At 31.6% G+C, this 71,457-nt stretch overlaps 10 protein-coding genes across 18 annotated transcripts in view; 6 read left to right on the forward strand and 4 right to left on the reverse strand.

The window, feature by feature from the left end:
- The first annotated feature begins 1,103 nt into the window (after nt 1-1,103).
- LOC108849536 (F-box protein PP2-B1) lies at nt 1,104-2,562 on the forward strand. Its single transcript, XM_018623093.2, has 3 exons — nt 1,104-1,489; nt 1,573-1,691; nt 1,785-2,562. Exons 1-3 carry the CDS (start codon nt 1,181-1,183, stop codon nt 2,314-2,316), a joined length of 960 nt encoding a protein of 319 aa, XP_018478595.2. The 5' UTR covers nt 1,104-1,180; the 3' UTR covers nt 2,317-2,562.
- Nucleotides 2,563-9,591: 7,029 nt separating this feature from the next.
- LOC108855132 (phytosulfokine receptor 1) lies at nt 9,592-13,057 on the forward strand. Its single transcript, XM_018628861.2, has one exon. It carries the CDS (start codon nt 9,929-9,931, stop codon nt 12,986-12,988), a length of 3,060 nt encoding a protein of 1,019 aa, XP_018484363.2. The 5' UTR covers nt 9,592-9,928; the 3' UTR covers nt 12,989-13,057.
- An 11,313-nt stretch (nt 13,058-24,370) lies between these two features.
- Nucleotides 24,371-26,716, forward strand: LOC108851583 (uncharacterized). Of its 3 annotated transcripts, XM_018625036.2 has the most exons (6): nt 24,371-24,562; nt 24,632-24,751; nt 24,825-24,963; nt 25,174-26,131; nt 26,207-26,288; nt 26,366-26,716. In XM_018625036.2, exons 2-6 carry the CDS (start codon nt 24,722-24,724, stop codon nt 26,570-26,572), a joined length of 1,416 nt encoding a protein of 471 aa, XP_018480538.2. In that variant the 5' UTR covers nt 24,371-24,562; nt 24,632-24,721; the 3' UTR covers nt 26,573-26,716. The 3 variants fall into 3 exon arrangements, with proteins under 3 accessions (XP_018480538.2, XP_056865966.1, XP_018480539.2); XM_057009986.1 differs by having other exon boundaries at nt 24,371-24,751; XM_018625037.2 differs by having other exon boundaries at nt 24,371-24,751; nt 24,829-24,963.
- A 337-nt stretch (nt 26,717-27,053) lies between these two features.
- On the forward strand, nt 27,054-28,457 carry LOC108850380 (F-box/kelch-repeat protein At1g24800-like). Its single transcript, XM_018623922.2, has one exon. The coding sequence runs from the start codon at nt 27,204-27,206 to the stop codon at nt 28,428-28,430; it is 1,227 nt and encodes a 408-aa protein (XP_018479424.2). The 5' UTR covers nt 27,054-27,203; the 3' UTR covers nt 28,431-28,457.
- Nucleotides 28,458-28,898: 441 nt separating this feature from the next.
- LOC108849633 (putative pentatricopeptide repeat-containing protein At2g02150) lies at nt 28,899-31,719 on the forward strand. The gene has a single exon (XM_018623219.2). The coding sequence runs from the start codon at nt 29,033-29,035 to the stop codon at nt 31,223-31,225; it is 2,193 nt and encodes a 730-aa protein (XP_018478721.2). The 5' UTR covers nt 28,899-29,032; the 3' UTR covers nt 31,226-31,719.
- A 1,977-nt stretch (nt 31,720-33,696) lies between these two features.
- On the reverse strand, nt 33,697-34,572 carry LOC108833057 (defensin-like protein 2). Its single transcript, XM_018606509.2, has 2 exons — nt 34,408-34,572; nt 33,697-34,121 (listed from the first exon to the last, which is right to left on the reverse strand). The coding sequence occupies exons 1-2, from the start codon at nt 34,469-34,471 to the stop codon at nt 33,952-33,954; spliced, it is 234 nt and encodes a 77-aa protein (XP_018462011.1). The 5' UTR covers nt 34,472-34,572; the 3' UTR covers nt 33,697-33,951.
- Nucleotides 34,573-45,466: 10,894 nt separating this feature from the next.
- LOC108815361 (protein indeterminate-domain 4, chloroplastic) lies at nt 45,467-54,594 on the forward strand. Of its 2 annotated transcripts, XM_057009870.1 has the most exons (4): nt 45,467-45,618; nt 45,881-46,104; nt 46,458-46,854; nt 53,410-54,594. In XM_057009870.1, exons 2-4 carry the CDS (start codon nt 45,918-45,920, stop codon nt 54,359-54,361), a joined length of 1,536 nt encoding a protein of 511 aa, XP_056865850.1. In that variant the 5' UTR covers nt 45,467-45,618; nt 45,881-45,917; the 3' UTR covers nt 54,362-54,594. The 2 variants fall into 2 exon arrangements, with proteins under 2 accessions (XP_056865850.1, XP_056865851.1); XM_057009871.1 differs by lacking the exon at nt 45,467-45,618 and having other exon boundaries at nt 45,970-46,108.
- LOC130511938 (uncharacterized) lies at nt 47,146-48,762 on the reverse strand. Its single transcript, XM_057009872.1, has one exon. The coding sequence runs from the start codon at nt 48,678-48,680 to the stop codon at nt 47,394-47,396; it is 1,287 nt and encodes a 428-aa protein (XP_056865852.1). The 5' UTR covers nt 48,681-48,762; the 3' UTR covers nt 47,146-47,393.
- On the reverse strand, nt 49,012-52,194 carry LOC108815359 (glutathione S-transferase T3-like). 5 transcript variants are annotated; one of them, XM_057009876.1, is made up of 3 exons: nt 51,731-52,194; nt 51,303-51,405; nt 49,012-49,698 (listed from the first exon to the last, which is right to left on the reverse strand). In XM_057009876.1, exon 3 carries the CDS (start codon nt 49,684-49,686, stop codon nt 49,156-49,158), a length of 531 nt encoding a protein of 176 aa, XP_056865856.1. In that variant the 5' UTR covers nt 49,687-49,698; nt 51,303-51,405; nt 51,731-52,194; the 3' UTR covers nt 49,012-49,155. The 5 variants fall into 5 exon arrangements, with proteins under 5 accessions (XP_056865856.1, XP_056865857.1, XP_056865853.1 ...); XM_057009877.1 differs by having other exon boundaries at nt 51,303-51,413; XM_057009873.1 differs by lacking the exon at nt 49,012-49,698 and adding an exon at nt 49,719-50,726.
- Nucleotides 54,595-68,688: 14,094 nt separating the features above from the next.
- Nucleotides 68,689-71,457, reverse strand: part of LOC108855194 (protein indeterminate-domain 5, chloroplastic) — a 6,860-nt gene continuing 4,091 nt past the window's right edge. Inside the window, exon 4 of one of the 2 annotated variants that reach the window (XR_008945075.1) lies at nt 68,689-68,833. The gene's annotated coding sequence lies outside the window, so the exon portion shown is untranslated. Of the gene's footprint in view, nt 68,834-70,938; nt 71,239-71,457 lie in introns of those variants that run through there. The other variant, XR_001949994.2, reaches the window with a different exon arrangement.

A 71,457-nucleotide genomic window follows, 5' to 3' on the forward strand; every position in this document is an offset into this window, starting at 1 on the left:
GTGTTCTTGAACTTGTGGTTTTGGTTTTCAAATTAGAAATGATGTTTGTACTTGTCAATCGACAATGCTTTTGTCACACTTTAGGATAACAGATCTGGATTTTTAATAAAGATTCATTAATCATATGAATATCAGAATAATACAGAAATCATATAACGGTCTGATATTTTTATCATATCATACTCTCATTATATATGAATAACTAGATATCTCGGTTCGACCACAATTCTAACTCGAATATAAAAACTCAATGAAAGCATTGGTAACAGACTGAATTATAATTATAATACAACAGCTTTTAAATATTATAGATATTTATTAATAGATATAAATTAATTTGATATTTGGCTTTATAGTCAATAAAAAAATACATGCATTTTTCAACCGCGGATCAAATCTAGTATTTATTTAATACTCACTCTCTTTAAATTTAGTTGTCTTTGTAGAATTGATTCAAAATAAATATTGTTTTATAGTTTTATTGCAGAATTTGTTCAATTTATATATTACTTTTTATTGGTTAAAATACAATGAAGTATATAGATAGTAATATTTTATTTTTAAGATATATGAAATTAATTATATTTTTAATTTATGTGCATAAATTAAAATGGATAGGAGAGAAGAGAGTATTAAAATCTTAATCGGTCAGTTCAAAAAAAAAAATAATCTTAATCGGTAAGTCTTGGCTGGGAAGCTCTATGGTGTTACGCGGATCAGGGGTACTATCGGAAATCAAAATCCCAATCGTTACACGAATAAACAATGTTCAAGTCACAATAGGCCTGGGCATTCGGATTACCGGTTCGGATCCAGGTCGGTTCTTTCGGATTTCGGTTATTTCGGTTCTAGCTAAATTGGTACCGTTCGGATAATTTAGAATTCCGGATCGGTTACGGTTCGGTACATGTCGGATCCGGTTCGGATCCGGTTATATCCAAAGTAACCACAAATCCCGAAAAAATTTCGGTTCTTAGTGTATCCATAACCAAATTTATCCAATAGAACTGAAAAAAATTGTAAAAGAACCGAAAAAACCGAGAAGGACATACATAACATAACCAATTTTAATTAACCAAACCAAATTGTGACTGTCACAACACCACATCCGTGTCTGAAACTGAAACTATCTTATTTTAAAACACATCAGATCCCAAACACTTTAAAATCCGAAAAAGCTATGGAGCAAAGTCAACTCGGCGGTTCAAATTCCGGCGGAGGAAGTAGCCGGAACGGTGCGGCGCGGTTGGATACATTGCCGGAAGATTGCATCTCGAAGGTGATTTATCACACCTCTCCGCGCGATGCTTGCGTCGTGGCTTCGGTTTCGAAAACAGTCAAGTCAGCAGCTGAATCTGATTTGGTTTGGGAGAAGTTTATCCCGCCGGAGTACTCTTCTCTTGTTCCTCTATCGGTAGATTTCTCGTCGAAGAAAGAGATGTACATGTCTCTCGCTGATGATTCCGTTCTAATCGACGACGGCAAAAAGGTATCTAAACTGATTCAAAAATTTATAAAATTAGGGTTTCGTTTACTAATGTAGTTCTTGATTTTGACTGGGAAAAAAACCAGAGCTTTTGGTTGGAGAAAGGTAGTGGGAAAAAGTGTTACATGTTATCTGCGATGGATTTAAAGATCATATGGAGTGAGTGTCCTGCTTATTGGCAATGGAATACTGTTCCTGATTCTAAGTAACTTTCTCTTCTCTTTACTTCATTACGTACTTAAACCTCTGTTTCTTGAATTGGAAATTTAGTATTGTCATCTCTACGTGTGGAATCAAGGTTTAAGAAAGTAGCAGAGCTTCGTGACGTGTGTTGGTTCGAGATTCGGGGCAAGATAAGTTGTGGAGTGTTGTCCAAGGGGACACATTACTCTGTCTACTTAGTGTTCAAGAGAGCGGGCGGTAGATCATACGGTTTCGAAGACACTCCCATGGAAGCTCAAGTCGGGTTTGTGGGGAAAGATGCTGCGAGCAAAAAGTTTGTGTTACTCGAACCAATCGATATGGATCAGCCCAGTGGTTATCGCTACACGAGTGTTTCGCTGACATGGGTGTCTAGAGAGGATAGGATGAGGCGTCTGAGGGAGGTTGGTGGGAATGTGGAGGAACCGAAGGTGAGAGGAGATGGGTGGAGTGAAGTTAAGCTTGGGAAGTTCTACATTAACGATGGTGGTGGTTATGATGATGATAGTGATGAGCTTGAGTTTTCTATTATGGAGACTCAGAAGGGACATTGGAAGAGTGCTATGATTTTCCAGGGAGTTGAGATTAGACCCATGAAAGAAGGAGAAGAAATGGTCATTACTAAATGATCAAGTTCCACTATATCTGATTTGAAGTATGGAGATTAACATTTTGGATTTGTTAAATATGCAAGTAAAAAGGTGAGGACTATCTCTATCTTTTGTATCAATGTTTGAATGACAAGAATGGGGAGTATATAAAAGGTGACCCACACCAATCGGATTAACCATCTTCTCCTCTCCATTCAAGTATATGTGTGATTTATATTGTTTTATATCCCTTATGTATTAAAAACATTACAACATTTTTGTACACACATATCATCACCATAATCATCATCACCATAATCATTCCTAAAATCCTTACAAAACATATATCCTCACCATAATCATTCTTAAAATCCTTAGAAAATATGTTTACCATCTAAATATATAATAATTTTTATTAAATTAAAAATAAATCAATTATTAATGTTTTCATTGTTTTCTTATATAAAAATCACGGAATTAACTAATATGATTTAAGTATATATAAAATTAATGATTTTAAATAATAAAATAGTCTATTCTCTATCATTTCTTAAAATTATAATTTATTAAAATGAATTAAACAACCAAATAAACTATATAATAAAAATTTAGATTTTTCTATATATATTATATTTTGAATTTTTTAAAAATAACTATAAATAACTAAAGTTGTTCAAAATCTCACATAGAAATTTTTGCGATCCATGATTTAAAATTTATGTTATAACAAGATACAAATGATTATAAATTATAAAAGTAGGGCCTTTTAAAAAAATATATTAATATTGTTTAAAATAAATTATATACCATATAAATACATAACTATTTTAATTTCGAAATTTGCTTTGATTTTTTTTGAGAAAAATTTTGAACAAATATTGACAACTTAATATTTATATTTTAAACTTTGAAAAATAATAAGTTACTAAAACTATTAAACATTCCACAAATTTTTTTTTGTTATCGGTGGTTTAAAATTTTTATTATAAAAAATACAAATGATAAAAAATGTTTGTTTGGATTAATAAAATGTAATTGTGTGTTTGCACTAATTTATTTATATACGTAACAATTACTGAGTTTTTAATTATTAGATATATTTATTATTTCATAATAAGTAAAAAACATATAATACTTAAAAATAATTTATATATAATATTCATTCCGCACAAGACGCAGATTTTCCGTTATAAGGTAGACTCAACTTTTCGTGTTTTAACACATATTTAACCTCATACTTGGGGAGGTTCCGAACGTGGTTGCCAAGATAAAGCTTCGCCTCTTCACCAAGTGCACTATGGTGCTCCCTTAGATCGGAGGCGAGTACCAAGAAATGGTACGCAGGAGATATTGGTGCTCTGTTCAGCGGCTCGTCTTTATGATTGTGTTGTTTGTAGCAAGTCGTCGTCTATGGCTTCTTGTGGACAGTATGTTCGGAGATTCACTTCGATTATCTTTTTCACGGCTTTCTTACTAGCTATGCCTAGCATTGGTCAGTCACTGCTTGGTTTTGTCTCGAGATTTCAGCGCTCGAATTTTCTCCATTAAGACCAGAGAGGACTCTGCACTTTGGGTTTTGGCTTTTGATTCTCAAAGGTCACTTTTGGCGGGGCTATGTTCGGAAGTTATTCACACGCCTGGGTGTCTCCATTTGGTTTAGGCTGCCTCCAAGGACCACTTTAGGTCATGGAGTTCTCATGGTGCAGTGCATGTCTTTCCTTTTAGGTGTTGAGATGGCTAGTTTGGAAGTGGCAGTGTTTACAATCCGCTTTTGTACAGTTTTTTGACAGAAGTGGCGAGCTCTTATTTGATTTGGGATGCGGTTCAAAGCGTCGGTGGCGCTACATACAAGCCGCTTTTGATGTCATCTGCAAGACTCTTTGGTTAGTATCTGAATTCTTTCCTATAGCCGTTTCGTATTTTAAAGACAGAGAAAGTTATAAGCTTTATTGGAATCATTGGGAACTAGTTACTTTTGAAACGTCAAGGGAACTCTCGGTATCCGAGATAATAAAGAGAACCTCACATTTACTAAAATTACGTTGCTGGTTGAGAACGGTGACTGATATCGAAGAATTTCGAAAAGCAAACTAATGAAACATGCCAGATTTAGTGGGTGGACAAAATTAGGATTGTAATAAATTGATTTTGATACTTTTGGTCAAAGCAAAATCTGTAACCGTATCTGATTTTCAATTTATCGGTCAATTATTTTATAAAATATGTTTTTAAAAAAAGAAAAAAAGTAAGAACCAATGAACTTGGTAAACTCTTTAGAACACTAAAGATCTAACGATTTTTACTACTAAGAATCAACAATAGAAGTAAGAACCAATAAACTTGATCTCTTAAAAACTCTTAGAACACTAACACAAGAGAGATATAACGAGACATACTATTTTTTTCTCTCTCTCTAACTAACCAATCAAACTCAGTATTTATAGTATTTTACAAAATCTATAATATAAGTGCTAAACCAACAACTTATACTTTTTCAAAGTATTGCGAACATTAGTCTAAGATAGAAGTCTCAAACGATTACCAGTTTTTTTTCTCGCCAAGAAAAACTCACTATTTGTAGTTTTTCTTTAATATCAAAATCTGCAATACAAGTGTAGAACCAATAAACAAAAGTGTAGAACTAATAAACTTAATTTTCTTAAGAGATTTTGAGTACGTAAACAAAAGATTGAAGTCTATAACGAAAAAGATTGTATCAAATTACGAACCACATGGTATGGAAGATTAATTATAGAGACGAATAGTTGAGGTCACATGCTTTGACTGTCTCCTTCATTATATAAAGATATCAACCTATGTATCTTGGAACCGTATGTTAACTTTCTACGTAAAATCTATCTTATTAAAACAGAAACATTCTGTGGACCTAACATTTATTTTGTAAGTTTTTAAATTAAATACACCTTTATACTTTATAGTTAAACCTACATTAAATCATTAATGTTTCTTTCTTTATACTATTATCCATGTTTCCAAACAATATACTTATTTCTTTATACTACTATCAAGTTTCCAAACAATATATTTTTATACTACTATCAATGTTTTCAAACAATACAATAATTAATCTTAGTTATTTTATATCTATCATTTTCTCTTTAAAATTTTGTAAAAACGTCATAATTTCATAAATTACAAAATAATAAACTTTAAAATTTGGATTTAAGATTACAAATTATGAAACTATTATAATTTAAATCAAATTAGATTACATATCGGTCATCCAACAGTTCAATCGGTTAGTCTCGGATTTTAATGATTTTTGGATATTTTAAAAACCTAAATTGAATTTTCAGATCTCCGGATTAACCGGTATAATCACAATCGGGTTGAATTAAAAAACACTGATTTAAATGCAAAAATATTCTAAATACACTCTTTAAAATTACCAAAATATTTATTATATTATTAGTAAAATTTTTCATCGTAAAATATTCCGCGCTTCCAAGCGCGGGTCAAAATCTAGTACATTATTAAAGATCATGCACACACTAGAAATATATATTAGTAATATCTTATATGGTAATCCAACTTTGAATGTAGGCTAATTAATCTAGTAAGCAATACAGTGTTTCATATATGTGTTCATTTCACCCTTCACCTCGTATATTGTCTTTTCTTACTTATAAATAATAAATAAATTATGGCATAAGTATGAGACATTTTAGTTTAATTTCATCAAAATGATATCTTGCTCAAAAAAAAAAGATATGTTTTCATCATTAGATAATAACGTTTAAGCTATTAATTTATACATCTTATAATATAAATCAAGCTTCTCCGATAATAAAGTCCAAAAGCGACGCTGCACTGCTGCAGTCATCGTTTCCGCAGTTGTGACTAACATTATTTGGCATCGGCCCTCTGACATCGGTTTTTGCTCTTATCTGATATCACCCTAGTCCACGGTGGATTCAGTGGCAAATTTTCATCTTCAGTTAGCGGTAGGCCGGTCCAATTGGACGCTCTATGCAAATTCTTCTTTCTTCTATAGTAAATATCTTGATTTTTTTCTTAAAATATAGAATTTTTTTTTGAAAAAAAATACAAGTAAATAAAATAACAAAAAATAAAACCACAATCCGACTCGCTCAAACTAGAAAATTTGAAATAAAAAACTGATCATCTAATACAACAACAGTAGACCGGTTATATAATAAAACAACAATAAACCTATTATCTAATACACTTATTCAATATATTTATAACTAAGATTTCTATAAATAACAGTAAAGATTCTTACAAATATTATAAATTAGTAGTAGTAAATGTTTGAATTATGCTTTACTTCATTAATTGATGCGAAGAAGTTTAAAAGTAAAAATAAAAATTGATAAGTCAAAGAAATATAACTTATAAAGAAATATTTATATTCATATTAAAAAGTTTTTTAAAAAATTAAAAATCAAATTTGAATTTTACCTTAAAATAATATATTCTTTTAAATTTATTATCAAATTTATTATCACTGCATGACGAATGAAATCTCGTAGTTATGTTTTACAGTTAACATTACAATTGAATATATTGAATCGATCATAAAACATAATATAATATTTATATATTTTAACAAATATTATTTAAACTATCGATTAGTACATTTTTTATATTGAACTATAACATGTCATTATAAGAGAATCTAGGTCTCAAAATCAACAATTTTCTTTTTAAAAAAATTAATTAACTGTATTTAAGTCTTAAATATTTTAAAATTAATTTTAGTCAAAATTTAAAATTATTAATTTACAATAGATTCTACCGACAAATGTATTATATCTAATGTTAACGTTACATATGAATATATTGAGTCGATTACTAATGCATACAAAAAAATTGTGTCGGTATTGCAAAAAATACTATAAAACAAAATATGATTTAAAAGAATAATTTTGCCAAACATTTTTTAAACTATCTATTAATACCTTTTAAAAAAATAATTATAATGTATTTATCTTATTATAATAGAATATAAGTTTTAAATTGACATTTTTTTCATATTTATTGTATTCAAATCATATATAGTTTAAAATTTAATTAGTCAAAATTTAAAATTATCAATAATGTTCGATATCTATCAAAAATATATTTTAAAGTTAATGTTAGATATAAATATTTAACATGCAAATATTTGTCCTAATTGCAAAAGAAAAAGAATTATACGACAAAATATGATATTTTGTGATAAAATTTATATAGTTAGTGAAAACTTTTATTAAAAAATGTGAGTATTAGTCTAAGAAAACAATATTTAGTGTTTTTTTTTTTGTTAGAGAATCACATTTATTTATTTTTTACTAAGAATTACATTAATTAGCTGTTTACTATTAATGGTTTTTATTGGAAATATAATATGTTGATTTGAAGATGTAAATGGCAACATCTATATGCATGATCAAATATGAAAGATGTAGTCCTCAACATACAAACAATTTTTTTTTGGTAATAACATACAAGCAAAAATGATTGGGTCTATATACCTTTCCTCTTGGAGTATCATATGTTTCATAGAAAATCTCGATTGATGCCGAAGCTTTTATCGTAAATTAAGAATATCTTGTAGGACTGTTTTCATTCTTTGGTACCAACTTGCAAAAGAAAAATAAATAGTATGATTGAAAAAACAAAATTGTAGTTGAGAAAGAGAGATGTAAGGTGTCAACATCCGTGCTTTGACTTCTATCTATCTTTTGTCCTCATCTTTATTCCACGGGCTGACCTAACCGGTTACTCCCTCCTTCTCCGGTCAGTTTTAACTATTATTCAATTAATCATAAAACAAAATATAAATAAATAATTTTACACTTGCAACCTTTGCGATTTTTCTAATATGAGTAAATTAACAATTTGGATGACAAAGAAAAATCATAAAAGGAACACTTACAAAAAAAATTAATAGTCATTTGTTGACAATGAGAAAAGAAGCAAGCAACACTCAACTTTTTTTGTACCCTTTATTTTATAAGTTCGATCATTTTCATTTTCCTTTAAGTTGGATCATTTTTCATTATTCATTAGTTGTTCCAAAATTTCCACCTTCTAACTACAGATGGCAATTAGGCTCTCCCGTCCCGTTCCGTCCCATACCGCAGCGGGCTCGTCGTCGAGCGGGTCACGGCGGGCATGTCCCGCGCGGACTGCTGTCTTTCAAATGGCTGCCAAATCCCGTACCGTATAATTTATAAGCCTTCGCGGGCCGTCCCGCAGAACGCCTCCTTCAGTTTTCTTCATAAATGTTAAAGTAGAAGAGTTGTGTAAGAAAGTTGAAGAGACCTCAACAACATTGATCGCAACAATATACAATGTGATCACTCGCCGGTTTAATAGTCTTGAAGTAAGTGAGAACCATTTGGACAGTGAAATTCAACTCTTTCATGTATATTCCTTGTTTGAGTTTTTGTAAAGCAACGTTTCTGCATAGCACCAGTAACTTAATACTAATGGTTGCTTCATCTCCTTCAACCAAGATGTTGAACTTAGAGTATAGAGACAAGATTCTGCAGTAACTCAAATATCAATTCGAACAGTTCAAAGAACATGCAGTAGCTCTTCAACAAGCAGTAATTCTTTAACAACATCATTGTAACCATTGTTTTTTAAATCATCAATTGACAATACTGAAAACAAAACTCATCAATTTAAACAAAAAAATCTCACATAGTAATAAAACAATTTATAGTACTAAAAAAACAAGCAGAAATGGGGACTTATAGTTGCGGGTCTTCAAAATCCCGCGGATTAACCTGTCCCACATCCGGCCCATCCCGTTTTAAGCCCGTCCCGCATTCGTCCCGTCCCGTTGTGAGCCCGTCCCGCGAGGCCCGCAATTTTGCGGGTTTATCAAATGGAGGCCCAATCTCGTTCCACAGTAAATCTTTACGGGTCAGGCCCGCGGTCCAAGTCCTTGATTGTCATCCCTACTTCTAACCATTGAAGGCCAATGCTACATCTAGCATTATTCAAAGCAAGATTTAGAAAAATTAAAACAAAGACTTTCTCATGTCAATAATTATTTCAAAAAACATTTTATGGAATAGGACTTGATATAGTTAATAATCAAACTCCATGATAATTGCCAGAACAAAAAAGAAATATTTTTTTCTATAACTGGGAGTTGAAGAAAGAAAAGATGACAAAGCCATAAAAGGGGGATAAATAAACACGAGTATTAACTATTAACATCAAGATGAAAATAATATTCTTATTGACCGTCGTTACTGCCTATAGGAAAGGAACCTTTATTAAACAGCCTTCTTCTTTCTCCTCAGCACACCTTCCTCTAATTTTACTGTTTCAGTAAACACATCAGAGGAAATAAACCAAACACCCAACTCCTAACACTTTCTCTCTCTAGAAGCCTGCATTTAAAGACCCACCACTTGCTGTAGGTCTCTAGCGTGTTGAAGTCAAAAGTAGCCATTTCTCTCTCTCTCTCTCTCTCTCTATTGCTTCATCTTCATTGATCGTCAACTAAAAATGGCGACAACCAGAAAACCCCATCTTGTATTCTCTCTGATTCCTCAAGGGTTTTATTGATTTTTTGATTAAAAGCACACTTGCTCCTTCCTTCTCTCGGTACCAAAAAAAAAACATCACAAAAGCTTCTTCCTTTATTTTTGTCTCTGTACTTGAAATGCGTGTGTGGGTGGTTGTCATCGTCCTAACAGAGCTGCTACTATGCTTTCTCTGGGCCTCGGAATCTCAGACCCTCCTCACGTGCCACCCGCGTGACCTCGAGGCCCTGCGTGACTTCATATCCAATCTCAAACCCAAACCAGACGATTGGTCCATCAACGACGATTGCTGCAACTGGACCGGAGTCACCTGCAACAACAACAACAACAACAACAACTCTTCTCGCGTCACCAAACTCGAGCTCGGGAACAAAAAGCTGTCGGGGAAACTGTCCGAATCTCTAGGTGCGCTAGATCAGATCACGGTCCTCAACCTCTCACGCAACTTCATCAGAGACTCGATCCCTCTCTCCATATTCAACCTAACCACTCTCCAAACCCTCGATCTGAGCTCCAACGATCTCTCCGGAGAGATCCCTCCGAACACCGTGAACCTCCCTTCCCTCCAAAGTCTCGACCTTTCCTCCAACAAACTCAACGGCTCCCTCCCTTCCCACCTCTGCCTCAGCTCTCCTCGAATCAGAGTGATAAAACTCGCCGTTAACTACTTCGCCGGAGACTTCCCTCCCGGGCTCGGAGACTGCCTCCTCCTAGAGCATCTCTGCCTCGGCATGAACAACCTCACCGGTATCATCCCTCGAGATCTCTTCCGTCTCCAAAGGCTAAACCTTTTAGGTCTTCAAGAGAATCGTCTCTCTGGTCCGTTGAGTCCTGAGATCGGTAACCTCTCTGCTCTCGTTCGTCTCGATGTTTCGACTAACCACTTCTCCGGTTCGATCCCCGACGTGTTCGGGGAGATGACTCGGTTGAAGGAGCTCTTAGCTCAATCCAATAGATTCACCGGAGGGATCCCTAGTTCGTTATCGAACTCGCCCAGTTTGAATCTGCTTAACTTGAGGAACAACTCCTTAACCGGTCTTTTGCGATTGAACTGCACGGCGATGGTTGGTTTAAACTCTCTCGATTTAGGTACTAACCGGTTTAACGGCCGGTTACCTGAGAATCTCCCGGTTTGCAAACGGTTAAAGAACGTTAACCTCGCTCGCAACTCCTTTGGCGGACAAGTCCCCGAGAGTTACAAGGACTTCCAGAGCCTCTCTTTCTTCTCCTTATCCAACTCGAGCTTGTCAAACATATCATCAGCTCTCAGGATCCTTCAAAGCTGCAAGAACTTGACCACTCTCGTTCTCACGTTAAACTTCCACGGAGAGGCTTTACCACCTGACGGAGACGCGACTCCTCTTCGTTTCGAGAAGCTCAAGGTGCTTGTGGTTGCGAATTGTAAACTTACCGGTTCGATACCGAGATGGTTAAGCTCGAGTAATGATCTTCAGTTACTGGATCTTTCGTGGAACCGGTTAACCGGAGCTATACCGAGCTGGATAGGTGACTTCAAGGATCTTTTCTACTTGGACTTATCCAACAACTCTTTCACAGGAGAGATCCCAAAGAGCTTAACTAAACTCCAGAGCCTCACGAGCCGTAACATCTCGTTAGACGAGCCGTCTCCTGACTTCCCTTTCTTCATGAAGAGGAACGAGAGCGCCAGAGGTTTGCAGTACAATCAGATCGTCGGCTTCCCGCCGACGATCGAGCTTGGTCACAACAACCTCTCTGGACCTATCTGGGAGGAGTTCGGCAATCTCAAGAAGATTCACGTGTTTGATCTCAAGTGGAACTCGTTGTCTGGCTCCATCCCTAGCTCGTTGTCCGGTATGACTAGCTTGGAGGTTCTTGATCTTTCTAATAACCGTCTCTCCGGTTCGATCCCGAGCTCTCTTCAGAAGCTCACTTTCTTGTCCAAGTTCAGTGTAGCTAGTAACAATCTCTCTGGGAGGATACCTTCGGGTGGTCAGTTTCAGACGTTCCCGAACTCGAGCTTCGAGTTTAACGATCTATGCGGGGAGCACAGGCTCCCCTGTTCCGGAGATGAAGTGAACGGAACAACGACATTGATCATGCATTCGAGAAGAAGAAGAAGCAGAGGAGCTGAGATTGGGATGGCAGTTGGGATCGCGTTTGGTTCGGTCTTCCTTCTCACTCTTCTCACTTTGGTCGTGTTGCACGCGCGTAGAAGGTCAGTGGAAGTTGATCCGGAGATGGAAGAAGAGAACATGAACATTAAAGAAGTGGAAGAGATGGGGTCTAAGCTTGTGGTTCTGTTTCGAAACAACAACAACGATAAAGAAGATCTCTCCTTTGATGATATTCTTGACTCCACAAACAACTTCGACCAAGCTAATATTATTGGATGCGGCGGGTTCGGTCTGGTTTACAAGGCGGTGTTACCAGACGGAAGCAGAGTAGCCATCAAAAGGTTATCAGGAGACTGCGGTCAGATCGAGAGAGAGTTCAAAGCAGAAGTCGAAACACTCTCGAGAGCGCAGCATCCGAATCTTGTCCTCCTCCAAGGGTTCTGTTTCTACAAAACCGACAGGCTTTTGATCTACTCTTACATGGAGAACGGAAGCTTGGACTACTGGCTACACGAGCGCAACGACGGTCCAGCTCTGCTGGGTTGGAAAACACGTCTTAGGATCGCTCAGGGCGCTGCGAGAGGGTTGTTTTACTTGCATGAAGCTTGTGATCCTCACATCTTGCACCGTGATATCAAGTCCAGCAACATTCTTCTCGACGAGAACTTTGATTCTCATTTAGCGGACTTTGGACTCGCGAGGCTGATGAGTCCTTACGATACGCATGTGAGTACTGATTTGGTTGGGACTTTGGGTTACATTCCTCCTGAGTATGGACAAGCTTCGGTTGCTACGTTTAAAGGTGATGTGTATAGCTTTGGAGTTGTGCTTCTTGAGCTTTTGACTGATAAGAGACCGGTGGATATGTGTAAACCCAAGGGAGGGAGGGATTTGATCTCGTGGGTTGTGAGGATGAAGAGTGAGGGTCGAGCTAGTGAGGTTTTTGATCCGTTTATTCATGGTAAAGAGATTGAAGAAGAAGAGATGTTTAGGGTTCTTGAGGTTGCTTGTTTGTGTTTGAGCCATAACCCGAAACAGAGACCAACCACTGAACAGTTAGTCTCTTGGCTTGATGATGTCTAGATCCTCTCTTTGCAGAGATTACAGTGTGATACAATGTGAATAGTTTCTAAAGAATAATTTGTTTCTTCATTTTTTTATTTTATGTTAATCTCCATTGGTGATTCAGATTTTTAGATATTGAAGAAAAAAGACTGAAAGATAATACAATGTCTAAGTAAACCGGAAACTTTTTCTGTAATTTTGACAAGTTGTTCAAGAGTGGTGTGTTTCAAGCATTTTGAATAAGCAAACACACAATAACTTTTTTTGTTTGTATAGTTACTTTTCCATATACATTAATTTGCTTTATGGATCTCTGTTGATTATGTTATACCTTTGGAGATATGTAGTTGATTAAAAAAATATTGAATGTGGTAGCTAAATTCTTTTTGTCATTCAAAGAAGAATTCATTTTGGCCAACTAAAGTCAATGTTGATTAAGAAACCATTTTATTAACGTCATTTATGGGTGTGAAAATGTTGTTCCAACTCATTCAACCCAAAACATTCAAAGATTTTGACTTTTGTATGGTCAAAATATAACGTTTGCTTCTCTGGAAACATTTGAACTTTAGCATATTCCAAATGCCTTTCTATTGATTTCCCAATCCCCAAAGAGCACTAAATTGAATAATTTAATCTCTTTCAATGGTTATTTAATGTTGTAAGAGTGGATTCAGATTTCATAGTCAAGATGTGTACCTATGTCTCTTTTCAAAGTTACATGAAAGCAACAACAAAATCTGACAATGAAGCACAAAAGAAAAGAAAATAAAGGAGCACTAAAACTCATAATGCTTATATGATAGACTATCACTATCTCTTTTCAAAATGCAATTATAGTAGGACATCTCAAAATATGATTCATTCAATTTCTTTCTTTCATTTTTGTTTTGTTTTGTTTTGTTTTGTTGCCTCAAATTAAATAATTGATAACTTATAGATATGCTCATCTCATAGGCAAGATATTCATCTTTAGTGGATTTATCAATTCATGAGGATATCCTTGTCATGGATTAATTGATGTTTTTAACATTGGCATAAATATTATTTACTCATCTGTTTCATTTTAATTATCGTTGTATAATATCTATTTTTTGTTTTAAAATAAGTGTTATTTTGAAAATTTAATATAAAATTAACTAATTTGATTCTTTATACTCTTCGGTCTATTTTTATTGGTTGAAATTTAGTTAGGTATATAGATAATGATTTTTTTATTTCGAAAATATATAATTTTTTTTTAATTCGTGTGTATAAATCTAAAATGACAATTAAAATTAAACGAATGAAGTATTAGTTTAACTAATCTCTCAGGGAATGCATATACATAGTTCACATGAATCTCTTATGGGGATGTATTGAACTTGATATTTTAAGTTATTTAATATTTAAAGAGTTTTTAGATGATTTTAGGTGGATCTGAGAATTTGAGGTGAATTTTGTTAAATAACTCAACAACTCTAGAATTTCATCTAAAACAATGAGATTTGATTCTAAAAAATCATCTTAAATAACTAAAAATCATCTTAAATACTCTAAAAACAATTAAAGCACTCTAAAATTTCTAATTTAAATTTTGTTCAATAACAGTGGATTTCAGAGTGTTTTATGAATGACAAGTTCAATAACAGTGAATTTTAAAGTGTTTTTTAAATATACATTTGAATAACAACGAACTTGTCATTTTGATACAAATTAAAAAACACCCTCTTAATATAGTTTTACTAGTTGTTTAATAGTATTCCGGGTCACCGGATCATCGGGTCGACCGCGGATGAACCACATGTTAATTAATAAATTAATTTTATTATATAGTAATATATTAGTTATGAAAATAAATATATAGAAACTAAAGTTAAGTACTCAAACAACAAGTTTGGAAGCTCAAAATGCCATCTAAGATACTGCATTTCTTATGGAAAATGTTATCAAATAGTCTGGCGACAGGGAGTAATCTTAAAAGACGGCATATATTAACAGATGATCAATGTAAACGATGCTGCCAAGCTGCAGAAACAGAGAAGCATATTTTCTTTGATTGTCCTTATGCTAAGTCTTTGTGGCGCGCTTCAGGTATTTCCAATCATACTATAAACAGCTCTACAGCAACTTTTGAGGAGAAGATCAAGGAATGCTTTCATTGTAGTACATCATCATCACTTTCTCATCTACAAAAACTTCCCGTTTGGATTTTATGGAGGATTTGGAAGAGTAGGAATCTGCTTATTTTTCAACAAAGACACATATCATGGCAGATATCACTACAACAAGCAAGGAAAGATGCGAAAGAATGGCATGATTTCTCAAATCAAGACTTGAATACATCAACTCGCTCTAGGACTATTGGATGGACACCTGGTAATAAAACTTGGCAAAGACCTCCTGAGGATTGGATCAAATGCAACGTTGATGTTTTTTTTATCTCCAATACATTGGAAAGTAAGGCTGGATGGGTATACAGAGATCATTATGGAGTCTATAAAGGAGCAGGGCAAGCACTTGGAGTACAAGTCAAGAACGCTTTTGAAAGTGAACTACAAAGTATTTTAATTGCACTGCAATTTGCGCATACACAGGGTTATCAGGAGATTGCAAAAGGGCGTTTGGTGTTTTAAACAATAAGCTTATGCATTTTGATGCATATAATTGGATCAGAGATATTAAATGGTGGAAGGAGCAGTTTGAAGAGGTTGTTTTTGTCTGGACAGCTAGAGAAGCAAACTCCGTAGCAGACTTGTTAGCAAGAAGACCACTTCCTGAAGATATGACATTATGTATTCATAATTATGTGCCTGTTTTTATAACATCTGCTAAGCACAAAGACTATGTATCATCATCTTATCATAGTTAATAAAGTATCGACGTTATAAAAAAAAAGAAACTAAAATTAAGTATTCTAATATATTTATAAAACATAAAATAATATTTTAGATATGTATAAATTTTATGTTTAAAAAACATTTAGCTTTAGTTTCTATCTTTTAGTTTTTGACATACAAAATATCAAAAATAGTTTAGGTTATTTAAAACAAATTTTGTAACGAGTTAAGATCATTTAACAAAAAATATCAAGACTTAAAAATTCATAAATATTTATATATGTCTAATGCGAATAAGAAAATTAAACTTCAAATCCAAAATATACAAAAAGTAAAACATCATTAATAAATTGTCAATAACAAAACTGAAAACCTAATTCTTAATTAAAAATTATACAAAATAGATTTTAAAAATATAACTAAAAAATAAAAACTAAAAAAGAGTAAAAACAGTCTATTGATTCAATCAGTGGTTCCACCGGTAACCGGATTCTGGGTTTTAGTAGTTTTTACCGGGTTTTATTAGATTTTTAAATTTTGGTTTTTCTATAGAACCCAAACCAGATTTATTTTGGGTCACCGGATTTACCGGTTCAACCGCGAGTTCGGATCGGATTTCAAAACATTGCAAATATATCATATCCTCACTCCAAGGACAAAACCTTGTCCTTGGAAGAATGAGTTCTTCTCTGAACATGTAAATATTCTTTGATGATTGATTGGTCAGGTACGGTTATATTTACAAATTATTAGAAAACTGACTAATCAACGAAGCATGGCAAGGTAGAAGGAGCTCCTGCCAAGTTTTATTGGGTTGAACACGCTGCCAGTAGGAACCAACTATAATGTGAACACAAAAAGATTCTTGGAAGACTACTAGCAAAACAAGCTAGAGGTGGTATAGGTGATGCTTCATATATCGTGTAATCAGATGGAAAACAAATAAAAAAATCATACAATTCGAACAAGTAGCAGGCTAGCAGCAAGACATCTAAAATAAAGACCATCTACAACTAGTGACTACAGAACCACAAAACTCATCATCGTTAAAAAAGTAAAAAGTGTATTGCTTTTGTCTTTCTTTCCATCTTCAAATTCTAGATTTTAATAGGAAGAAAAATTAATCAAGTCATCAACACACAGAAGAGAGAATACCACTTTAACAACAAAATGTAGGTTTCAACGAAAACCTGAAAAATCCTTCATATTATAGTGTATACTACATTTTTTCATAACATTTATTTACAACATTACGTATGAAAGGAAACAACAACCTTAGGCGAATTCATTCCCATCATCAACCAAACTGATTAGCTTTACATCCTTTCTTCACCTCTTCTCATGCTTTTCTCTGTATTGAAACATGGTCTTGTCTTCGTCTGATCAATAGCTGTAGTTTCTTCACATTTCAGCGAATCTGATGGTATTGTGTAATGCCTCGCTTTGGTGGTAGCTTTCTCAAGATGAAGAGGACTAGAGAGGAACAAGGATCTTGTTACAAAACGTCATCAAGAACAAACAAAAGATAAAGCTAATGTTCATGATTAGATTCAATCCTTTGATAAAAAAAATAAAATAAAAAAATGATTAGATTGTATGATTAAGCTAAGAGAAAGTTTACCAGGTAATATATGAAGTTCAGGATAGGGTGATCCAACACATCAAGGTTTGCCCCCTCTACGAAAAGCAGCAAAACACATCTAAACCATATTAAATTACAAAAGCTTAATTTGGTTAGTCGTTAATTATAGAACTGACTACTATAATAAAGTATAGAAGATAACCCGACAAAGAAGGTAAGGATTATAGATATCAACACAATGAAGTGTTCTGTGTCTTTACCATATTACATCTGATGAGGAAACACGTGAAGCATATGGTTGTCACGTAACCAACCTACCATACATAAGAGTGAAACTGGGTTACAAGTAGTAAATACTAATAACTTTTTACTACTGATGTTTCACCTCTTGCAGCTTTTTGCGCCTTCCTTTAGATTCTACTGGAAACCGTTGCAACATTAGGAAAAGCCTGCCATGAGATAGATATAAAAGGACACAGAATCAAAAGCTTTAATGCGAGGCTATAATCATTTTCAAAGATGTACTCAACTTTAGCACCAAGAGAATCTAGTCTAAGCTCATCAAAGGCTCAAAGCAGAACAAGAATGCAAGCAAGATGTGCACAACTTGTGATCTCATTACTCAATGGTGGCTCTTGGCAACGCAATCTTAAGTAAAATGTATTTACGAATCAAGGATTTACGAAAATTCATGGTGGTGGGGGTAGCTATTGAATCAAGGATTTACGAAAATTCATGTGTAAATCCAAGAAAATCTGAGATTTGGATAAATCTTTAAAAAAAATTGTTACACGTTTTATGGATTTGGATAATATTTAAATATTTATTTAACTATTTTTTTTTTATTTTTTAAATTATTACAATTTGATATTTTATCTTTTTACGAAATATATAAATATAGAAAAGTTTTTAAATCGATTTTCATTTTTTTTACGTTTCAAACATTTTGTCTTTATTTTCAAAAATGTCAAGTAATTTTTTTTTTAAGAAAGTTTCAAAATATCATCATAGGAGGTGGTATTTCGATCATTAATTTTCACTATAAAATATCATCCAAACTCCACCAAATTCTATTTGATAGATTTTATTGACAAAATCCATATTTTCCAATAAGCTGCTATTTGAGAGAATTTGTACAAATAGCTAATCTAATAAGTTTAGATTTCATATAGAATTTGTAAATGCTAGACACAAAAGAGGGGATTTGACAAAAAAAAAGATCATCTCAAATCCTTGATCAAATAAGACTTCCAAAGTGTAGAAATGGTCCTGTGAAAATAAATCTCAAATATTTAAATAAACATTATTAGCTTGGAGTAGAATATATCTAATTTTAGTATATTAATTATTCAGAACAAAAGCAAATCAAACTAACCAGACTAGTTTACCAAATTATCATATTTGATTAAATGTTAAAAGGTACAATGATGTAAGATATCTATAAAAATACAAATGCTAATTAAAAATAAGACAAAATGCATCCATGTGTTCCAATAATTTTTAGTACTAATAAAATGTTTATTGAATATTATTGAACATGAAAATGTTTAATTTAATTTTACGAAAACTATTCCCTCAATATTTTTAAAGTTAGTTTTACGAAAGTTGTTTTAAACCAATACATAATTTTATTTTATTAAATTAGTTTCATAAAGTGTGGTCGGAATTACTTTTAGAGAAGTTGTTTTGTATAACACTGTTTAGTTATATATTAGTTTTAATAAGTTATTTTGTAAAATAGTGTTGTCCTATTTTAAGAAGTTTTCCATAAAACCTAGTTGGTTCAAAAATCTGTTAGTTAAGTCATTATGTTTTGAGGAATTGTTCTAAGATAACTTGTTCGCACAAAAATTGTTTCACCAAGTTTTTTGGAAAATGTTATACTAGGTCCATTTTGATGAATCATGCTAATATGACACTGGGTATGTAAATTGATTCTCTTTATCTTTCTGACTCGGTCATGTTGACGACATATTTCGTCATGTTAAAACGATTTTAGCCGTTGATGTTGATATGACGAATTTTACCTCATGGAGACTTTAAACTATGAGAGAGATATTTTATATATGTATCATATATAAATTCAGTGATAAGCATGTAATTTACCATTCAATTATTTTCACTTTCTCATGCAGTAATTAAAACACACCAAAAATGTGTAACATGGATTTATTATAAAATAAATAAAAATTAACATGTTGAGGTTACCAGTCAGTCTCATTCTAGACCGAATAAATAATATACTGATATTTATCATACATTTATATGTATATTGTTGTCTCAAATTAAAATAATTATTTATCATATATGACAAGAAATAGTCTTACCATCATATGTAAATAGTTTTTAAGAAGACAAACTCATGGTTTAGACACGACCCAATGATGTTGGAGTCCCTTTGCTTTATTATTTTTTTCTAAGTAAATTCCATCAATTCTAGCAATCCACGAACGTTTTTCACCACATCGATACGAACTAGCTCCTCTGTATGCACGCCATATAATTTGATGATTTTCCACTTTTTCTCCATGTCGTAAGAGGCAACGCCATACAATTCTTCGTGGTGTTCCTTGCTCTCTAACTGGAATTTGATATTTTTCATTGACTTTTACCTCATGGAGACTTTCAACTATGTTTGTGTTGGTTGAGCAATTAACTTTGAGAATGGTACCTGGATTAAGATTATTTTGAAATTCTAAAGTGTTCAGTTTACACCCAAAACCTCCATTCAAACCAACAAAACACGTAGAAAAAACTAGCATAAATATGAGGTATTTCATCTTTTTTATCTAAAATATTAGTTGAGAAAGATCTATAAAATGGAATATATTTATAGATTTTTTTTGTAAACATGCTTTAATCTTTTATTAAATACTAAACAGTTAGTGGCTAAATTAAACACATATATGAACCAATCAAATATGTGGTCGAAAAAACATTTGAGATCGAGAAATAAGGTGAATCAAATAATATTAAAACAAATGAATTAAGCATGCAAATTAGTGATGACCAGAAAACTAAAGAAAATAAAACAAAAAAAAATAATAACCACATGATATTTAATCTTCTGTGGTAGAAAAGAAAATTTTGACTTCTCCGTCTAGCACCACAATATTTTGAGCATTTTTATTATTTATATTTATATTTATCTAAACTAGTTCTATCAATAAATAAAATGTAATAATTTCAGCAGTATCCCATGAAATAGTTTTCAACTTTGAATTTTATTCAATACTTGAGCATTATTTATCGTCTATAAAATATTTTTTTAAATATCTATACTATATTTTCAAAGTGATGTTGTTTATGGGATTTCAATTTAAAAATTAGAGCGGTTAGAGTTGTTGTTTCCCTTAATAAATAATCTTAGTTTAATTTTTATATAATCATAATTTAAATAACGAAAATATATTTTGATTAAACATATATATTTTGATGAAAAACTTTATTATTTAGAAATAATTTTATATTTCATGTAATGTTTTTGAAAATATATATGTATCGTGTTGTTTTGAATTAATAATATATGTATAAATACATATTGATAAAATAATTATGTATGTATGTGCATATGTGAACCATCTAGTTTATAATAAAAGTTACATATAACTATTTTTAATTGAACATTTAATATATTATTTAATTAAAAAAATTCTCATGAACATCATTTAAAATAACAGAGAGCGAATAGAATTAACTATACTAAATTATAACTATACCATTTGAAAAAATTCCTATATCTGGCATAAAAAGCCGTCAGATGATATCTCATAGATTTTACTCATTTTTACCCATGATTTATATATGTTTTATAGTCTTTATATGCATTTGGAGTCTTATTAGAGTTTTTACAGGTTCAGGTATCCATTGGACATAATTAGAGTTTTTAGATCATTTTAGAGATTTTACGAAAGTTTTGCTAAAAATATGAAGGTGAAGTCGATTACTGAAGAGAACATCATTTGACCGATCACTATCAATGTCGATCGACGGCGAGCAATTCACGAGTTTAATGATGTTTTAAAGAAATTACAAATTTTATCCAGAAGTTCCAAGATTTACACCATAAGTCCATGGCCATTTGTTAGGTTATTATTGGGGTTTTCTATTGTTTTAAAGGCAGACTTCTTTTAATTCTTTTTAAGTTTGTTGAGAGAGATGCATACTTGATACCTTGAAAGATAGAGAGAGAGAGCTTAGGATTGGAGAGAGAGATCTGAACACCATACTAGAGAATATCTTGAACTCTCCCGCTTACTTATTTTACTTTGTTTGCTTTTCATCCTTATGTTATAGAAGTAATATTCAGACCAATATAATGTTGTTATGAATATGTCTGAGTAGTCTTATTATTAAATTTATGTTTTTTTAAATGTCGATCCATGTATTGCTGATATGAACTGATGTTAGGGTAATTTAAATAGTTTTTCATCTAGTTGTTCTTATTGCTAAGTCTAGGCCTGAACTTAGATCTTATACTTGAGTTACTTTGATCTCTCATCTATCTCATTTACCTATATATCTCATTTATTACTAAAAAGTTTTTTAAATTGTTTTACAGTTTTTAAAAAATATAAATGTTTAACCGTAATATTATTAAATTCTTTTATGTATAATTATCAAAAAGTACAAATGAGATATATTTTATCCAAAATAGATAAAAATCTATCTAAGATTATAATTTAAATATATACATATCTATTATTAAGTATAATTTAAAATTAAAAAATATATTATTTTATCTTAATTTTATGTTCAATTAAATCAAGTGTTTAACCGTAATATATTATTAACTTCTTTTATATATATAAAGATTCTAAAAATAATGTTCATTTGTACTTTTTGATAATTATTCATCTTTTATATCAATTTTTATTAATTTTATAAAAATTAATTTAGTATATTTTAGCCAAAATAAATAGATAAAAATATCTTATATTATGTTTTAAATATATACATATCTATTCTTAAGTATAATTTAAAATAATCAATTTTTATTTTATCTTAATTTTATATTCAATTAAATCAGAATTCATATTACAATATTAGTAAAAATATAATAAAATCTATAATACTAATATAATTTTATTTTTATATATTTTTATTACTGCACATGGTGCAGGAAAACACCTAGTATTATAGTAAATTTTTGCAATGTTTTTTGTTATGTTTCAACCCAGAATATGAGTTGTTCTTCAATGGTTTCTCTGTCTTTTGATTTTTGGATTGAATCTAATAAATCTGCTTTTCACTTTGAGCTTTATTTAGATCTCGTTTTGATTCCGATTCGAATTTCTTTTTGATCGTTCACTTCAACTGTTATCGAAAAGAATCAGACTTCAGTATTTGTTGAAGTCATCTATGGCCTTGTGTGAAGCTTCTCTGATGGAAGAAGATTGGGTAAGAAAGATTCTCCAAGTCGTTAATTAGAGTTGATTCAGCAGAGCAGGTATTCTTGTAAGGATCATGTAAAGAATTTTTCTTTGTCTCGACTTAAGATTTTTCAGATATAATTTTCGGTGAGTGAATTATTTTTTGATCTAGTTTCAGCAGTTAAAGTGGGAGGCAAATTCTGGAGTGCAAGATTAAAGGTTTAAAGCTCAAATAGAACGAAGCTACGCCGACGGTTTGCAACCCGATTAAGCAGTTGTTGAGTCATCCATCTTTCGGCGTATGCACTTACTCCCTGGAAACTCAAGTGAGATGAGAAAAGAATGACATATGTCTGGAAATATTGTATGTGGAAGGAGTGGTCTTACATGTCAAAAGATTTTTTAAACTGAGTTAATATAATGGTTTAGTTTTATATTGGGCTTCTCATTCATTGAGTTTATAATGGGGAAAATCGCATAAAAAACTTTCAAAGTGTCACGTACTAACGCTTTAAACCTTGAAGTTTTTCATTAACAATTTTAACTTTCAAAGTGGCATTTATATCAGAAAAACCTCCAAAGTAAAAAAATCAATCTGTAGAACTGGTAAAAAAGATGAAGTGCCAATTTTCTTTCAAAAATAATTATTTAAATAATTAAAAAGGAAAACTAAATAAAAAATCAGATTTTTATATAATAAAAAATATTAATAAAACTAAATAAACATTCAGAATGTTTTTTCCAAAAAATTCAGAAAATTAAATAAATATTTAGAAAATTAAATAAATATTTAGAAAATTAAATAAAAATAAAAAATTAACTAAAAATAAACAAAACTAAACTAAACTAAAATATAGAAAAATAAAAAAATCATAAATTTCAAAACAAATGAAAATTCAGAAGTTCAATATATATATATTTGTCATTTTCATTGATGATGTCGGAAATATCATTAAGATATGCTGAAAACCTTCATTAAGATATGTGAAAAACACTATTATCATAAGTGATATATTTGAAATTTTTATTGTAAATTATTATATGATATATTTTAAAAAACATCTTCTAATTTAAAATAAAAATATTTTGATTTTTAGAGTTTTTTTAATTTATGAATTTTTATTTAGTTTTTTGTGTAGTTTACTTTTATTTTATTTTATTTTTGTAGAATTTTAAGTGATTTTTTATTTTTATTTTTGTTTAATTTTATAAATATTTGTTTAATTTTCTAAAACTTGATTAAATTTTCTGAATTTTTTTTTTTAAAATTGAAATGTTTATTTAATGTTATGAATTTTCATTAAATTTCTGAATTTTATTTATTTTCTGAATTTTTTTTTATTAATTAAAGAATTTTTTTTTGGAAAAAAACCTGAAGCATTATTTTTTGAGCTGTACAACCGTCAACATTTTAATTTGGAAGTTTTTATGATAGAAATATCAATTTGAAAGTTAAAAATATTAGCGAAAAAACTTTAAAGTTTAAAATACCAGTAAGTGATACTTTCAAAGTTTTTTATGCGATTTTTCAGTTTATAATGAGATGGAATTGGACTTTTATTCTTGTACTCCTAGTTTGGAATTTCTTTAAATGAAATGAAGAAAAGTCGACAAAAAAAGCATTTATGAACTAGAGAATGGAAGATCACTGAATGATGGCAATTAATATAAAGTTTACTCAACTAAAGGCTTTTTCCATCACTCTGAATCTTCTTTGTTTTGATGTCAGCTTAGAAAAGAAAAAGGAGAGAGAGAGAAGAAAGAACAGAGTGTATCAGTCACTGTACTTCCGCAAGCTTCCAAGCTCCCCCCCATCACTGTACCCTCTCCCCCATTCAAATAATGGCTCTGATAAAATCTAATATATTATTTTAATCAATCTTCTTAGGATTCTTGTGATTGAGGAGAGGTCTCTCTCGAGACTTGAGTATAGACTAGATACGAAAAAGAGAAGAAAAAAAAAAGATTCTCTCTTTCGATGGATTACGAACGAATCGGAAAGACCCAGGTGATAAAAATGCTTCCTTTAATTACTCCTTTATCTCTTTCTCCCCTTTCACTAACTCTTGTTTTTGTGATAGGTAGTAGGCGCCGGCTTGTCTCCGAGGAAGCTAAGGAGTATGCTTCTTCTGGGTGCTGCTGATAAAAAGAAGAAAGAAGATATGCTTGAACCTACTCCTCCAATTATGAGATCTGGGTCAACTCAAAGTGATGACCTTGGTACACACTTTTCTTTTCCCCCTTTTTGATTAATGTTATTCCGAATCTAGGGTTCATGGTGGAGCCCCTTAATCATTTCCTTAATTACCCTTTTTTTTAAAACATCTTTGTCCTCATTTGATTAATGAAATCCCTTTTTAAGTATTTTCAAGTTGAAAAGGTCTGACCTTACTTTTTACTTATCAGCTTTTGTTGTTCTTTAAAACGCAGTTGCTAGTGGGTCAGATGATTGCAAAGACGTTGATGTTGTGTGTGAGATTACTGATGATTATGACGACAGTGTGAATGAAGCCAAGAGTGTTTCTGCAACCCTCTTTGAGTTTCAAAAGACAGAAAAGGACAAGGTCGCTCAAAGACTTCCCACTAGATCATTCTCCAAACCTGCTCCATCTAAATGGGACGATGCACAGAAATGGATCGCTAGTCCCACATCTAACCGACCAAAGACGACAGCAGGAGGACAGGTTCATCAGGCCCATCATGGGTCAAAGAAAGGGCCTAGCTTTGGTCGGCAGTCTTCTATGAAGATTCTTGAAGTTGCTGCTGCTGATCAAAGAGCTACTACGGTTGAAGAGCCTGTTGATACAAAGCGAATAGATGTGAGCCAAGTGAGAAAGGAGACGGCTGGACACAAGTTTGTCAGCTGGGAAGTGGATTCATATCTCAAACCTGTTGACAACTCCATTGTAGCATCAGCAACTGAAGTTAATCTCAGCCGTCATGACTCGTCTATTGCAACTGCGTTTGCTCAACCGCCTTCAACAGCGAGATCTGTGTCCATGAGAGACATGGGAACCGAGATGACTCCAATAGCGAGCCAAGAACCTTCAAGAAACGGGACGCCGATCAGGGCTACAACGCCGATCAGAAGTCCTATAAGTTCTGAACCTTCAAGTCCCGGGAGAAGAAGACAAGCATCAGCTTCTCAGATGACTAACAAGGAGCTCTCAGAGAAAGAGCTACAAATGAAGACTAGAAGAGAGATAATGGAGTTGGGGACACAGCTTGGGAAGTTAAACATTGCTGCTTGGGCTAGCAAAGAGGATGAAGACAAAGATGCTTCCACATCGTTGAAGAACAAAGATGCTTCTCTACAAACGTCTAAGAGTGTTTCTGAAGCTCGTGCTTCTGCGTGGGAGGAAGCGGAGAAGGCTAAGCACATGGCTAGGTATAACTCAGAACTTTGCATTGTTTGATCTGATAAAGAGGTTTAACTTAAAAATGACTTGTGTAAAATCTCTAGATTTAGACGGGAAGAGATGAAGATACAAGCATGGGAGAATCATCAGAAGGCGAAATCCGAAGCTGAGATGAGGAAAACAGAGGTTAGTAAGCATGAAAGCTCTGACAATGTAAACCGTGGGACTGTGCTTATAAGTATGTGGGAGTCTTGATCTTGCAGGTGGAAGTTGAAAGGATAAAGGGACGAGCGCAAGACAGGTTGATGAACAAACTAGCTGAGATCGAGAGGAAAGCAGAGGAGAAGCGAGCAGCGGCTGAAGCGAAGAAGAATCGTCAAGCAGCTAAAACAGAGAAACAAGCTGAACAAATCAGAAGAACAGGCAAAGTACCTTCATTGATGTCCTCTTGCTTTAGCTTTTGTTCTTAGTAACAACAAACAACATGGAAGTCCAATCTTTGTATTATTTTTGTACAATATAAGCTTTGTCAAAGTACATTTTTTTTAATTGGTGACATATTCATCTTTGTTACTTTGTAGATCTTTCAATCGGTTTATAACTCTTCTGCTTCAGACTCGGTTATGTTTGGGTTGTGGATAAATCTAGAAGTATTTTGGTTTAAATATGGTTTCTCTATTTTTTCAATATGATTTGTAGAGTTTTTATTTAATAAAAACTTTTTATTTTATTTCATAATTGTAATATCATAATAAATCAGCTTTATAAAAAAAACAATTTTTTTCTATAAATTGGTTTGTTTGCTTCCGTTACGATCTAGGTTAACTCAGACCAACGATTTATAATTTTGTCCGGTTCAAACTCAGTTCTGTTAAGGTCGGTTTAAATACTTAATCACGTGTATATATATTGTGATTTGGTAAACAATACTAATCTCCCGATTGCAAAAAAAAAGAAAAAAGGAAAAATCAGAGCTGTTTTGATGACTTTGGTCGCAAGTTAAAAAAAAATGGAAAAGTATTACTATTGCCCCAAACCAGAATCAAAGAGGTTATAAATACATGTTTCACGCAAGAGTTTTCTCCACAAGTTCTTCTTCTCATGGGAAATTATAAAGATTGTTTGAAGACCAGAGCGAATCTAAAGAAGCATAAGAAACGTGTAGTTAAAGTTGAAAGAGTGACGAGGTTTACCGATCTTCCACTAGACTTGGTTGGTGATAAGATACTCTCCAAGGTTCCGTTAACATCTCTCCAAGCAGTGCGTTCCACTTGCAAGTTATGGCACGCTTTATCCAGAGAATGGACCTTGAGTAACAACGCATCAGAATCAAAGCGGCACTTTTTGAGTTTCATGACGATGAGTTACAAGGTTTATTCACTGAGATTCCAGCTCCACGAAGACAAGTACATGGAAGTTTATCAATCTACAAATCATATGGATATATTTAATCAAGTCGAGATATCCAAAGTCTTTCACTGCGACGGCTTATTGTTATGCGTCCTCAAGGACAACTCGAGGCTCGCTGTGTGGAACCCTTATTTGGGGCAAACAAGGTGGATCGAAACTAGAAGAAAGTTTCACAATTGCGACAGGTATGCTCTCGGGTATGACAAGAAGCGTAACCACAAGATATTGAGATGTTTTGATGATTATGACATCAACAGAAGAAAACATTCTTTCATTGTCGAAATCTACGACTTGAGGTCTCATTCTTGGAGGGTTCTTGATGTTACTTCGGACTGGACGATAGATTATGATGCTAACGGTGCGTCTTTGAAGGGAAATACTTATTTTTTTGCTCAAGAGGAGATACCAATTGGTGATGGGGGTGGTATAGTGGTATCAGACCTTGAAGATTTTCTAATCTGTTTTGATTTTACAAACGAGAGATTTGGACCGCGTCTGCCTCTTCCGTTTCACTCTAGTTTACAAGAAGGCGTGACACTCTCTTGTGTTGGAGAAGAGCAGCTCTCGGTGCTATATGAACGGTTGTATACATTCGGGACATTGGAGTTTTGGGTGAGTACTAAGATTGAGCCCAGCACGGTTTCTTGGAGCAAGTTTTTGAAAGTGGATATGACATCATACGTTGGTTATTTGTCTCACGTTGAGAGTTTTGTCATTGACGAGGAGGAGAAAGTTGCAATGGTTTTCGATGGAGACAGAGACCAAAAACCCTCAAAGACCAAACCGTACTACAGGGCTTTGACCGTTGGAGATGGATACGTTGAATATGTTGGTGGTCTTAGAAAAAGTCCGACTGAGTCTCGTCCACCACTGGTGTGCTCGTCTTCTTATCTCCCAAGCTTAGTGCAAATCAACTAAGGAAAGAAAGAGATGTTTGTTTCTTGCATGCTACTGACTTCTTTTTTTTTTACTGACTTTGTTTTCTATTTGTTCTCAATCTTATGCCGGAAATTTTATAAGCTTGTGAACGCCTTTTCTCTGTTATTCGGTTTCTCTATATATAGTTTTTTTTCCTTTCTGAACTACTATCATCCTCTAAGTCGGACGCTTTCTTGGTTAAGTGGGCTGAACTCAGTTATTTGATGGACTCTGTTGAATGATGATTGTAATCCATGTCTAGCATCATGACTATTTCTTTGCGTAAACACTTAAACCGGAACTGTGTACTCTCTCTCACTGATCGATCCACATCCACTTACAATAAATTATCTAATAATTAAAAACCATACGTTGGGCCGGTAAAGCTTGCACCCAACGGCCCATTAAGAGTCCATATCTTACCAACTAAACACCCCCGAAAAAAGAAAAGAAAAGCAAAGTTAAGTCCTCAGGGAAGGAGACATCAACAAAACCCAGAGGGTTCGTTCATAAACCCTACTTTCCTCCTCCTCCTCCTCCTCCTCCTCCTCCTCCTCACTCGAATATCTGAGTAAAACACAATGTCTCCGAGTTAAAAAACGATGAGGCTCATTGTATCCCCTCTCCACTCCCTCCTCAAAATGCTCTGCTCTCTTCGCAACTTCATCCACTTTAATCGCAGATTCCCTCGCCATGTAAGCCCTCCTTTCCTCTGGTTCACTAGCTTCCTCTGCGTCATTCGATACCCTTTCGTCACCAAAACCACCGCCCCTCCTTCTTCAACCGACGGAGACTGGATCCGTAACGTCGTCAAGAACGATCTATGGGAAGATCCCCAAATCAACGATCCGATTCGCGTCCCGAAGATCCTCCTCGAACTGAGACAAGACCCTAGATTAGCCCTCAAGTTCTTCAATTGGTCAACGAGGTTTAACCGCACCGTTGAATCACACTCTATCATAGCACACATTCTCTTTTGCTCTAGAATGTATCACGACGCTAACACTATCCTTAGAGAGATGGTTATGTTAAACAACAGCTGCGACGTCGTTTTCGATGCGCTTTGGTCTACGAGGAACGTCTGTGTTCCCGGTTTCGGAGTGTTCGATGCTTTGTTCAGTGTTCTGATTGATCTCGACATGGTCGATGAGGCTTTGATGTGTTTCTCTAAGATGAAGAGGTTTAGGGTTTTCCCAAAGACTCGTTCTTGCAACGGTTTGCTTCAGAGGTTTGCGAAGCTGGGGAAGAGGGAAGGGATGAAGAGGTTTTTCAGGGATATGATTGGTGCTGGTTCGAGACCGAGTGTGTTTACTTATAATATAATGATAGATTGTATGTTTAAAGAAGGTGATGTTGAAGGTGCGAGAGGGTTGTTTGAGGAAATGAAGTTTAGAGGTTTGGTTCCTGATACTGTTACTTATAACTCTATGATTGATGGTTATGGGAAGGTTGGTAGGTTAGATGAGACCGTTTGTTTATTCGAGGAGATGAAGAGTGTGAGCTGTGAGCCTGATGTTGTTACGTACAACTCGTTGATTAACTGTTTCTGTAAAGCCGGGGTGTTGCCTAAGGGTCTGGTGTTCTACAGGGAGATGAAGCTGAGTGGGTTGAAACCTAATGTTGTTACTTACAGCACTTTGGTTGATGGGTTTTGTAAGGAGGGTATGATGGAACAGGCCGTGAAGTTTTATGTTGACATGAGAAGAGTTGGTCTTGTGCCTAATGAGTTTACTTATACTTCCCTCATTGATGCTAAATGTAAAACCGGTGATCTCTCTGATGCGTTTAGGCTGGGTGATGAGATGTTGGAGGTGGGTGTGGAGTGGAATGTGGTCACTTACACTGCGCTGATCGATGGTCTTTGTGATGCTGAGAGAATGCAAGAAGCTGAAGAGCTTTTTACCAAAATGGTTACAGCTGGTGTTGTTCCAAATCTTGCAAGCTACAACGCTCTGATTCATGGATTTGTAAAGGCGAAAAACATGGACAGAGCGTTAGAGCTTCTGAACGAGTTGAAGGGGAGAGGTATTAAACCAGATTTGCTGCTCTATGGAACTTTCATTTGGGGTTTGTGTGGTCTGGAGAAGATTGAGGCTGCTAAGGTTGTGATGAATGAAATGCAGGAGGATGGAATCAAAGCGAATACGTTGATCTACACAACCTTAATGGACGCTTACTTCAAGTCTGGCAACCCAGCAGAGGGATTGCATCTGCTAGAAGAGATGTTAAAACTTGATATTGAGGTCACTGTTGTTACCTTTTGCGTCTTGATTGATGGATTGTGCAAAAACAAGTTAGTTTCCAAGGCGGTTGATTATTTTGGGAGGATGAGCAACGAGTTTGGTATACAAGCTAACGCAGCGGTATACACAGCGATGATTGATGGTCTCTGTAAAGAGAATCAAGTTGAGGCTGCAACGACTGTTTTTGAAGAAATGGCTCAAGAGGGTCTAGTTCCGGACAGAACAGCATACACATCGTTAATGGATGGGAACTTGAAGCAGGGGAATGTGCTAGAGGGTTTGGCTTTACGAGACAAAATGGCTGAGATTGGTATGAAGCTTGATTTGCTTGCTTACACTTCATTAGTCTGGGGGTTATCTCAGTGCAATCAGTTGCAGAAAGCGAGATCCTTCCTTGAGGAAATGATTGGGGAAGGGATTCTACCTGACGAGGTTTTGTGTATTAGTGTCTTGAAGAAACACTATGAGGTTGGATGTATAGAGGAAGCTGTAGAGTTGCAGAGTTATTTGATGAAGCATCAGCTTTTGAATACGCCACATCCAGACATGTGAAACTCAGGAAGATGCAATCTTTCTGCTCTTATCAGACCGATTCAGGTATTTGGATCTAAGCCTCGTTTCTTGTGGAGAAAATGAGGAAACAAGAAACCAGAGTGTTTGAATCTTCAGCCTTAGCTTCTCCTGAGAATCTATCGGCTAATCATCCGAGGAGAAGCTGCAAGAGCTGAGATATGAAAACAAATCCAGTGATGGGGTTTTGTGATATTAAACTCTTGAGTTGCGTCTGTGATAAGTCTTTTTGTTGCAGACTTTAAGCTCTGCTCTGAAGTGTTGAGCTATCCAAAAGATGAGAGAAAAGAGCGAATATGATTATATCAAGTGATTTGCTTACAGATAGTTTAAAGGCTTTGAAGGTTCTTCATTGTTTTTTGTATTTGTTGCTTTGAGGAACCGATCAGAAGTCCTAATTTTTGTTGTGTACATTTCTTTTTTTTTTTATTTTTACCCCAGTATGTAATTTCTTTTATTGATGATTGGAAAGTTAATTTGTAATGGAGAATTATAATTGCATATCAAAATCAACAACACACTCCTTCCAAACATCACATGTCATATATTTGCCACATCAGTTTCACCAGAGCCACCACCACCATCATCAATCTATTTACCGAAGTCAACACGCAGCCGTGCATTCTTCCTGTCAGAACCAGTCACCATCTATTTTGCAGCACATGGGTTTGCTAGCAACCCCTCACCGTAGGCCATGTTATAGCAAGAGGCTTGGGAGTTGGGACATAGTTGTTGGGCGCAACTCCGGATCCTTCCATCTTCTTCACCTTATCTGGGTTACTCTATGAAGCTCACAAGAGGAACGAGGGTCCAGAATGCATACCTGACTTCCAAGACCAAGCACAAATGTGCATTCTCCTCCACAAACAAGAACGATGGGTTAAGTTGAGGCAGCATCCAAAGCATGAGGGAAATGGGTACCTGCAATAAGATGAAGGGATTCAACCTGTCAAACAAGTCACAAGGACAACCATTCGACACAGGGATGGCTGAATCCCAAGCGCACTGTCACAGAGAAGAACAAGATCCTCGGGGACAAACCGAAGCTCCATAGAGGTGTTAGTTAGGATATGATAATATCCTAAAGTATATTCTTATGTATATCCTTGTGTAGTTACGATATCATTAGATATCGATAGACACGAACTCTTGTATAAATATACTTATGTGATCAATGAAACAATCATCGAATCATAAACACTTTCAAGAGGCTGAGTCATCTCAATACCAAAAGCAGCTAACCGGTGACAGGTGGAAGCCGCACACAAGAAGAACCGAACCCGAAGAACCACAGACTGCGCAAATCTGTAAAGGTCTCTATCCATGAACCGGAGAAAGACAAAAAGAACAAGAAAAGCTGACCGGAAAACCGAAACCTGAGCATAGACAACTCCACGCGTCGGCCACACCAGAAGCCTTCACGCCTTCACGCACTGACGGGAACGGTTCAACTGTTCCTGAGGGCAGTTGAAACGCCTCTGAAACCGCGACGACGCAACTTCCAGGAAAACGATAACGCCTAACCCTCCACACGAGCTAGGACACAGATATACGAGATAGAGGTCTTTTGATGTTTCTTCGAGAGAGAGAGATATAGTAAATTCTATGTTTTATTTTATATCTTGGTATTTGATACTGGGTTTTATCTCCTTCCCACCTCTTTTCAAGTTGAAGGAGCTCTTGGGCTACGTTTCAACTTCATTTATAACCTAGTACAGTGAAGCGAGATGGATTCTCAGATGCTCTAATTTGAAGTGTTGTGGTAAGTGGATTAATAACTGGAATTTTTAGGACCAAATTGTTTGGTACTGTTTGATGGAGAAGAGACTCCATAATGGTATGTGACCTCACATTGATGATGAACGATTGAGGACCCGTTTATCTACCTATTTGAACTTGGAAAATAGCATGTGATATATACGTGCCAACAAAAGGGAATGTAGGTCTTGTTCAAGATCACGAATGTAACGTATATACGTATCATCAACATCACGAATGTAACGTGTAATATGTATCATTTTTTGTCGGCATATTTTACCGTTTGATATGCGTGTTAAAGACTGGGGGTCAAGCCATAAGTGCTTGTGTTAAATGATGCAAAAAGATATAGTAGAACTGTTTAAATGACTTTGAAAAAAGCAAGTATTACATTTCTACATGTGTAGAGAGGCTCTTTAAAACGCAAAGGACACGCGTTGTAGCAACGCTACAGGTGTTAATGTGCTACTACTACACTGCGAAACAATCAGTGAATATCATCTATCAATTAGTTCGTCAATTTTTTTTTGTAAATGTACTTTTTGATTATTTCACAAGTATAGTATTATTTAAATGGATCCTACCAAGACCTATCAACATAAACGTTTTACAGTAAATGTACGATTATCTTTGATCGACCTACGAATATTTCAGATTTACCGTTCACCTAGTCTAAACTCTTACGAACCTGTACGTATTTAAATACCTCTGTAGAGGCTTCTTGATAAGAGAACCACAAGCAAGTTGATATTACCTTACATGAATACCGAAAACACACTTACGTTACAGAAAAAAAAGAGAGAAAACACACAAACCAAAGACTTATTTGAAAACACATCACACACACAAGTACGACTCGGTGCTGTGCGGAAGATTAGATAGAAAGTTGTTCGGAAGATTAGATAGAAAGAAACAACACGAGACGATGGATCGAAGATTTTGTTGATGGATTAGCAATGTCTTGTGCAAAAGCAACGACGACGGAATCCACGGCATTTACCACCAGGAAAGCCTTCGTTGTGACACACGTTTGCGCAGTTTGTTGTGCTTACACACGTACCCTTGAACCTATGGCTCTTCGACTCACACGTGCGTGCCTCCACCGTGACTGGACCCATCCCTACACATATTTAACACACAATTTAGACCACAGCTTAGTTTCATGTTCTCATGCATGATGCCTTTATTCATCCTTAAGGAAGAAACGAGCATTTTATGTTAAACATATACAACCAAAGTCCACAGCCAACTACAGTTAAAATTATGTGGGGACTATGAGCATTCACAAGATTAGTAGCTAGAAATATATAGATCCGTAATATGAGAATGATATACTATATGTAAACGATTCATATATTTGCATGCATATGTGCATAGTTAGATATAAAGTTAGGAGAGAAATGAACCTGTGGCAACAAATATCATGAACAAGAGGAGAACAGCTGAGATCAAACGCATAGAAAGCTTCATTTTGAGAGAGAGAGAGAGAGAGAGAGAGTTGGAAGGAAACGAGTGTTAAGTGTGTAGAGAGCTAATGAGGAAGGTGACACTATATAAAGAGACTAGAGCGGTATAAGAAAGATCGAGATTATTGATTAGTTTATTACATAATTGAGTATTTTAGTATTTTAAGTAGATTTCTTTTGAAATTTATATCTTTTTGAACAATAATGAAAAGTTTGGATATTCGCTATCGATTATTGCAAGTGTGGTGTGACGACTATTGTCGTTTCTCCTTTTTTTCCCTTCATTTTTCACATTTTTTTGTAATTTCTCGATGTATTTGCTGTACCGACACTGTAAATTTGGTCCTTGTTGGAAGTGACACGACAAGCAGAGAGATCGTATGGTTTCGACAAGTCATTCTCGAAATCTATAAACAAACATTTTTTTCAGAATTGTAGAAACGTTAAAGCTTATAAACAAGTAAAACAATTGATTTTGTCAGTAATGTGGACTGTGGAGTCCACAATATGATAGTGGCCACGTGAAAATGTAAGTAAACCAAGTTACGTTGTAAAAGGACGGACCTATTATCGTATTTATCGTACCGAAAAAATAGTTTGTATAAAAACGTGAAATTTGATATTTTGCATATTCTATTTAGCAGAAACCCATCTACATGATTTAAGCAAAATAGTTTATTCATGTTTGATTTTTTTATTTTTTTTTGGGTATGAATTTGACAAAAAAAAAGGTTTTGGTATGAATATTTATAATATTATTAAAAACAAGTATTAATATGTAATATCTACAAAAATAAAATATACTATAAATAATTATTTTTTGAAAATGAATATCTACTCTAATTTGCTATATACATTATACATAGATATAATTGATTTGTATGAATAAAAACTAAAAATATAACTACAAATTTGATGATCAGACAAAAATAAATCAGATCATAATACTTCAAAATTCTTGATATTTGATCTCTGTTCACCTATGATATTAACTAATTATTTAGTAGTTATAGTGAAACTTCTATAAATTAATAATGTTAGGATTACACTAAAACTATAATTTTTATTAATTTATAGAGATTATTAATTTAGCGAGATACTATTTGAATCAAAAACTCAATTTAAGACTACGAAATTATATTAATTTATAGAGATATTAATTTATAAATTATTAATTTAAACTTGGGTTCGCTCCCTATGGTGAATCTTTAAATTCACCACCTTGTTAATAACCTATCAAAGTGCCAACTAGATTAATGATTAAAAAATGTTAAATAATTTTTAAAAAACCAAAATAATTAAAAAAAATAAATAGTGTCAATTTTAATAATGATAATGTCACTATCTAATCCATAAACTCAAACTCTATACCCTAAATCCAAATTCTAAACCCTAATTCTAAATTATAAACCCAAACTTTATACCCTAAACCCAAATCTTAAACCCTAAACCCAAACCATAAATCATAAACTCAAAAACCTGAACTCTAAACCCAAATATATACCCTAAACCTAAATTGTAGACTCTAAACCCAAAACGCAAATACAAAACCCAAACCCTATACCCTAAATATTTGGATTAATATTGATGTTGTTCTTTTGAAATTTAAGGTTAAAAATTAAAGTTTTGATTTAGAATTCATGGTTTGGGTTACGGTCTAGGGTTTGGGTTTAGGGTCTAGGGTTTGGGTTTAGGGTTTATGGTTTGGGTTTAGAGTCTAGGTTTAGGGTTTAGGGTTTAGAGTCTAGGTTTTGGATTTAGGGTTTAGGGTCTAGTGTTTGAGTTTAGGGTATAGTTTTGGGTTTGGGTTTAGAGTTTAGATTTTTTGGTTTATGATTTATGGTTTGGGTTTAGGGTTTAAGATTTGGGTTTAGGGTATAGAATTTGGATTTATAATTTAAAATTTAGGGTTTAGAATTTGAATTTAGGGTATAGAGTTTGAGTTTAGGGATTAAATAGTGACATTAGTATTATTAAATATAAAATTATTTATTTTTAAAATTATTTAATCATTAATTTAGTTGGAACTTTGATTGGTTATTAGAGAGGTGGTGAATTTAAAAGTTCTCCATAGAAATTGAATCCAAGTATTGTCCTTACTTATATACAAAATAAAGAAATATATGGAAATAAAAAGTTGATAAAAAATGGAAAGTAAAGAAATGCATTTAGCTAAATTAAAAGATGGTAGTGCACTGCTTTTTTCATATGGGAAGTGGCAGACAAAAAGCTGGTTGATTGCCTTCCTTATTCGTGCGACTTTATGGTTGTATACGATTTCCTTTACTCATTTGATTTCACATGTTTCAACCAAAGCTCTAACTGGTGACCACAAAAGGAATAATAAGAATAAAGAAGAATGAAATGCAGAGGAACAAAATAATAGAAATATTTATTCCTTCTGTTCCTTGCCAGATTTTATAAAGAATAGTTCTACTCTATAATTCCTTAAAATTAAAAGGAATGAGAAGGAACATTAGGAAAATAATATTCCACATAAATGGTGTAAAATTTGAGGAATGAAGAGGAATTACTCATTCCCACTCATTCCTTTGGTCACCATTTAGAGCCCAAGTTTAAATTTAGCGGAAAACAATTTTAACTGTGGATATATATACTTATTAATCTTAGACTAAAAGCTACATGTTCAAAATTGCGCTAGGCGTAACGCGTGCAGACGATACGGACCTAGCGCCGAATTCATTAATCGGATGTTACGCGGGGATTAATCGGGGATTTTTTTCATAAGGTTTCCCGTAGATTTTAGGTTATATATGATTATGTTAACAAAGTCAAATGTATTACTTGTCCCAGTGGTATTTGTGTCTCCACACTCTTTGGTAACCTGAGTTCAAGACCTTTCTGTGACATATTTCTATTTTTTTTGCAACTTTTTAATGAAGGGTACAACAATAATTACCACTTCGTCTTCTTCATCTAGGTTTAACATATTTCTGCAATTCGAAAAGACAGTCGTTTTCTCTATTTTTCATCATTTTTTCATCAGCTTTTAACTCAAATTAATAGATCTTACCTAGATTCTTTGATTATAAACTAAAAACACGCAGAGATTTCAGTTTTTTCAAATTTCCCGATTTTTCACCCGAACACAAGCAAATCGCGGCGGTGCTTGGCCGCCGAGCGTTTACCCGCCGTTTCCTCGGGCTCGGCGGCCGCATTTTCGAACATGGCTATTAACTAATGTTACACATGTTTGATGTTTCCTTCCGATGAAGCTAAATTTATGTCAAAACAAAGACTAAAAAGAAAAAAACGGGATATTAACCATGAGAAGAGAAGCAAGAATTTTAGATAGAAAAGTTGTAGATGTTTTCATCAAATGTTGAATTCGTCACCAGGCCATACCACCAACATTTCCAAACTTACTATTACTCTGAGAGATGAAAAGAGATGAAAATAGACATTGATATAGATACGATTCCCTTTACTCATTTGATTTCACATATTTAAGCCAAGTTTAAATTTAGCGTAAAAGAATTTTATATATACCTATTAAACTTAGACTAAAAGCTATTAATTAATGTTACACATGTTTGATGTTTCCTTCCGATGAAGCTAAATTTACTTCAAAACAAAGAGTAAAAAGGAAAAACGGGATATTAACCATAAGAAGAGAAACAAGAATATTAGATAAAAAAGTTGTAAATGTTTTCATCAAATGTTGAATTGGTCACCAGTCCATACCACCAACATTTCCAAACTTACTATTACTCTGAGAGATGAAAATAGACATTGATATAGAAGAACATCTACGGCAAGGAAATCTAAGAGAGTTAAGTTACAAAATCTTAGAGTTTTTCAACACTAAAAATGGAAATAATATTTAAAAAAGAGGAAAAACTCTATATACCCAGGACAGTAACAAATGATATAATTTTTTAAGAAAATAAAAAATAAAAAGTAAACAAATAGTAACAAATATTAATATTTTGATTTGTTTGAGAAATAGTTGATAGTATAAACTAAAACATATCAAGATTTCAAACCCAAAAAAGCTAAAATTTTATTAAAATGTAAATCAGTTTTTTCCTCTTTTTCTACATCAATTAAATCGATCAAACCGAATTTAATATAACCAAACTAATAAACGAATACAAAGAATCCATGAAATGTCATGCCATCAAATCTTTGGTATGTAACATCTATTACTTCCATTTTAAGATATCAAACATAAGTGTCCATTACTGATCTGAGAGACTTTTCTTAGTATCATTAACTACATATTGGAACAAAATTTAACCTATAGATAGAACTGGGTAAGTATGTTAAAACTCTATGATTTTTATTAATTTAAATCCTCAACTAAAAATCAATCTTAAAACAAATCTTCAACTAAAAATTTTGTGGAATAAACTCTCATTTTCATGTCCGTTAATGTTTTCGTCCTTTCGTAACTTTTGTCGTCAACTGTCAACGGAAAAACGTTAACTGTTAACGACAAAGATTACGAAGGGAGCAAAGACATTAATGTATATAAATATTTCATTGTAGAGATTATCTATGATTAGATCCCAGAATAAAAATCTATATGAAAATTTAATAGTTCAGACAAGCATTAAAATGAGTTTGATAAGTTCAAAAAATCCTTAAACTAAATTTCTTTACAAATAGGTATTTTGCCTATCTAAGATTGATTTAGAGAATCAATAACACTCTCATGTGTACCAATTACTACAAGATTAAGATTCTAGGTTTTCAATCTAGAATTGTCATTAAATTTAATCCATATGAATAATATAAGATAACCCTAACAATTTTATCAATCTAACAATCCATCCTTAACCTTTGAAGAACCATAAATTTAGCAAACATATTACTCAAAGATGATCAATGAAATATAAATAATAATTTTAATAAACTGCATTAAGAAATTAATAATAGTAATAAAATAATTCAAAATCTTCTCTCTATCTCTAATGATTTCTGATTTTTCTCTCTAAAAAACTTCAAAAATCCCTCTAATCTGAAGAATGATTCAACAACTCTCAAAAACCTTATTATAAAATAAAATAAAAACTTAAACATAAAAAGATTTAATTGCGAATAATGAAAACTTTGGACCAATTTTCAATTCTTGAAACATGATAAAAATTCATCAGAGAAGTGTTGTCTGTGATAGCTGTCAACCGATACCAAAGGTGATGTCGATCAAAACCATGTCCAAAGATCCATTACAGTTTGATGTTTTATGCTCTAATTCTCCTTAGGCTCTAAAATGCTCAAAAATCCAATTTTGTCCAAAATGTACATAAACCTACAATGGCTTATAAAGACTCTAAAAAGATTTTAAAAAATCTAAAATCAGATTAATAACATGGTCAAAAACCAATAAACTTATTAAAATATCTGTAACCCTAGAAGAGCTACCATAGAGATCTTTATGAAGATTAGCTGAGATTTTGCACACTTGTGCAGTGCCTTCTCAACCACATCTTCATCTTCACTCGATTCCTTGTCTTCAATCAGAAATCTTCGACCACCTTGTATGGCTTGAATCACAAATTTTGCATCTTCCTCTTCACTAGCCTCGTGCATTTTGATTTTTGGTAAGATTAATTCAGTTTTTTTAAGAAAGATAGAATTTTTAGTTATTTATAAAACTCAGTTGATTTTCATTTAGTTATTTTAATTTTTGGTTAAAATAAAAAAATTAAAAACCAGATAATATCCAAAAAAATGACGGAGTCGTCTAAGAGCCCTCTCCCGAATCTATAGTCGTTTAAACGGATGCTGCGACCACTCTTCTGAAATTTCATAGAAATCTTGTTTCATTCTGAATCAATATGGAAAAATCAGGAAAATTACTTGATCCAAGATAAGAAAAAAAAAGAAATCAAATGAAATCGAGAACCTTAGAAATTAATAATAAGTAATTATTTCTTTAATATTTCAATTGAAATTGAAGAAGAAAGATCAAATCATGTTTCTTATATGTACGAGTCTTTCAAATGGACCATAATAATTGTTTTATTTAGCCAAATATTATATATTAGTTTAAGATATGCGTCTTTCATGGAATGAACGTTGTACATATAAATTAGTTTTAGGTATTATTACTTATTTTATTACATATTATTAGAACAAAATAATAAATATATATTGAATAACTGAAAAACTATTAACTATTACGTATATAATTAAACTAGCACAAGTGAATAAACCAAAGGAATAATTCTTCTTTGTTTACAATAATTGTGTGGTAAATAAATCTTAACAATCATTATATGTATATTTTATATGGTATATAATTAAATTTAAATGATATTAATATAGATATACAATACATTTTGTTATAGCTATCTATTAAATAAAGCTTTCTAATTATATGGTTTTGTGATCATTTTTATCTTTTTATAAAAAATATTTTAAACCATTAATAACAAAAAAAATCAGAATGAAATTTTAAGAGTTTTAATAATTGATAATCGTTCTTGAACGTCAACGCAAATTTATGAAATTATAATATTAAGCTCTCATAAGTTGTTCAATCAAATTCTGAAAAAATATTTATTAATTTTTATATGGTATATAGTTATATAGTTGGTATACAGTTATATATATTTATATATATTAACCTGATATCTATTAAATTGTTATATGATTTTATAATCATTTGTATATTGTTATAAAAAGAATTCTAACTATTGATCACAAAATTCTCAACAAGGGACTTCTATTATTTTTACTAATTTATAGTCGTTTTTAAAATTTAAAATATAACATATAGGAAAATCTAATTTTTATTATATGGTTAATGTGATTTTTTTAGTTTAGTTCAATAATATATAATTAGATAAAATGATGGAGAATTCATAAACTGTTATCAAGTCTTAATTATTAAAATCATTAATTTTCATATACGTATATTAATCACATTAAATAATTTATGTAGCTTTTATTTAACGAATAAAATATTAAGTATAAATTATTTTTCAATTTTATGGTTAGTTTAGTGAGAAGTATAATAGTATATGTTTAGTGGAGTAACTTATTTTTAAAGTGAATTTAAGAAGCATTCTAATAATTACACATATTATAGTTAAAATAATATAATGTTTCTGAAATAATATACAAGGTAAGAAGCCCAATAGCACAGTCTATGATACGAAAAAGAATAGTCGACGGTGGGTAAGCTTTTTTTCATACAAGTTGTGTTTTTGGTTATTTAACAAACAAGCCCTTAAATATATCAGTTTCTGAAAAAAAAAAAACGAAGATTTAAACAGGTAGGCTTATCCTAAATCACTGGGCCTTGGCTGTATGTTGTATCCTTTTTTTCCTCGGTAACCAGCCCACAAAAAAAAAAACAGAAAATGAAAGATATACAGAGCCTTGTTGTGTGTGTTTGCATGTAATATTCGCAAAGAATCTCTCTAAAAAAGACTAAAATAAGTAAACTTAATATTTTTTAGTAACAAAATTTGTTGCTAAAATTTTCAAGAGTCAAGTAATCATAATATTGACTTGATATATCTGTATATATATGTGCAACCTTTCCATATAAAACTTTCATATATGTTTCTACTAGAACAATAAACTTACTGTAACATTCGGACCGCACATTCGGCTAATGGGTTATCCATGTATGTTTTTTCGATCCGTGGATCACATACCATCAAACAATTGATCCATTTATTTTCAAAGACTCGAACTTTTAAAACTGTGTCCACTTTAATACTCAACCTTTATTTATTTTAATAAAAATACTAATAAGTTTCAAATAAAATTTTAAAAAGTCTCTAAGATTTACAAAACAAACTCAGAAAATTCTACATTTTTGGTGTTTGAGAAATAAAAGTAAGTAAATAGTGTAAAATATTAAATTTTGTAAGAAAATTTCTAAGTTTTAAATATTGTATTTAGTTTGTGTTCTGAAATAAAAAAAGAAATTTATTTTTATCATTAAAATTCATTTATTTTTTAAAAAATATTTTTTTTCATGGTTTATCTACCTTCTTTCCTAAATTTTAAAATAAAATTAGAATTTTTAATATTTTTTAGATTTTCTTGATTTTTTTAATTTTTGTTTGAAACTTATAAGTATTTTTATTAAAATAAATAAAGTTTGAGTATTAAAGTGGGTACGATTTTAAAAGTTTGAGTATTGAAATAAGCAAAATAATTAGTTGGGTATTAAACTGGACAGTGAAAAATTTGAGTATTAAAAAGCTTAACAAAATTTTGTTGGAGTATTTTTATGGAATTTTTCCTATAATTTAAAATTAATTAATTTAGTTATTAATAGAATAGTAAAAATATAATTGGTTAATTAGTTTTTGATAAAGCTAAATAAATCTGTGGAAACATAAAACAACAAAACTTCTCTAAAACATCATGTACATTGAAATGGAGAGAGTATTTTTTATAAAAGTACACAAAATTAATCTTCCACTAACTTTCGATTAAGCTCCATGTTTTTAATCTCATGTACGAACATCTAACGAAATGCCAAACAAGTATATATACTAGACACATATTTGATATATTGTATATAATATCACCTATATATTAACCTTAGAACATTACAACATTTTTTTTGTAGCTACGTGTCATCATTAAAATGATTCTCATAATTCTTAGAGAAATAGGTTGTTCCATTCAAACATATATTATATTTTTATTAAGTTAACTATAATTAATTAATAGTCTACAAAATAGTATTATATATTCTTCCTTAAATAAAAGCTACAAAATTATCTAATATGATTAACATATATGTCACAATTAATGATTATGAATAATAAAGATTTGATAGCAATTTTTTTACCATCCATACTTTTTGTTTAATTTTATATTATTAAAATAAATTAAATAATAACATTATTTGCAATAAATAAATAAATATGGCAATGACTAATAACTCATATATCATCATTAATGTCAATTTTCCATATAAATATTTATTTTTGGTAATACTATTAAAATGTATTAATAACTCATATATCACTATTAAAATAGTATATATACACATCTCACATTAGTAAAAATAAGCTAAATAAGATTACAAATATAATTTTTACATCAACTTATATATCATATTTGTATAAATATAATTGTAAATGTGCATCAGAAAATACAAATCTAAAGTAACACTAATCCAACAAAATTGATAGCTAGATGTTTAAAAATTTATTTTAATTTATCTGATCATCTTCATCATGTTAACTAAAAACTCAAATTTATTAGCATTTATATATATAAAATATTATAAAATGTAATATATCTTTATTAAAATTTAAATAAAAGCTAACTGAAATAGTTATACCAAATCAAAATAAATAAGATTACAAAAATACTTTTATGATTTTTTTAAACTATTGGATTTAAAATATAAAAATAATAATTTTGAAATATAAATCAATTTTTTCTTTTGAAATAAAAAATGTCATTATTAAATTACTATTTAGTATATAATAAAAAGTTATATTTGTCGATGTTATATTTTAAATTTTTTAAAACGACTATAAATGGTAGAAGTCTCACAGTGAAAATTTTGTGATCAATGGTTACATTTTTTTGTTCAGCTCGTCATTTATTTTTAATGGGCTTTGAATTTTTTTTAATGATTAACTAAATGGGCTATTTGCACAGTACAACGTGTTTTGGTTTAAATTGTTAGATATCTGAACCAGTTCAAACTTTTGATATCTAGAGAACCATAACCGAATCAGATCCGAACTGAAATATTGCGGGTATCTGAATATATTTGAACCAGATTTATATACTTAAATATATTAATTATTTTAAAATTTAATATCTAAAAGAGTATACAAAATACATAATTAAAAAAAAATTGTCCAAAATAATTAGAAATATATAAAAATAGTTAAAGTACATGTTTAAAATATCTAAATGATACTCAAAATATCAAAAATACTTAAAATATCTATTAATTTTTATCCAAATATTTAATTTAAAACAACTTCTATGTTAAATTTAAGTATTTTAGCATACATTATTCAAATTTATATATTATACAATCCCTCTGTTTTTGTTTTTAGTGTGAGTAGCTTTAGTTAAAAGCATTAATATTAAGAAATTTGTGGATCTTCAAAAAGTATCATCAAATGTATAAATTCAACCACCCATTAAAAGCATATATGAGTTTATTGGTTACACAATATTCAATAAATACAAAAAGTGCATTGAAATGTGAAAACAATTTATATATATTTTGAAATAATTTTTCTCTTTAAAACTACTTACATTTAGAAACATGAGTATTATTTTTATTTTAGTTTTTGAAAAATTCAAAGTATATATGAATTTTAATTTTTTAAAAATAAATAAATAGGTTATCTGAATCTAAACTTAAACTGAACCTGTAAAAAATTTGAACCAAATCCGCAAATATCCAAACCGAATTAAATGGTACCTGAATATATATTCTTAATCAAATGTAAAACAAGGTTATTGATAAGAAAATATGTGTTATTTAAAATATTTAAATACAACGTATTTATAAAGAACTCACTCCAAGTTATCATCTAGTTTATATTAAATAACAAAACATTCTTTAGATAAAGAAAATTTTGGTACAACATAGTCGGTTTAAATGAAGAGAAAACGAGGGTTTTGTCTTAAAGCCCACCAGAAAGATACGAATGAGAAAAATTAGGTCCCCACACCACACCGCGCATGTGGACACATTTCACCGTTTTAACAGTGACACCCAAACCGTAACCATCCTTCTTAATTGTGAAAACATCCTTCACTGTTTTTTTAACAATTTTGAAAAAACACACAATTTACAAAATTCCACTAAAATAAACTATGACAGATAGGATCTCAGCAACATACTTTAAAATCATATATGACATTAAAAAGAAAATTGAAGAGAGAGAGAGAGAGAGAGAGAGAGAGAGAGAGAGAGAGAGAGAGAGAGAGAGAGAGAGAGAGAGAGAGAGAGAGAGAGAGAGAGAGAGAGAGAGAGAGAGAGGTAGGGCTTTCTTTTATATACCATACAATATACTATTGGAATAGTGTCTTTTTTTGACAAAGAATAGTGTCTTCTTCATCATCTTCTTTATCATCATCACCGTGCATCTTCGTCTTGGTCCTTTCTTTAGTTCCGATTTATAGCTTTTTGACTATTTTTCCTTCTTCTTGTTTGCTTTCTCTTGATCTCAGGTACCTACAAAAATCACAACTTACAAATCTCTCTTCATACTTTCAAAAGCCTACAAACAAAAAAATAAAATAAAAATAAACCCTTGATTTGTTTTTCTTTGTTCCCTTCATGTCTTTTAGTGAATTGTTTTTATAAAAGTTCTTCATGTCGTCAATCTCTATGGACTCTTCCTGCTCCTAATTACTCTCTTCTTATTCTTCCCAAACGATAATTTGATTTCTTTCACAACTTTTTTAACTTCATTGTATGAATTATTTGTAGATTATTACTTTCTTCCACGCAAAGGGAAGATCTAAAGATGTCATCATCATCATATAATACAAGCGTTGTTCCTTCATCACCCTCAACTCAGCCGTTCTTCATCACCGGCTCCGGCGCCGGAGATAACGCCTTTGACCGAAAAGATACTTTTATGTCAATGATTCAACAACCTAACTCCTCGGCTCCACAACCCAAGAAACGAAGAAACCAACCGGGGAACCCAAGCAAGTACCTCCTATTGACATTCATATATACATCACTTGAGTTTTAATTAATAGATAATTTAGAAGAAAAAAATAAACAGGAGCCCTAATCCTTTATATATTTTTTTTTTTTGATAAAGGGCTTGCTGATCCTTTATATTCTTGTATCAAGGTTTCATTATCATAAACCTTTTAGGGAAAAAAAAAGAAGATTACATTATATTGCCAGCGTTAGATCAAATTACAATATGCGTGTCTGTGTGTGTGTGATTTGGTTTACTCATGTTTGTAATTGTGTGTTATTGGCTTGATGTAATCCTCATATATTAACATTTTGAATCCGGATTGGTGATTATGTTTAATTGATCAAACAGATCCTGATGCGGAAGTGGTAGCGTTGTCTCCAACGACACTGATGGCTACAAATAGATTCATATGCGATGTATGCAAGAAAGGGTTTCAAAGAGAACAAAATCTACAGCTTCACCGAAGAGGACACAATCTTCCATGGAAGCTCAAACAGAAGTCAACCAAAGAAGTGAAGAGGAAAGTGTATATTTGTCCGGAACCAACGTGCGTCCACCATGACCCCTCACGTGCTCTCGGAGACCTCACCGGAGTCAAGAAGCATTACTATCGTAAACACGGAGAAAAGAAGTGGAAATGCGACAAATGTTCAAAGCGTTATGCGGTTCAATCGGATTGGAAAGCTCACTCTAAGACTTGTGGTACTAAAGAGTATCGATGTGACTGTGGTACCATCTTCTCTAGGTACGTAACTGATCTCCATCCATTTCATTTAAATAATTTGTCTGTATTCGAGCTAAGTGATGAAATGTATAATATATATACATGTTTTTGTGTAGTATCTAGATATACCCTCTTATCTAACTCTAAGCAAAGTATATAACAATGGACCATCATTTCTTCTGTATTATACTGATACTATTATAAGTAAAAAAGAGGCATTTATCACTGCATGAAAACGTAGCTTATATACTAATTCAAATAAAAATATACCAACTATATAATATCATATCTGTAACTGAAATCTTAGAGCAACATTAACGGTACTACTAAATATTTGTCCTTAGAGTAGTTTAATGTTATTTTTGGTGTGAGACAAATATTAAGGACATTTTGAAAATATTTGATTATTGGTAGGACTTTGTAAAGTCCTTAGAAAATTAAATTAATTATTTTAATTAAAAAAATAGAAAACATAGAGAAAAACATGAGAAGTTACAAAGTTGAAAAAAAAAAAAATACAAGATAAAAAAAACAAACATTATATTGAAATTCAAATAAACTTAATTATTGTTGTGATTCGGTATATCTCCAAACTTAGCCCATATATGTTCAACCAAATCTTCTTTTAATTGATAATGGCCTGGAGTATCTCGAACTTCTGCTCGACGACCTAGTGTAGTACGGAGGTTTGTAGTCCGTTTGACTACAAAAGTGGGATCGACATCTTCTTGTTGTTGAAATTCTGTAGCGTGAAGGTAGGAACCTCGTTCATCTTCAACAATCATATTATGAAGTATGATACATGCTTTCATAATATTTCCTATTTTGTTTTTATCCCATAATTTAGATGGATTTCTAACAATCGCAAATCTAGCTTGGAGGACTCCGAAGGCACGCTCAACATCCTTTCGCACGGATTCTTGCGTTGTGGCAAATAAAGACTGTTTTTGTCCTTGTGGGAGTCGGATAGATTGAATAAAAGTAGCCCATTTCGGATAAATACCATCGGCAAGATAGTAAGCCAAACCGTATTCCCTTCCGTTGACATGGAAATTGACTTCGGGAGCGTTTCCGTTAATTATTTCATCAAAAACAGGTGATCGATCAAGAATATTAAGATCGTTCAAAGTACCTGGAGCTCCAAAAAAAGCGTGCCATATCCAGAGGTCTTGAGAAGCTACCGCCTCCAACACAATTGTTGGTTTTTCGTGTCCTCGTGAATACATTCCTTTCCAAGCGGCCGGACAATTCTTCCACTCCCAATGCATACAGTCGATGCTTCCAATCATACCTGGAAAACCACGTTGTTCTCCAATATATAGTAATTTTTCCAGATCCTCGGGCGTAGGATCTCTTAGGTATTGACCGCCAAACAAGTGGATAATTCCGGCGGTAAATTGGAACAAACAATTTCTTGCAGTTGTTTCAGCTAGTCTGACATATTCGTCAACGATGTCAGCCCCAACACCATACGCCATTTGACGAATAGCTGCGGTACACTTTTGAAGTGGAGATAGGCTAGACCGTCCAGCAGCATCTTGTGTTTGTTGAAAGTACTCAAATTCTTGGGAGAGACTATGAACTATTCGCAAGAACAATGTCTGGTTCATTCGAAACCGCCTCCGGAACATGTGGTGCGGGTAAGTGGGAGTCTCGCTAAAATAATCATTCCAAAGATTATTGTGACCTTCTTCTCGGTTTCTCTCAATAAAGATACGTTTTTTTCGCTCTTTCGGTTCTGGAATGATTTCTGGAAGTTCTAAGAAATCTTCAAACATAGAATCGAAAATTGATTCATCATCTTTGTGGTGGTAATGATAATTGGAAGAATTGGAAGAAGATGCCATAAATTAAGAAAAAAATGTTTTTATTTCTGAGAAGTAGAGAAGTTGTGCATTTTACGGGAATATGTTTTCCATATTTATAGGCTCAAGGAGTAGTATATTGTTTGTCTTGTGACACTTTTGCTTATTACATCTTGTGATTGTATTTTCTTTGTCTTCTGACCTTTTCCTTACACTTGAGTCACGAGATGGTTGAAGACAAATAAAAGACTAAGACTCCCGAGATGGTTGAATTGTATTGTTTGTCTTATATTGTTTGTCTTGTGACACATTTGCTTATCACTTCTCGTGACCACCACAATAGATGTCATAAAACATTACAAGAGTGATTAAAACATTACACATTATCACATAATACCTAGAGTTTCCATTACAAGAATCATAAAAAGATGGTCATAAAAAGATACAAGAGTCATTGCAACATAAAAAGAGTTTCACATAATACATAGAGTTTGCAACATAAAACATTACACAAACATTACATAAAGATGAGGACGAGACCTATGAAAATCACGACCATAACCATAACAGCAACAATAAAATCAAAGCTAGAGTTTGATTTGTTCTTAGCCAACTCACACAACATGTTCTCCAGTCTAAGAAGCTTCTGATCAGTGTCAAAGTCACTCAACAAGCCGAGAGAATCAACCTTCTCGGCTAACTGCTGTGTGTGTCTGTCCCTGGCTCTCATCTCTTCCATGACAGCCTCGTCCCACCACTTCCAAACGTGACACTCTCCATCAGCAACATTGTCGCATGTGTAGTATCTGCGTCCAGGATCGGTTCTACTATAAGACGTCCGAATCTGAGGTTGACTCCCACAATAGCAAGTCTGCGGAAACCCGAATTCTACTTCAGGCTGGGGAGGGTACACAAACTGACGGTTCTCGGCCTCTAACTGGGCTTGGTCTTCCTGTATCAGAGCTTCAAATTCGTTGTAGTCACTGTCTGAGCCATCCCCACCAAAAGTACCAGACTGGGAAGGTTGGCTGTAGCTGTAACGCCCCATGTGTAATAAAACCTGTAACGAGCAAGTAAACTTTAAAAACGAGCAAATAAACTTTAAAAACGAGCAAATAAACTTTAAAAACGAGCAATCTAAACGAGTAAGGCAAACTTATGATAACATTAAAAACATACAAACTTATGATTAATGATACAAACCTATGCTTAATTAAAAACAACCAGGAAGCATACAAACAAAACATACAACTTAATATAGAGACCGATCACATAAAAAGCATACAAACCAACCAAACAACTTAATATCTAGAAATACTCCGCGAGGAGCTTCTCTTTGGCTACTTCTTCAGCCTGAGTGAGTGTGGTGGTTTTGGATTTGGCTATCAGACTGTCTAAGATGGCAAACTTTGTCAGTTTTTCTTTCTTCTCCAAATCTTCCTTCCTCATCTCCCAAACCGCTGTATAGTCAGCAACAGACTTCCCCTTACCCATTGCACTGCGTCTTGCTTTTGCAGCCTTTACACCTTCAGGTCTTGTCTGAGCATCCTCACCAGCCTTTACACTTTCACTTGTGGTTGAAGTTTCTGAATCTGCCTTCCTCTTAGAACCTCCAGAAGATTTAGTGGGGTTGAGGTTAACCCATTTCTGCTCATACCTCAACACGCACCACGCATGTTCAAGTGTGAATTTATAGCCCTGATCAGCGAAGTATATGTCGTGGGCCACCTTCAGAACATCATTCTCATGCTGACCACTAGTAATTCTTCTCTCCGCAGCCGCATATGCACCACAAAACTTGTTGACAAGATCATTTATTTTGTGCCACCTCTGCTTGTAATTCCGATGCGCGGATGTGTCACCACCAGGTCCACCATTCAGAGCTTCGAAGAAACTATCCCCTACTCGTTTCCAGAATGTTCCCGACTTTTGGTAATTGCTGGTAATAGGGTCTTTAGAAGTGTTTAACCAGGCACTGATCAGCATCTCGTCCTCCACTGGGGTCCATTTATGTCTCTTTGCACGCTCCACGGGACTGTCTGTAGGTGGAGTTGGAGCCTCGCTTTGTTGTGAACTGAACAGAGGGATCTGCGAAGATCCAGAATGATAACTCTCATAAGGAGAGTTGTCATGATGAAGACTTCCTTCTTGACTTTGAAGAAGGCCCATATAACCAGCAGACTGGCTATACGGTGTCCTTGGATCCATAGAAGAGAGATGTGAAAGGAGAATAAAGAAGAGAGAGGACTGAACGAAAGAAGAGAAGAGAGAAAGAAGATGATGGTGATAAAATCGTTTCTGGCAAGATGGTTAAATAGCATTAAGAAGGGAGATGAGTGAGTTAAAGCAGAGAAGAGTGAAAGAAAAAATTAACTAAGACAATCATAATGACCTAACTACAAAAGTACAACTCAGTTAATACACATTACACAGCCATAACATGACATATAACTACCAAGAGACATTAACTTCAACTCAGTTAATACACATTACTTCAAGTCTAAACGCTTTGGTTCCAATCAAACTAGAGACAAATTTCAAGTTAACGAGTTCAAGTCTAAACGCTTTGGTTGCAATCAAACTAGAGATTAACTACATAACTACATGCCTACACGACTTATATACCAACTACATCACTTGGGACCTGAATAGAAAGTTAATTACCTAGAGCTCTGGACGAAATGGTTTGGTTGTCTGTCTTATTGTAGATGATCCTCGCCTCAGCAGCTTTGAAATAGGGTTGTAGATGATCCTCGCCTCACCTCACCTAATAACCTCAGAATCAAAACAAACACATTTCAGTTTATAAAAACAGAACACCAACTACTTAAAAATAAGGAGGATCGTCTCCATTCAGATTGCTAACAGATTAATAACACAACTAAAAACAGAACACGAACTAGCAAACCAAGCCAAGCAAATCAACGACTAAAAAATGCTATCAGATTCTAGTCAAAAAGCTATCAGTCTATTAATAAGACAAACGCTACAACAATACATGCAAGTCGATTGAACCAGATACGGAGTAGATCGAAAACAATAACCAAATACATGCAAATCGATTGAACCAGATACGGAGGAGGAACACTTACCCTTTAACTTTCGAATCGCAGAGAAGAGAGAGGAGAACCGCCGAGTGAACCGTCGATTGAACCGCCGACTGAACCGTCGCTTGAACCACCGAGAGATCCGTCGAGAGAACCGTCGAGAGAACCACCGAGAGAACCGGCAGAGACGAGATGAGGATATCCGTCGAGAGATCCGTCGAGAGAACCGGCAGAGACGAGATGAGGATATCCGTCGAAATCGCCTTTTCAATCGCCCTCGTTGAGAACGAAACAGACCAAGAAATGAAAATGTCGATCCATTTTTCAGACTCCCCTCACGAAAGCTCATCGGCCACTCCGGATACGACACGTTGCACGTAAGGACGCGCTCAAATGTATCTACGCTAAGGACGTCGCACTAATTTACCGATTAATTGCATTTATTTTTAATCACTTTAACGCTAAGGACATACTTTAGAACCACCGTTAATGTTGGTCTTATATATTCGGCCACATAATTTGAACCTCGAGTACACCGCCCATAAAACGTATATAGTGACTATGTACATAGAATCTATCACTGTATTTGTTTGGTTATTGTTTTTTGGGTCAACTATTTGTTTGGTTACTGATGAGTAGTGAATAGAGAAAGACTGAAAAGAAAGCAAGAAAATTTAAAAGATGCTAAATTTGGTCAGATGTATGAGTTGGATCTGTTTTTCCATTTCCCACTTTTGTTTTCTTCTTCTTCATTTTGCAGGTTCCCCTTTTTATGAAACTATGTGTTCCTTTGTGGACCCTGTCTTATCTCTTTCTCTCTCTAGACATATACATATATGTTCTGGTGGACATTCGATGCCGTTCTAGGGTTTCTTTCTTTATTTTCATGGTTTGTGTTAAATAGGCTGTTGTAGAATGTGGCTGACTTATATTAACATTCCTGGGTTTTGCATTAAATGAAGAAGCTCTTTCATTAAAGTAGCAACTGACTCGGCCTTTAAATTCTTCTATCATTCTTTCCTATAAATGGTAGTACAATAACGATAGCATTCATTAGATAATGATGATTCACGCCAATTTATATATGCTCAATATATAAAGTTATATATATATTGCAAACTTCATACAATATAAACTCTATAAATTAATATTCGATAAATTAATTAATATAATAAACTAATAAATTTTATCAGCTAATACATAACACAAATATTTGATAAGATAATATATATTTTTATAAAATTTATATAAATATATAGTTCTATTAAAATTATAAATTAATAATTTATATATATATAGTTTATACAAGTACAAACAGCACACTAAATTATTTATCTTATATTCACAGTGGAGTACATTCTATTGTTTTTAACATTGTATTATATTTTGATAATTTTCAGTAAAAATTTATTAAATTACATTTAAACTTCATATTTCATATATCAAATAATATAATAAAAATAATATAAAATCGGTCCAAAATTTAATCAATTTATATGGTGAAATCAACTATTTGTCTTATATTTCTAAAACAAATATATTATAAAATAAAATAAAATATAAAGGAATTTTTTTATTAATTAATAAATCTGTAAATCGATAAAATATCATAATCTTAACATTATTAATTTTTTTAGTTTTTGCTGTCTATATAATCCAAAAGGTTTACATCCATCATTGTCTTGTTACATATTTGTCTGAATCGTGGGCTATTTGTTTTGCAGACGCGATAGTTACATTACACACAGGGCTTTCTGTGATGCACTAATACAAGAGACCGCTAGAAACCCTACCATGACCTTGACGTCAATAACAGCTGCTAGCAGCGGCGCCGGCTTCGGTGGATTTCACGGGAGACTCGAGGGTGGCAACGCTCTCTCCCACCACCATTTGAGTGACCATACTAACTCCGGATTTTCGTCTTTCTCAGGTTACAATCTAAACTTTCCATCTTCTGGAAATAGCAGAGACTTTGCTCCGCAAACGTCAAACCCTAACTTCTTGATCCAATACTCATCGAGCCAAGGAATAGTGACTGTACCAAACAACAACAACAACAACAACGATCAGAGTTTCATGAACCAACAAGGTCTCATCCACTTTGATCCAGTCAATAACATAAACCTCAAGAGTAGCACCACCAACAACAGCTTGTTCAACATTGGATTCTTTCAAGAAAACACCAAAAACTCAGAGACGACTCTTCCTTCTCTATACAGCACCGACGCTCTTGTTCATCACGGTGAAGGAAGCTTGAACGTGAATTCTAACGTGTCAGCCACGGCACTGCTTCAGAAAGCTACTCAATTGGGTTCAATCACAAGCAACGATCCTTCTGCTTTGTTCAGAGGCTTAGGTTCTTCGTCTAACTCGTCAAGCGTGGTTGTTAATGACTTTGGAGGAGGGCATATTATGGGGAACGATAATAACGGTAACCTTCAAGGTCTAATGAACTCAGTAGTGGCCGTAAATGGCGGTGGTACCGGCGGATCCGGTGGCAATATCTTCGACGTTGACTTTGGAAACAATAATGGAAATATGAGCGGCTCGGACAACTTAACTTTGGATTTTCTTGGCGTTGGAGGAATGGTGAGAAATGTTAATCGCGGCGGTGCTGGTCGTGGCCGTGTTCGTGGAGACGTTTCTTTGATTGGTGAACTGAAGTTTCCTGAATAAAATCATCCGTTTGTAAGAACTTAATATATAATGCCTTATTATTACAGACCTTATCATTAGGTGATAGTTTTGCTACCTTCGTTTGTTGTTTTCGTAATCTATACGTTATAGATCTTTATGAACTCTTTCTGTCTAATTTTGATTGGAGTCTGTCTTTGTTTAGTTGTTGTTATATAATAAAAATAATGTAAATTTCGAGGGTTAATGGAATGGATATATTTGGTTAGCTACAATTTTTAATATGTTCGAATGTAAAAGAACATATAATACATTTTGGCAAAAAGTTTTTGTATATTCGTATGTGTATGTAAAGTAACATTCGTATGTGTATTATTGCTGAGATTAAGAACACTCTGAGACTACGATTGGATCCAATAGCCCGGTCTCAACACTTGCATGGAGAAGAAACGTCTGTTCTTGCTACTTGGCTAGGTTTTTTTGAGGTTTTCAGCTTTTAGTAAGTTTTGGTAAGCTCTTTTTTTTTGCTATGGGTCGTTTAGGTGGTTAGTAATGGTTTGCTCTCGTTGTAATAAGTTTTTTAATAAATAAAGGAAGTTCTTTGGAAAAAAAAAAAACATTCCGTGCTATTTTTCATTCTAAAATCCCACTCTATTTTTTCGCTCTAAGATAGAGTTTAGAGTAAAAGTGCTCCAATGGTAATCTATTTCTCACTCTATAATAGAGTGAAAAATAAGTTTATTCCAAAGATATAGTAAATTTTTTTTTGTTCATCATTCTATTTTCTACTCTAAAATAAAGTATCATTGCAGTAAATTCTAACTCTATTATAGAATCACTCTATTTTAGAGTAAAAAATAGAGCAAACCATTGGAAAATTTAACGCCACGGCTGAAACTGGTGAAGAAATCACATTTTACACATATATTTTTTTTGAAAGAATGTTAAATTTATTCAACAAAAAAAAACTGTTTTACATACAAAATGTGACTTTTATACTATGACATAAGACATCATAGTATATTAGAGCTGAATATGTTTTTTATAAGAAACAGAGCATCTCCCTCCTGTCTTAACTCTCCCGAGAACGGAACCATGCTACCATTGCTCCATCAAATCGTCTTGTTCTTCTCCGCAGGGAGGAGATCCGATTGTTTTATCAATAGACCTGATGAGAATGTCTGATGTTTTGTGCTCTTCCCCATGCCTCCTCCCATTTCTCTCTCTCCATATAGTATGTATTGAGACCTGAAATACATATTTCAACAGAAATTGATGTATTCCTTGTCTTCCTTGATTCTCCAAAATCTGCAGAATGCTGCTCCAGTATGCTGTGTAGCTAGTACCCAGGATCCTCATTGTTAAATTGGCCCAAATTCGAGAAGAGTAAGGACAACTGAAAAAGAGATGATCTCTTGTTTCTGTTGGTGCCAGACATAGCACACATTGGGTATCTATCTGAGGACACCAGTGGGAGATGCGATCAGTAGTAGCAAGTCGGTTGTGGATGGCCAACCAAGAGATAACTGAATATTTAGGTGTAGCGCCTGATTGGTAACCCAATTTAATACGGTTGGAATCCTACTTGGAGAGATTTGATTTACTCTGAATGATGTAAGAGTAGGTAACCGTTAGTGAGTAAATTTTAGACTTCATTTTCTTATGTTTATGTTTATCATTGATCCACGTTTCAGTTTCAATAAAATGTTTGTGTGTAGTAAGTTCGCATTAAATATGTGTTTGTTTATGTAGACGAAGGTGATCTATCTTCTTTTTACCTTTTTCTGGTGTGTTTTCAGATGAAGGTGCTTCAAAAATCTAGAGGCGTGGGATACCCATTCTTCTTGACTATCTTGGTGGATCAGTTTTTCTGTCAGCGGCTTCGTCCATTTAACTTAGTCTTCGTCGTGGATGAAGGGTGTAGCTGAAGGCGCTTATGAATGGAGATAATTGGTTTCTAGTCCATTTTGGATTTGTAGTCTATTCCAATTTATTGGTTTAACATCAAACCGGGTCCAATGCAGGCTGTGAGTTGTTTTTATGTTTTTTTTTAAATTGTATTTTATTGGTTGTAATCAAACATCTAAAAATATTTAATACAAAAACCTGTTTATAAAGTAATTCAAAATCCTATGTAGATGAATTTCATAATAACTTGCGTGTATATTGATATACATATATATATGTATATTGATATACATATATATATGTATATATTTATCAGAAATATGAGTATATACATGTTATTTTTTGTTAAAGGAGTATATACATGTTATATTTAAACTATTTGTATAAATTATGTTTTTTTTCAAACCAACATGAATATCGACTGCGTAAATTATTGTTGCGCCTGTTTTTCCTTTACTAATATGAATAAAAATAGTTCATTTAACTAATGCGAAACTGATTATACGCATCACTGGAGTATAACTATGACGGGTCTGTTCAAGCGGTTTGATGTCCAGTTTGATTTTGAAACCGATGAAACTAATGAACCTTTTCTGGCATATATACATATATCATTTATATGCCTTTATATGACTGCGTATTATATAAATGCATACGTAGATATATAAATATTAATTTGATATATAAATATCAATATAGTTCAGTGGATTTGCTGGTTCTTATGGATCTCCAGAAATAAACTCTATCTTTGAGAAGAAATCTTCAATCGCAGAAAAGGTCATCACAAACTCAATCGTCGCCGTTAGAAAATGGGAGAGAGCTCAATCTCCGAAATTAAAACAGTCAGCGCCTCAATCGATCTCCTTACAGCCTCTTACTCATCGATCCCTCCCACCGAGCACGATTTGTTGTAATACCGATGCAGCATGGCGAGCCGACACAGGGAAAGTGGGATTGGCCTGGATCTTCACCATCCTCCAAGGGCAAGAGCTGAATCGGAGTTCTATATTTCAAAACCATGTCTCTTCAGCTTGCATGGCGGAAGCTCTAGCGGTGAAAAACGCACTCTTCCACGCGATCGACCTCAACTACAATCACATCTGGTTAAAATCAGATTCTCAAGTGCTCATCGGAGCAATCTCAACGGGACGTCATCCGACCGAGCTCTACGGAGTACTCTCGGACATCGCCTCGCTATCGTCTTCTTTGTCTTTCTATCATTTCTCTTTCATCAAAAAAGAGCTTAATGGGTCTGCGGACCTACATGCTAAGATCCGCTTACATTCTGACCCAGACCCAAATTCTTGTAACAACTGAAACCTTTCATCTTTAATTGAATTTGTGGCAAAAAAAAAAAAAACTAGATTCAAAACCCACGCTGCACATGCAACTATGAGCACATTCAGTAATAAAACGCCAACCATATCGGAAATATTCCAATAAGTCCAAACAGAAGCATCCAATATCTCCCTGTTATTCATATCATGTCGTAATTGACTGACTATTCATGCTATGTTCAATCATGCTATATAATATTAATAAGTAACGAGTTCTATTCTATCTGTTTTGTATTATTTTATCTGTCCGATGGTTGCTTGCTTGGTCATGATCAGTGTTCAAGAAAGTCTTATGCACTCAGGTCATTTCCAATTCAATTCTTTTTTTTTCTAAACTAGAATAAAAGTGAATATAAAGTAACAAATGCGTTAATCCAACTTCATATTTTTATTTAAAGTTTACTTTATAAAAGTGAATATAACGTAACAACTTCATATTTTTATTTAAAGTTTACTATATAAATAAAGTAATCTATTTTTGGTTTATTCATAACTCCATTATAAAGTAAAAAATGAAGTAAGGTTGAAATATTTTTATTTCATATTCATTTTTACTCTATTTTAGAGAAAAAAATATAGAGTAATATATTGGCATGTTCTAAACATAAGATTATTCAATGATTATACAATGCCTAGTACCTAAAACATTTAAGCGGATGCAGATTATTAGTTAGATAATTTAGGTGTTTATAAATTATAATATATTAAATATATTATATTATATTAAATATCTAATTTAAAAATCTAAATTAATATTATTTCTTTTATAAATTTCATAATATAATATATTACCTATACTAATTTATAAATAATTATATATATATATATGTATCATTTATAATAATTATAATTATAATGCGGTTTACAAGCTAATAACCACTTAGACCATTTTTAGAATACTGGTAATGACAAACCCCATAAGTTTGCTAAAATATTGTTTTGTTTGACAAATAGATATTTATATAAGGCTCACTCAACACTATATTTATATATTTGAACTTCAATAAAAATTCAAGACTTATCCGACCCAATCTATTGATCAGGATAAGATAAGTGTCAATAATCTTCATGTAACCTGTGATATGTTTTTTCTTTTTGAAAAAATAACCTGTGATATGTTGACAAAAAACATTAAATAACAGTTGCGTTAAAAATGGGAAAAATTCTGATCCACCGAAAATCTCCACTTCTCTCTCTAAATGATAAAGGTGTGGTTTGCTAAAATAATTTAAACTAGCTATGCTCACGCTGAAGCCTAGATACTATGGCATAGATTGGTATAGCGGATGAAAAATCAATAGCATTATGATGTAGAAAGTGTATGTTTTCAAAACAAATTTAATAAAATGATGGGTAAAATAGTAGTAGTATGCAATTTCAAAATTATCACAAAAGTTAGTATATAATATATTTAGTTAAAATAATATATATTAAATTATAATATATTAACAATATATTTTTTATTAAAACAATAGACTTTTATTTAATTATATAAATTAAATTAAATTAAATTTTAAATGTGAAATATTATTATTTAAAAAATGTATATTTTATTTTTAGATATAAAATAATTTTTGATATTACTAAATAAAATAAATTAATTATATAATATGTATATATATATATATATTATCATTATTTATATATTGGTAGAGCAGTAAATGATTCATATATAATATTATCATAAAAATTAATATATGACATATAATTTATTTATTTATAAATAATATTTATTTTTTATTTTATAATATATAATATAAAATATATGTGTATATATATATATATATATATATATATTATTTTATGTTTTTATTAAAAATAATGAATGATTATTTTATGTTTTTATTAAAAATAATAAATTATATGTATAATTTCATAAATTATATTATATTTCAAATTTGAAATATTGTTCTTTTTAAAGTTTTAAAAAAATTGAGTCACAATTTTTATAAAAAAATATAAATTTATTTTTTGATTATGAACATTTTTTATATAATTAAATAAATATAAATTAAATATATAATTATTTTTAAATGTTTATATATTCTTCATATGAGAGAGCATTGAGTAAAGAATTTGGAGACTATTAACATTTTGTAAATGAGTTTTTTTTAAATAAATATTGATTGAATAATAACGGTCATTATGTTTGTGTTTATACACTGTCAATCAAGTCCTATGTGTTTTATTTGTTTTTGTACTTTAAAATTTACTGTTTTAATATTACAAATGAACTTATCAAATTATATAATACAAAAGTTAAAGCTGTAAAATATTTTAGGCCGCGCAACTGATTTAAAATTACTTTGATAAATGGGCTTCATAACCAATATAACATTCTAATTACTGCAGCCCACAGTCTTCTGTATGCAACAGATTCGTAATGGGTAGCACTGATTTAATGGAGTCTAAGGTTAGTTTACCGATCAATAAAATTTCGTTATTTCATATTCAGTATTTTCGAGAAAAGAGATAAAATATTATCAAACTATATTATATTTTTAAAGCTAAAAGATAAAAATAAATAAAAATAATAGTAGTTGCAAACAAAAACACTTTAAAAAAAATTAATACCATTGACAAAACACTAAACCATAAATCTTAAACCCTAAACTCTTGGATAAACTCTAAATTTTTGGATAAACCCTAAATTCTTAGATAAACAATAAACTTTTATAAATCGTGAATCTTATGATTTAGGATTTATCTGAAAGTTTATATTTTACCCAAAGGTTTAAGGTTTAGGGTTTGGTGTTTGATGTCTGCTTTAAAATTATATTTTCTTAAATCTAAGGATTTATGATTTATACAAGGGTTTAACGTTTACCAAGGATTTAGAATTTAAGATTTATGGTTTAGTGTTTTAGTGATGGTATTTCAAAAAAAAAAATTGCAATTACTATTTTTTTTCTTTATTTATTTTTATTTAAAAACATAATAAAACTTAACAATATTATATTTTTTTTTAAAGATACTAAATATAAAAAAATAAATTTTTATTGGTCGGTGAATCTGCTGGAGGTGGAAGTCAACAAATTAAGTCTACTGATTTCTAGTCTACTTTGAACGTCTACTCTATTGGTTCGAAGTTTCTGGTCTACATGCTTTATATTCTTTTCATCTTATACATATATAAAGTTTACACATGAGATGTCATAATAAAAAAAAGTTTACACATGCTACCTTGATCTTCATAGATTTCAATACTAGAATTCCTTTTGTATGTTTCTAGAAAAGTAAATAGATCTACAAAAGAGTTAGCAATATAGAAACAAAACATTCATCAATGATCTATGAATGGTATTATAAATTCTAGAACAGATATAATAATGATCCCAGAATTTTACTAACCTAGCGTTAAGGATGAAGGTCTAACAATGGTGACTGGTGTTTATCCGCGATTTCGCAGATGATAATATTATACGAAAATATATGTCATGTTTGAAATGTTATAATTTCTGAATAATAATTAAAAATATTAAAATTTTAACATTTAATAATTTGATAATCAAAAATTTTAGTATCTATTTTTAGAAGAGCTGTGAAATTTAAGATAATTTAACAACATAAATATAAGTCACTAAAAGTATTTTTCTTAAATACAAGTATTATTACAATTGGTTCAAGCAATTGATTGTAAATTTCCCTTTTAAATTTATTTTAACATATGAAAAACAAAAACAATTTAGCCATAAATAAATGTATTTTGTGTAGTTCCAGGAAGATGGTTATAAGCTTCTATATATAGCTCTGGCATCTTCATTGATGATTTGTTTTGTTTATTTTTCTTTCATTTGTTTGCTTGTTTTCAATTATTTTAATTTTAACAAAAAAAATAATGGTTTTATGTGTTTCTTTCAAAAGATTTGGCAAAACAAAATTTTTGGATATTACTAAAACTAAATTTTATTTTTATATATGAATTAGGTGTTAAATAGTATTTAAATCTAAATTCGAAAATAATTGATTGTAAAACTAAGTTTTATTTTAGCACTGAAAAATAAATAAAAATCTAAAATATCAACTATTGAAATTTTAAGATTTCACCTATGAACGTATATATAACAAAAAAATCAGTTAAATAATTTATATTTTAATATATAAATAAATACTGTTTTATAATTTTATATGATATAAATGAATTTTTTTAAAGTATAATAACCATAAGTCACTTAAATTACTTCTATTTTAATAGGTAAGAATAATAAGTGTGAAATAATTCTATATGATTTATAAATCATTATAAATATACATTTATACAATTGTAATTAGATCTAGAAGCATTTATCATTTTGCATCTAAACAAGAAGTGCTCAAGATTTATATAAATAGATTTGATAAAATTCTCATTAATGATTTAGAATTTCTAAGAAAGTGATTTTGTAGGCCATAACTAATTTTTAAAAAAAATAATTTCAAAATCTTGTGTGATTTTTAAAAAACATAAAATTTCTTTTAATGCTTTATATACAAAGCTAATTCTTTATATAAGAATATACAAACATTATATTTTTTATAAAATATATTAAATATTTGAAATAATTATAAATAAATAAATTATAATAAAAAATTGATGAAATATTATATATTATTTCTATAATTATGCAATTAGTTACCATAAATTATTATTTGTAATATTACTTATATTTTTTGGAAACTTGTATTAACTGGTTCTAGAGTTTCCTTTTAGTTTTGGATTTGATTAAAATAAATATTTAATAAAAATCAACAACCAATCAAATTATAACAATTTTTGAAACTTCATCTGTGATCGACACGCCAGCAAAAAATATTTAAGTGATTTCTCAATTAATATATAGGGAGAGATTTTTCAAAAAAATTATTTTTTAGTTTTGATTGATACGTTTTTATTTTATGAAAAAGCAATCAGTGTTATTTCTAATTTTATATCCATCATTAATATTCTTTTAATTAATTAAATTCGAATTTTGATCAATTTATTTAAGGAAATTAATTATTCTTTTAATTTTATATGGTATACAATCAAGAAAATAAGTTATGTATTTAAGGGTAATATGGTATAAAAGATCAGAAAATCATGGAAAATCTTTATGTTATTTTAGCTATTTTTTGAGGTTGTTGTAACAAATGTCCCAATGAACAAAATTAATTTCTCGGATACTAATTTTAAATCTGTCGTAACTCTCATATTAGACAATAGTCTCTTATATTTTTAATCTATTAAGAAAACAAACAATTTTCTAATACAAAATACATTTTCTGTTTGAACACTTAAATAAATACGTCTGGACCAAAAAGTCCTACAATATCTATGGTAACTGGATATCTTTAATGAAATTCAGCTTATATTACAATATATTCATGTAAGAGAATAAAATCGATCTCACAAAGACTTTAAATAGTGAAGAAATGAATAAAGATGAACATTTTTTTCTTAACTTTCCTAAGAAATCATACTATCATCTATAGGAATTTTTTTTTCCTTTTCATTCTTTTTCATTTTTGTAGAGTGTTACAGGTGAAATTGATTTCTCAATGAAGGTCTAACCGATAATCATACAAGAATACTATAACTAAATAAGAAAAAATAGATAAGAATAAAATAGTGAGAATAAAGAAAAAAGAGATTCTTGGGTTCACCAATCAATAGGAATCAAGTATTTCATAATTAATATCTTTTAAAAAAGGAAACAAAATATTTTCAAGTTATATTATGTTTTTAAAATAAATAAAATAAAAACAAATAAAAATAATAGTAGTTACAAAAATGATTTAAAAAAAATATTTTTAACATCATCAAAAAAAAATAAACCCTAAACCCTAAACCCTTGAGTATACCCTATACCCTTGAGTATACGCTAAACTTTTGGATAATCTTAAACTCTAAACCCTAAATTCTAGTATATGCAAAATTTAGATGTTTCAACGCCGTCATCGAAATACTAAACCCAAAATCCTAAACTCTAAACCCTAAACCCTTGGGTAAACCCTAAACACTTGGATAATCCTAAATTTTAAATCAAAAACATTAAACACTAAAACAATAAATCTTAAAAATACTAAACCCTTAATCTTAATCCCTGAACTCTTTTTAGGATTAAGGATTTGGTATTTTTAAGATTTAGTGTTTAATGTTTTTAGTTTAGAGTTTAAGGTTTAGTATTTTGATGACGAAGTTAAAATATTTTAAAACTTTTTTTTGCATATATTACTATTTTTATTTATTTTTAACATTTTTTATTTTAAAAACATAATATAACTTGGTAATATTTTGTTTCCTTTTTCAAAATATATCAATTGTGAAATGAGTGATTCCTATTGGTTGGATGAACTTCTAGGTTCACTCTAGGGGTGAACCCAAGAATAAGTCTAAAAAAAATGACTGTTTTTTTTTTTTGGTTATGTTTTTTTTTTAAAATGACTGATTCTTCTTAAATGTTTAGAAGAACAATACTTTTTAAGAAATGAAGGAAAAGAATGAACAAAAGAAGTTATTTCTCGTCAATGGTGTAATTTATTATAGAAGTTAAAAAAATTTAGTCTTCTTCTCCATTCATTTGGTCACAAACTTAAATTTGAGAATGAATAATCATTCTTTCTCATTCCTACTATTTTAAGTTTATCCATTTTTTCTGTTTGTTCCTAATATTTATGTGTGAATCATGATTACCAATTAGAATCTAAGTTTAACACAATTTGATTCGCACTGGTTGTTCCCAAAAGGAAAAAGGGTCCACATCGATATGATATTGATCATGCAATACGTTTTAGTTTTTTTTCTTCTATAGCCGGTACATGATTGCGTGTGGAAAACTTAAAACCATGAAAAAAACAGATTTTCCGAGGGGAAAATTTCTGGTCCGGGATTACTTAGAGAGTTAAAGATAATAGTAAATAATTGTTGACAAAAAAGTAAATAATTACTTTTTCATGTTTGGGAATCAGAGAATTATATATATATTGATTAAGATGGATAAGAAAAAAAAAGGGAAAAGCATGTGAATGGCAGAGTTGTCGTTCATGTGAAGAAAAAAAAATTGGCCCGTGATGAGACTGTCGTGTAAAGTTTATGAATAGTACAAAATTATTGAGATTTTCTTCTGCGTATTCTTGGTCCACTTCATTATGGGATATCTTAAATTGGGCCATACATGATACATACAATTAATTAAAAGATGCATTGATAATAAGCTTATTTATTCTATTTGATCAATCAGTTATTTGGAACGGGTGACATAACTTTAACATTTTACAAAAAAATAAAGATATATATACATATATACTGGAAAGACAATTGGAGACAATATTTGGATAGTTACAGTGTCAACCAAAACTACATATAGCAAGGCCAAAAAGTGATGAGATCTGATCAGGACGTCATACATCTACGTCCCAACCGGCAAAAATAGCTCTGGAAACAAAGCATATTATGTCGTCTCTCGCATATGATTTCAGGAGATTGGATTTACTATCTTTTGTGGGTTTAAATGTCTCAGTTTTTGGGTCCATCATTTCTTTCACATGCGTCTACCACATGCAGACCGAGATTCTAAGGAAGACGCTTCGCCAATACTTTATTTTATGGACATGTCACCATAAGGCATTTATCAATTTTGAAGACCGAAGTTCTTTCTACTTGATTCTAAAAGATTGAAGACTCTTATTGTATTGTTCTTTAGTGTTAGATTTGTTTTGAATCTTGTATGACGAGCCCAAACGATAAGGGATCATTCATATATATTGCTTATTTTTATTAAGTTTTAGATCCTTAAATTTTTAGTGAAAGAATTTTCGAACCGGGATACTTTTATTTGTATCTTTCTTTGTGTATTATCAACTTAATCTATTAAAAAAACTATCAACGAAATCTAGCTTCCATTTAATAAAATCCTTCTTTATCCATAGATGTATCCAATTGATGATGAATCACATTAAATTTCTATGTTATTTGCTGTCTTCTGTTTATTCATCTGTTTTTGCATTATTTTACAGCAACCATTATAGCATTTATCGGCTATATTGCTCTTATCTGATCCACCAATCTTTATCAAATCTGATATTTTTCAAGGAACATGATCACCATATATAATCTTCTTTTTTATTGAAGAAGGTGATCACCATATAATCATATGGCCGGTTCCTAAAATCGATCCTGAACCAAATCCATATATATATATATATTATTTTTTTTTTGAAAATAAATCCATATATATTATTTGTAGTAACTTTTATAAATGAGTTGAAGATTGCCAATTTTAGAGGTGAAATATAAAAAACTAGTAAAGCGATAAACAATAATTCTATTAAAAATCAGTCTCTTGGTTCAAGCTTTGACTGCTACCTTCTCGGGACATAATTTGTAGAGTGATTTACACTATAGGACAGTTTATGAGTTTTTATTACACAATAGAGCAGTTATTGCTCTTAAGATACTTATTTGCAACTACAAGCTAATTCACGTTTATTCTTCTAACTAAATGGGTCCTACTATTAATAAATTTATATTTCTTCTTTCTTTATACCAATCAATTCTGGTTTTAATGGCAAAAAATTCATCGTTCTTTTTTGCTTTCAATTTACCATTATACAACAACTTAATCCCAAAATAAAACATGGAAAACAATGATTTTAATGGCGATCGGAATTTCAACCAAGCCGACAAAGGATGCGGTGGCATCACAACACAGACGATTGGAGAACCCGGAGTAAACATTTGGTGTAGAAGAGCTATGACGATTTGGATATAATTTGTCCCAACTCAAAAATTACAATTTGTTTTTTTGTCTTTTTTTTTATTTTGGGCTCTAATCGGTTAAGCATAATATTTGTAAGTTTCGGAGGTAAAAAAGCAAAAAGTAATGAAGATTGTGTCCTAAAAATCAATGGTGGCTATGAGATATATTTGCAGGAAACGCAGAAAACCCTAATATGAAGAAGATGAAATTATTACGAAATTGCCCCTAACTAAAAAACAGTTTAAGAAAAATTAGATGACGTGGATGTGTACATAATGTTAGTGTACACGAGTACATTGGGTGACCACATGGATATGTACATAATTTAGATGACGTGGATGTGTACATAAATTGTGTATGTACAGTTGTTCGTGTACACGAATACATTGGGCGACCACGTGGATGTGTACATAATATTAGTGTACGCATGTACATGTTAAAGAGAGAGATTTGTCTTTGTAAGTATAAGGACGGGGAAGCATGGCTGTGATGGTCGGAATCTACTGTGGTGTCATACGGTGAAGCTTAGACAACAATGGAGTTTTCTTACATTTTCGTATATGGTCATTTATTTGTTAGGTTATTATCAATTTGTCTCAAACTATCAAATTTTCAGATATATCCCTTTTAATTGTCCAAAAAATAATAATTGTTCAATCCAATCCTTACAATATGCAAATATGAAGGAATCGGTGTACATGTAACACTTGAGAAATGTACAAATGAATCGGTGTACATGTAACACTTCGTATAATATTGTACATGTAACACTTCGTATAATATTGTACATGTGGACAATAGAACGGTGTACATGTAAAACTTTGTATAATATTGTACACGTGGACAATAGAACGTTGACGATATTTGACATACTGAATAGCTTTCAAGTATCATTCAAAATGGACAGTAAAATATATGTGTACACGTTGATCATATTTGACAAACTTGAAATTGCTTTACAGTGTAATATTTTTTTGAAATTGCCTTATAGTGTAATTGTACACATGTTTATTAAAGAACATATGTAAATGGATACATGTTCAGTTTGAAGTTAATGTACACATGAACACTTTGAATTTAATGTACATATGTACACTTTCAAGTAAATGTACACATGTATACTTTGAAAATAAACAAAAAAGAGGCAGGAGAGAGTCGTACCAGGGTTTGCTGGAGAGAATGAATGATAATAACCATGAGGCTACACTTACTTTACAGATATAATGTACATGTAAGAGATACATATTAGATGTCCAACATATTGTAATTTTGTGTACATGTTTGAGATATATTTTATCAGATATTTACATGTACACATATGTTTGAGTGTTATCTTTTTGTTAGCTCAATATGTACATGTACACAAGTGTTATCTATATTGTGACATCCCTCATAATCGTGGTTTAAACTGTTAAAACACATGAATATGCAAATATAATCAACGTGTACACATAATGTATTATCTACATGTATGTTTATATGAATTATATCCATGTGTACATCATGTGATCAATGAAACATGTACATGTAAACTTTTTTATCAGAAGTTTAGGTGTGTCTTTAGTTGTTTTATTGTAATTTCATAGAAGTATTCCTACTACAAGGGAATAAAATGTAGCATCTAAAGTTTTGGACGAAATCAAGAACCAATTTTCACATTTAAAAAGTATTGGGTTACAAAATAAATAAAAAATAAGTTTAGGGACTAAATATGCAAAAATATCCAAATTAGCCATTGTTGCTCAAAATTATTGTGCTTGTTTTAGAACACGTAGAAGAGACAAGAAGATCACGATGAAGGAGAAGAAAGGACATTCCGACGATGGCGAAAGCTTAGGTCACGGCGATGACAGAGACGAGTTGTAAAACACATACCGAAGATGAGAAAGAAAAAATAGCAGTTAAATCAGAGATGAGACAGAAAAGGAAGAGTTTCAGGGGCGGAGAAGAGAAGGAAGAGTTGTGGAGAAAAAGCTTTGATAATTTCTGATTTTCTTTTTTTAATATATTTTTAGTTTTTAAACGTGTGATCCGAGAAAAAAAAAGCAAAAAGTAACTAGTTTCCAAAAGTTGTGGGACCAATTTAGTTGAATATGTGATTTTAGTTAACAAAAACTATCTCGGTAGTCATAACTGTCTTTTATTGATATTAAAAACTTAAAATTGTCTTGTGGTGTAATATTTTCTAATTTGTAATTTTCCATTATTTAGGTCGCCAATTTATGATCATAAACAAACTATTTTATGGTCGATGATGACGATATGAATTGTTCTTTAAGTGTATTCAACTTTGGATATGATGAAATTAACATGTATTATTTAACAAAAAAAAAGAAATTAACATGTATTAAAAACAAGAGCGGTTTTTACATATGGATTGATTACCCATTATATATACTTTGAATACTTTCGATTTTTTGACAAAGTATATTCAGAATGAAAAGGAAGAAAAGATGAGAAAATAGCTGTCTGTTTTTGGAGAGACAACGGTACCATCTCTCCCTCTCGTTGCACGTCGATGGGCCTCCTTGCATGTATTATGTATATATGTCCTACATTGTATATATGGTATCATCGTTATTGTTATTCTTCATTTAAATTATTACGACAATGACTTTATAATGCTATTATCAATATAACTAACTATTCCAATAATTCTAGATATTATCAACAATAATGTATGTTTTTTTGGTCAAAAAACAATAGTTAATGTATTTTTTGTTCAAATAACCACAATATATTTTATTTGTTCAAAAAGAAAAACACAATGTATTTTATAATATTCACACATGCACACCAAAGTAGTTCATTAAAAAAAAAACAAATTCTAGAAATGGATTAAAACTTCATAGATATACATCACTCTCCCGGTCTCCCCTTCCACAAAAAGAAGAAAAATAAATTAAAAAACTAACGGGACAGACACCAAAGAGTTATTTGGCCCACGGATCGGACTACAGAAATGTGTTTCGAAGCTCTAGTAGTTCAGTCCACGGCGGAGACGTCTTTGTACAGGTCAAAGGTCCTAGATTTTGCGTTATGAAAAAAAAAAACGATTGTCTATTGAACTGACAGAAACCGATCAAAATGTTGAACGGGATAAGCCTAAGTTACATAAAAAAAAGGGATGTTGAACGAGTTTCAAATTTAATTAACAGTAGATTTTGATCCGTAGTTCCGTACTTTCAAAACGCGAAATTTTTGAAACAAAATAAATTCATATAAATTTGTTTATTTTCAATTGTATATCTACAAATAAATATTACACATGAAACATTATATTTAGTGTTGAAATTAGACCATGATTTATTGTTAAACCGGAAAACCAGTATCTTATATATATTCTGGTTTGGTTTACAAAAAAAGTTGTTATTTAAAAGTTCTATAAGACCCACAGAAAACGCTACAACACAGGACTCAACAACCGGTTGAACCGATGGATGATCCATTATGTAATACAATTTGATTTAAATTGTCATATTTAAAGTATTCTAATTATGAATGTTTAGATGAATGGTGGATCTATTATGAATGTCATGCTCCAATTTTATAAAAAACTAGCTATACAAATTTAAAGTTAAACAAATTAAATTAAAATTTACAATAATATAGTTTTATGGAAATAAGATAATTCATTTATATAATCCGCATTATATCAATTTTACTTATATTTTAAAACTATTAAAATATAGTATAAATTTATTTTAATTTTCATATTGGTCAAAAATTATTTTATTATTTTATTTTTCATTATTATTTTATAAATTTACTATTATCATTTAATATGTCTCACATCTGATAAATATATTAAATTAACTATTTTCATTTAATATGTCTCACATTTGATAAATATATTAAATTAACTATTGTCATTTAATATGTCTACATTTGATAAATATATTAAATTGTCATTATTTTATATATTTTATTTTATTTTTATAAGTTGAGGTATGTTATAAAATTCATGAATATATTTTATTCTGTTATTTTATAATTTATAAAATAGCTAATAAATAGATTAAGTTACTTTATATTTATTAACTGGTGTAGTAATTTAATTATGAATATAAATTTTGTATATATAAATATTATTAAAATGTTATTTCTTATTATATAAATGAAAATGAATCAATAATTCGTTTTAATTATAGTTAATATTAATTACGATTTTTATTATTTTAAAACTAAATATTAAAAGAAATGTATATTTATATTTTAAATAAATTATATGAAAACATAATATCAAAATGTAATCTTAGAAAAAGATACTTAAGAATATATATATTTTTAGATATCTTATTTTGAAAATATTAAAATTGTTGGTTAGATATGATATATATTTAATAATAACTAAGTCAGTTGTAGGAGAAATAATAGGAAATTAAATTAATGTAATAGACCAACATAGACTAGTTGTAAGTAGATAAAAAGTTCTCATGTTTTAATAGTATTGATAATTTAATTTTTAGATATTTGAAAAACTCAAAACAAATCTAGATCCAATGAAATCAGAAAAAAATATTAATGTTTGTAAAGACAAATTATATATTTAGGGAATACATGTTTTCAAACTAAAATAGATTTGCATTAGAATTAATTTTATGTTGATGCTGTTTTTTAACCGAAAGTTATAGCATCAATAATACAGACTCGTGAATGTTGAGACAGAATTGTTTATTTTGGACCGTAAATTTAAAATATGATGGGGACAACCCTTTAGGATATGGTAGGAATATGTTACATACAAATGCACATATTTATGCACATGTGACATGTATGTATACATGTACCGAGATATTTAGAAAGGGGATCACAGGACATACACTCGTGACATTGCCAGCTAGTGATCGAGGACAAATGAAAAGAAATTGAAGAATAAAAAGGCAAATGAAAAGAAAATAAAAACAAAAAGACAAAGAAACTTAGCAAAGGCTGCTTGTACTCTCCAACTCATTGACTGCCCCATGCAATGATAAGACGATAAATGTGTCAGCCATGTATAAAAATCGGAACTGTTATTTTAACGAAATAAAATAATACTACTAAAAGCAGCATTCACATCCAAATTATTTGACCGTAATGTACAGAACATAGACTTAGAATTGACTCCACAAATTATTGATATTATTTATCTGAACAACATAAGCCATTACAGAAAATATTATATAATCTTCAT

Source organism: Raphanus sativus, chromosome 4, assembly GCF_000801105.2.
Source record: "Raphanus sativus cultivar WK10039 chromosome 4, ASM80110v3, whole genome shotgun sequence".
Classification (NCBI taxonomy): Eukaryota; Viridiplantae; Streptophyta; class Magnoliopsida; order Brassicales; family Brassicaceae; genus Raphanus; species Raphanus sativus.

Bases quoted from the DNA above. Each gene is read 5' to 3' on its own strand.
- LOC108849536 (XM_018623093.2), top strand. From the start codon at position 1,181: ATGGAGCAAAGTCAACTCGGCGGTTCAAATTCCGGCGGAGGAAGTAGC. The intron at 1,490-1,572 runs GTATCTAAACTG...GAAAAAAACCAG, and splicing joins TAATCGACGACGGCAAAAAG to AGCTTTTGGTTGGAGAAAGG. The intron at 1,692-1,784 runs GTAACTTTCTCT...TGTGGAATCAAG, and splicing joins AATACTGTTCCTGATTCTAA to GTTTAAGAAAGTAGCAGAGC.
- LOC108855132 (XM_018628861.2), top strand. From the start codon at position 9,929: ATGCGTGTGTGGGTGGTTGTCATCGTCCTAACAGAGCTGCTACTATGC.
- LOC108851583 (XM_057009986.1), top strand. From the start codon at position 24,722: ATGGATTACGAACGAATCGGAAAGACCCAG. The intron at 24,752-24,824 runs GTGATAAAAATG...TTTTTGTGATAG, and splicing joins AACGAATCGGAAAGACCCAG to GTAGTAGGCGCCGGCTTGTC. The intron at 26,289-26,365 runs GTTAGTAAGCAT...TTGATCTTGCAG, and splicing joins CTGAGATGAGGAAAACAGAG to GTGGAAGTTGAAAGGATAAA.
- LOC108850380 (XM_018623922.2), top strand. From the start codon at position 27,204: ATGGGAAATTATAAAGATTGTTTGAAGACCAGAGCGAATCTAAAGAAG.
- LOC108849633 (XM_018623219.2), top strand. From the start codon at position 29,033: ATGAGGCTCATTGTATCCCCTCTCCACTCCCTCCTCAAAATGCTCTGC.
- LOC108833057 (XM_018606509.2), bottom strand. From the start codon at position 34,471: ATGAAGCTTTCTATGCGTTTGATCTCAGCTGTTCTCCTCTTGTTCATG. The intron at 34,122-34,407 runs GTTCATTTCTCT...AAATATGTGTAG, and splicing joins CATGATATTTGTTGCCACAG to GGATGGGTCCAGTCACGGTG.
- LOC108815361 (XM_057009870.1), top strand. From the start codon at position 45,918: ATGTCATCATCATCATATAATACAAGCGTTGTTCCTTCATCACCCTCA. The intron at 46,105-46,457 runs GCAAGTACCTCC...TTGATCAAACAG, and splicing joins AAACCAACCGGGGAACCCAA to ATCCTGATGCGGAAGTGGTA. The intron at 46,855-53,409 runs GTACGTAACTGA...TTTGTTTTGCAG, and splicing joins TGTGGTACCATCTTCTCTAG to ACGCGATAGTTACATTACAC.
- LOC130511938 (XM_057009872.1), bottom strand. From the start codon at position 48,680: ATGGCATCTTCTTCCAATTCTTCCAATTATCATTACCACCACAAAGAT.
- LOC108815359 (XM_057009873.1), bottom strand. From the start codon at position 50,624: ATGCTGATCAGTGCCTGGTTAAACACTTCTAAAGACCCTATTACCAGC.